This window comes from Pinus tabuliformis, chromosome X (assembly GCF_031772625.1).
Source record: "Pinus tabuliformis cultivar Carrire ecotype Pingquan chromosome X, CPIR1, whole genome shotgun sequence".
NCBI lineage: Eukaryota > Viridiplantae > Streptophyta > Pinopsida > Pinales > Pinaceae > Pinus > Pinus tabuliformis.
Genome location: NC_142308.1, coordinates 1,124,328,972 through 1,124,401,060, shown reverse-complemented (window position 1 = coordinate 1,124,401,060; position 72,089 = coordinate 1,124,328,972). Strand labels below are relative to the sequence as shown.

Below are 72,089 nucleotides of genomic sequence, written 5' to 3'. Positions count from 1 at the left end.
TTTTTTCCTCCTTTTCCTTGGGTGCATTTAAACTAGCAAACCCTTACTCTCTTCTTTTCTTTTAACTGCCATCCTATCTAAGTCTGCCCTTATCTCTTCCACGGGCTCAGATTTAACTGTTGAGCACCTTTGCTTCTCTACCTAACTACTTATCTGCCAAGCTTGAACTGTTTGGACAGATTTTGTTCTCTATTTCTAAAACAAGAAATTTAAACATGAATTGGCCAAGATTAAGCTGTTTGGCCATCCATCGACTGTGACAGGAGTCAACTAATTGCACACAACAAGATTCTTTGGAAAAATAGAATAGTAGTGGCATTTTGATCTAGCACATTTTCCTGGTCTTCTTCATTTGGGGTTCATTTCTTTTCTTTTGACCATTTCATTCTTTTTGCCCTTTGATCTTTCTTTTAGGGCATACCCTCTTTTCATTTTTTTATTTTTTTATTTTTTTCAAAATATGGAACCTTTGCAGCATGGAAAGGATGAACATATTTGGGACTTTACTAGTCAATCATGAAATATGACACCTATTGGTATAGGAGCATAATAGAATCAAGCTCTTTATTAAGCGATGACTTATCCTAGCTTGCTCTTTGGAATCCCTTTGTCACTCGATTTTGGAAAAGGAATAAATTTCATGGGGATAAAGAGTTGTGCCATTTGGGTCAAGGAAGGAGATAACAATAGGTTTTTTTTCACTAATACACTAACAATATGAAATATTTGAAAATTATATAGGAGCTTAAGACATTGAATGAATCAATGGCCCTCTTGTTCAAGGATATACCAGAAGAAGGAGTTTGTTGTATTCAATCTCTCTTCAAGGAATGGAATGGATGTCAGATTCAAGAAATTCTAAGTTATCTCCAAGTTATTGCTAGTTTTTTTATATGCTATGAACAAGGCTTTTAAGGAAGAAGTTTTGGAATTAGATGTATTGGGGGCCCTAGCCTCCTTACAAAAAAAGTAAGAGCTTGGGACTCGATGGACCCATAGTGGAATTCTTCTTAGGGTTCTATGATCTCTTAAAGGTAGATCTTTTAAAAGTGGTTTGTGAGTCACAACTCTCTAAAAAGGTCTTGATATATTTGAAATCTACCTTTTTAACACGTGTTCCAAAAAAATGAGATGGGGTGTATTTTAATGGCTACAAACCTATTTCATGTTGTAACATAAGATACAAATCGGTGGCTAAGATTATTACTCTAAGACTTAAACCCATTTTGTGTGACATAATATCAAAAGGACATATATGGTTTTTAAGGAGAAGAAAAAACCACGAAGCAATGCCATTATATTTGGAAGCCTTATGTTCATTCAAGATGCTCAATTAGTCAACAATAATTATCAATCTCAACCTCTCAAAATCCTTTGATCAATTTAATCGAGCATTTCTTCGACTATTTATAATTAATATGGGCCTACACCTTCCTACTATCAACTAGATAATGGATTATGCAGAATCATTGTCTTTTGTGGTGCTCATTAATGGATCACCCTCTAGATTCTTGACAAATTCTTAGGGGTTGTGACGAGGATCCCCTCTGGCCCCTTTTTAGTTCTTCATTATGGGGGAATCCCTTAGTGAGTTGGTGCATGAAGATAGGTCTCAAGGGAGCTTAATAAGTGTCAAGGTATCAGAACAAGAATCCATCTCTCATTTTCTCTTTGTGGATGACATGTTATGTATCATGCAAGGGACCTCTCAAGACTCCTATTTGTTAAAGGAAGGGTTGTAACTTTATTGTTTAGCAACATGCATGAAAATCAATTTTAAAAATTCATGTGTCATTCCCTATTAGCTATCATAAGTCTTTCTCATAGGGCTTAAGGAATCCCTTCCATTCCCTCATAAGGATCTGGATTCGAGATTTATTTATTTATGTATGATCCTTTCTTAAAATAAATGGGTATAAGTTCTTTTAGTAAACATGGTTGTATAAAAAAGTTAAAGCACATGTTTCTCTTTGGGTAAATCATATACTCTCAAGAGGGGAATGTTTGACTCTACTTAAATCAATCTTAGAGTGAAATATTGTGTATTGGACATCTAATGTGGCAGTTCCAATATAATTCTTTTAAAAATCAAAAATATTATTTTTTCAATTCATGTGGTCGAGCTCAAAACTCTCTGGAGGCATCCCCCTCATCAAATGGAGTCAGGTGGATTATCCAAAAAAAAAATTGGGGGATGGGGAGTAACAAACATCTAAATTTTCATGCTCTCCTTAGCAACCATAAGCCTTTGGAGTCCTACCCATAATTTGATCCTATGGAAAAAGTTTTGAAATTTAAGTACTTACAAAATATGTTTTTTGAAAACTAGTATAGACTTCCTAATAAATATACTAAAGGCTTTATTGTTTTCTAAAGTGTTGGTAGAAACTTCTCCTTAATGGGTCTATGGATTGTTTGGAAAATTGGAAATGGCCATAAGCTAAAAATTGATATGGATCCTTGAAGGGAAATTAGGGAGGAGTATGATATTTCTAAGTCCTCTTACATTCCCTTCATGAAGCTAACATTCTCATTTTGGAAAATACATAAAATTAGTGTCCACAGATAAGATGGAATTTGTGATAACCCCTGGTTGCTTCTCCATTATTGTAAACAATGTAAGTATTTGGGAAAAAATGGGTTTAGTTAACATATACTCCATAGTTGAGGGGGATTATTGCCTAGGATTTTTATTATTTTTCACAATATGGAGGCTGAGAGGTGTGCAAAAATGGTTGAATGGACACATCGCCATTCAAGGGGAAAGCCATTAGTGACTGGAAGCATGGGAGGGTGAGTTGACCACCCACTAAAATAAGAAATTAACAAACAAAAGAATCTAGGGGATAGGGAGCTATGCGGCATGACTTTGATTAGCCTAGAGGATTATGGCCAAATAGGAAATAAAAATCTAGAAGTCATGCATACTAGGCAGAGAAGAATTGGTATGCAAGGGAGAAATTTGATGTGTGAAATTTGGAAGAGAAGCGAGTTGTTTTCACCATGATGAGCGAAATGAAATACAAAGACCAGAAGGAATGAAATGGATCAATTCTATTTATTTGGCGAAGGAAGACATAAGCATCAACGCAGAAAGGAAAAAACGGGGTGAGTAGCTAAAGGGGGATGCATAGATAGAGAAGCGAAAGATAGGAGAGTATTTGTTAGTCCCCATCCCATCCATGGAGGATTTCCAGCCATTATTATGTCAATCACCACCCACAAGATGGCTAGAAAATGGATAATGGGGACAAGCTATTAGGATTGGACAAGTCAAGGTTGAAGGCCTACATTGAAGATGCTAAATCGATTAGGCCAGTCATTGGCAAAGTTTTTCCTCTCACTTAGAATTTTTGGGAGAATTTTGAACACAAGTGTTCTATAGTGTTGGGTTACAGTATACCAGTGGTGCAACAAGACCTTTCCAGAGCAACGAGCCTTCCTAATGAAGGTTGTACAGTTGGTTCCTAGTTTGAAAATAGAAACTCTATCGTCAAGAAAATTGGAAAGGAAGGTTGGATGACAAGGCATGAAAATAGATTGAAAGACTTGTGTGGAGCTAAGAAAAAGTACATGGAAATTCATATGGATATGATCAAAGATGACACTAAAATGTGTGTGGCCTCTCTGGTTATGGATCATCTTGTAGGATTGTTTACTTTCTCCCATTGCAACCATGGACTCCTTGATGCCATTCAAAAAGGCAGGAATGGAAATGTCACTAACTAGCCTATTCATATTACCAAAAGAATGAAAAATTTTAAGAGCAGTCCTTTCATTTCATGCATAGAAGGATTTAGACTCCCTTTCCCCTATGGTTGTCATTGCGTTGCTTGTTAGAGAACAGGCACATGAGCTGTGGCAGCAAGATGTAGAGCATGAGAGGTAGGACATTGAGTTGTTAAGAAGAGATGGTCTAATTAAATCAGTGGGTGGTAGGATATTGAGTTCAAGAAGAGAAGAATGAAAGAATATTTCGCAAGAGGCAGAATAAAATCCAAGGAGCCATTGCCCATTGTAAGTCATGCAATTACATTCATTGATTTTGATTGTGTACATCTAAGGTCTAGATCAATTTTGAAGAAGCAGAGGGAAAAATCAGCATTACAAAGCACTCAAGTAAAAATTTGGTTGAGCATGTGGAGGTTTGGAATATTTCTCTCAAGTGAGAAACAATGACCTTTGTATTTCCCATTGGGATGTAGGTTGGAGATGGTTTTCTCTAGATTTCCTTGATATTTTGGATGGAGGCTTGTTTCCTTGGACTCCTAGTAATAAGAATTCAAAATCTTTTTTTGCTTATTATCTTGGTTCTTGCAGTAGGCTCTGGATTCATAATCCTGGGTGGAACCACTATGTTTTTCTAACTTAAGGGTGGAGGTGGCCGACCTATATAATCCTTAATTGAAGATTAATGGTCATATAATCAAATGGTGGGTGGAGATGATTAGTTTTATGGAGTCCCTATTTCCACTGGCAGTGTCGGTTTCATCACTTGAGTGAACCTCCTCAACTTTGGAAATGGGTTCGAGGGTGATTAGGTTGCAAGAGAATTCATAGTGCATCATAAGCTTTGGTTGGGCAAAGAGTTTGTTGGAAATCAGATCATTGAGAGGGGAGTTAAATCAGTATTGTTATGGTTTATGCAATTAAAAAAATATATATCACCAAAATTCTAAACGATCAGTAACCTAACATAACATAAAAGATCTGAATATGTTGACTCAACAAAAATTATCACACAAACAACATAAAAAATTAAGAAGACAAACATGCACAAGGAGACACAATTGAACATCAAAATATTCCATTCAAAATTCCAATATTTGACCTCAATGATTGCCAAGTCAAAACTAGTCAAAAGAGAGAAAAATCCAACATGTTGCTCAAAGTCAAAATTTGAACAAGAGGGTTGAATTTCAGCCTAAGGCTACTGGGAAAAGGGGCGAAATTTGACCTGCAATTCCACAGTTAAAGTTTGTCAAACTTTAGTAGTTAACTTGTGGTCAACACACCAAAACAAAGACAAATCTTCTGTCAAATATTGTTGGATATGTGCTATATTATTTCCACGACTAGCCCCATGCATTGTTACGTTGCATTGGATGCAACGAGGGGGTGGTAGCCCCCCATCACAAAGTCAGGGGAAATGCCCCAGGAATTTTTTGTTTTATGCGGACCCAAGGATGGTGGGCGATTCTACCCATGGATTTACGCATGGTTTTAGGTTTTAGTCATGATGGTTTTGGCTATGGTATTTTGTAGATCTAGTCAAGGGAACTATGGTTATGTTATAATCCAGGGTTAATGGAATGGGGTTTTGGCATGTATATAATGTATTGTAACATTGAAAGGAATATAATGAAAAATCAATCTGGTTTTCCCAGTTTGGGTTCGAGGAGCAAATCTTTGTGTATATTTTATGTTCTCGCCATTGTATATTTTTATGTTTTAAGAATATGTTTGCAGGTAATTTCTATACAGGATTAAAACCAACAAAGACAAAACACGAACCATAGAGAATTCAGCCTTCAAAATTAAATCAATAACACAATCAAATGATAGAGAAACGAATCAAGTCAACGTTGGTTAACAAAATTCAAATGACTTGGTCAATGTAGAAGTCAATCCTCCATATTTCTCCTTGCATGTGTGAACATATATCCTTGATTGGTCAAATGAATGAGTGAGTTGATGATGCCAAATGAGGTCAATGAATTCCCAATATATATGTGAGTCAAGAGGAGGGTTTTTACCTTAAGGTCAAAAACTTTCAAGTGGTGGGGTTGACTTGTACAACTGAGGCTAACTTAGACAGCTGGAAAATAATTAATTTCTTCTTCAATTTTGATGATGAAAATACTAACCAAAGCTATCGATTTCCAACATATTGTATCTCACAAAGGTTTCAAAGTGAACCCTAACAAAATTAAAGCTATGAGGAAATGGAAAATTCCCAAAACCTTAAAGAAAATTAAAGGATTCTTATAATATACAAGTTATTACTGCAAGTTTGTCAATAATTATGTTCAACTAATAACACTTCTAATAGCATTATTAAAGAAGGGATAAATTCCTTGGACTCAACAAGCAACCAAGGACTTTGAAAAACTTAAGGATGTTTTGATGGCCAAAATTTCGCACATCAATATTTGGGGATACCATCTGGTAAAAGTCCCAAATCAGATATTTTTTTTATTGAAGTCAGGGGTTCCGACTAGTTATGACGGGTCCAGTTACTCAATGAATGATTTCTCCAACATATGGTGACTTTAAGAAAATAGATGGGTTGGATATGGAATGGGAGTTGGTTGATAACATGTGACAAGATAAAAAAACAAAGATATAAATCAACTAATAACTATAATAGTAACATGGGTGCTAATATAAGGATGTGAACTAAAATGATAACGAATAGTTTTTAATGAAGATCAACAACTGATAATGTTGATTAAATCAATTTAAGATGATGAATTTAATTAAATTAATATTAAATCATTCACATTTAATAAGAAGCCCTCGTTTTACCTATGATTAAAGTCAAAGAGAAAAACACATCAATAGTGACAATGTTCCATTCTAGAACCAGAAACATAAGCACAACATTCAAGAAACAAGATTCCACTTATAAATCAAAAGTCTAAAATTAATAATAGTACCAATTTCGATTTTCCTCTTTTTGACATGGAATCCAAAATGGTTCAAATCTTCAAATTAAGAAGTAGCAATGTACAATAGTGCAACAAGGATCTTTCTTCTATCGATTTTGAAACCCCTTGATTAGAACACAAGAGTCCCTTATATAGTCTTCTAAAACTTCGAGGGCATAATCACAATTCCTATTTTCTCTCAACAAAACTAAAACAAACTTTGAGTCAAATAGTAAATGGTTACAACAGAGTTCGAATTTAACAATTCAATTTGGAACTAGCAGATGTTGAACCAGTAGATGTTTGCCATCGTTGATGATTTTCTAGAAGTGATGTCAGCTCAGGTTGAGAATATGGTCGAATGTGCACTTGACAGTTAAGCACTTGGACTTGCAATGGAAGCAGCAAATGAGTAACTTGTTTAGTCAAAGACTTTGCAACTTGTAAATGACCATAAGGTTTTACCAAGAATTCCCAAGTAGATTCAAGGTCTACTTTTGGTAATTGAATAATTTTGTTACATCATTCTTTCATGTCTTCCAGCCAATTTACCAATAACTGTTTTCCTTCAATAATTTTTCTTCAGTTTCACTTGGCAGTAATTGGACCTCTTTCAATGATTGTATCAAAGAACAAATAACATAATTTGCATGAGCTTCAGCTTCTTTTGCTAACTTTTGTTACTAGGCGTATTTGATCTTTTCAAGCGTGTAGGACTATGATCTTCTGAAAATCAGGCACCTAGGGAAGATCAGGACGAAACCTCTTGGGATCATCCTACTGTTCTAGAAGCTAGGTGATTTTAGTGTTAGCATCATTGTATTCATGTTTGATCTCATATTCTTCAACTATGAAAGAAACAACCAATATTTCATGTTCTTTAAGCATATCTAACTTGCTACTAAACTCTTGTTGACAATATTGGAGTTGTTTATTCATATACAAAGCCTCATGTTTGAACTGATTTAGGTCTAAGGAATTAGAAGCAGATTTATTTACTTGTTGCTACAACTCTGCAATTTTGTTGTCCCTCTATTTAATCTTTGCTTGAAATTGAGCTAACAATTATTCCTTGGTCTGTGAAAATCTTATTATATTATTTTTAACTTCTCATTCTTTTCTCTAATCAACTCTTTGACCTCTATGGATTTATCTGTTCTTTTTGAAGCATAAGACCCTGCGTATTGAGTGAGTCTTCCCAACTCTTCAAGGCGAAATGTAGAAGTCCCTTTCCATACCAATTCTAAATGAGATGAGTGAGAAACATTGTCAAAGATTAATACTTGATGATCATTTGCTTCTCTCTCTTTTTTCCATTTTTAAAGATGGCTTTATACTGAGGGCTATAAAATACACCAATGGGAGGTATTTCTTCAATATTGAGAGAAATTAGAGAGGTCAAGCATGTAGGAATATTTTCCAAATTGAAACATGTAATGATAGGAGTTGAGGCTAGGACTACTTTATCTGACAGAGCAATTTGAGATAAGTTAGGAGATACGAGTGTGGACTGTTGTTTAAATGAAACTAAAGAATGTGTATCACGTATTATAATTTGATCATTTCCTTTGATTCCACCTTCAATCATCTCAACAAAATATTACCATGCCTTGTCCATGTTTGGTTTTCCTGTAACAATCTATACTTCAGTTTCTTTTGGAAAACTCTGTGGAGTAAATGTTATTCGAACATGTTCAAGATGAGAAGATGTTTCTCTACCTTTCGTTCAGATATCTTCTTCCGAAGTAAATTGCGATATATATTAAAAGGGAGGTTTTATATTTTGCAGTTCTTGTATTCCAGGAATTGCTTATATCGCTCCAATGTCAATTCTTCATCTCTTCTAGAAATTGTTGAATAAGATGAGGCTTCTAAAATAATTCATCAAACTAATTTGATTCATGATGATATCTTCTAATTCCAACACTAGTAATAATCTTTAATATTAAACCAAAGCAGTCATGAGTCTTTGTAGGAATTTTAGCTAGCTTCAAGGCTTCTAAAGGATGCAATTCCTTTTTGGCATGATTATAAATATGGAGGGTGTAAATGCCAATTGATAAGGGAAACTCGGGCCATATATTTTTATTTGACTCTTTAAGAGTCTTTGTGATCCTTGTAGACACTGTTTGATATGCCACTTCTCTGCATAATAATTTATTTGGGATATATAGAGCTAGGACATGAGGAGGGCCATAAATTCTCTAGACTCTAACATAGGTAAACAATTCCTCACCGAACCAACCTCCATTTCTATAAAGACATTCCATTGCATTGGGTGACATTATGGGAGATTGAGCGTTGAAAATAGATTTGTAGACAGGTATGGTAACTTGGTGACAAATCATGTAGAAAGTATTGAAATAATTATCTTCCTAAAGAATATTTGATATATGTGTATTGGAAGATAGTTTGTAGGTGTCCACTTACACCCATGGCTAGAAAATTCATAGTAAAACATATGGTATCCATGACAAATGTCGACATATAAAATGGGGTATTAATATTTTGGGAGAATATTTAGTGCACTAATGAAGTATATGCTTGGACAAGTTATCTGACAAGATTTGGGCCTCGATAAAAATAAAACCATTAGTTTCTCCAGCTATTATAGGGACCCATTTTTCAGGGAATTGTGTCACTTTTGGTAAAGTGAAGATCCTTCAAAGCATGGTTGCAATTTGACAAAAAGGAGTAGCCAAAGAATTGATAGTTTATTGATTGTATGATCCGGGTGGATATTGCTGACCACCCACCTAATCCACCTAGACCTCTAGTATGTTTCATCTATTTCCTTGATTATAACAACATTTACTATTTTTAGTAGTTTTTCAGGTCCTGGACTTCTGGAGCTGTTTTGACTCCCTAAACGGTGTTTTTTTAGGTCTGCAATAGGCTTGCAATCTAAGCATGGGAGTACGAAAAATACTATAGTAATAAGATATATATTTCCAGCAAGGTATCGTATGCAGCAAACAGAGATCATGTGACCAAGTTACAACCCCGAGAAGTTGGCTCCCCATCTAACCCCAACTGGGCCCACAAAATCGTGGTGTTTCATCTTATGGGGTTAGGGTTTTGGTTGTTTAGGTTTTTCCCTTATTTTTCAATAATAAAATTCCCTTGAGCCCCATTGTAACACAGTTTAGAGGCATGTAGCCGCCACCTCTTCTCAGATAAAAGCTACCATCGCCCAGGCTAGTTTATTTCCATTCTGTATGTAAGCATATTTCAGTCTTTGATACTAATGAAATGAAGTTTTATTTCTATTGCATCTTTGTATTTATGTTTATATATGTATTTTGATGTGTTCATTCATAATTATGGATCATCTTCAGCCTCCACTTTGAATTTATTGGGATCTCTCCTCCATTCTTTGATATGCTTGAGGATGTCCTGTTCTTTATTTTCACATTCCTTTTTTACGAATTCATTTACAAATTGTTTGTTATGTGTGAGTGTTATGTAACTATATAAAAAAATATAATAAATATATCAACGACTTCAAATAATCCTCTTCGACAGGGAAACCTCCTTTTACATCACATAAATGAGCAATTCTTAAATGATACATATGACAAGACCTCGTTGGTATATATAGGGGTCTAAGGGTTCACAATATAATTAGATCCTGCATAACAAAAATAATTTAAGGGCACAACAATAATAATAATGGGGTTACACTAGTATTATATGGATCTAACATTCCCCTCTCCTTCAAAAAAAAGTGGTGTTCTCAACGCTTGAGTATTTCTTGATGCTTTTGTATGAAATTATCATCCTCCCATGTGGAATCTTCAGCGGGTAAATTCTTCCACTTAATGAGATACTTTGAAATTGATTGATTTCGTAGTTGCCGGGTTCTTGTTTCTATGATAGCTTTTGGCTCCAATATGATGTTTCCTTCCTCATCAAGTTCTAATAATATTTTTCAAACTCGGTGCTTGTCATTGATAACCTTCTTTAAGCATGAAACATGGAAAACTGGGTGTACTAGGAAAGATTCAGAAAACTCCAATTTGTACGCCATAGTACTAATTTTTTTACAACACCTTGTAAGGACCATAGTACTTTGGTGCTAATTTAGTATCCTTCTTAGCTTGCTTGAGGGACATTTGTTTGTATGGTTGTAGCCATAAAAATACCCATTCACCTACATCAAAACCTCTTTCACTACGATGTTGATATACCTATTGTTTCATTCGATTTTGTGCCAGAATGAGGTTATACTTTAAGAGTTGGATAACTTGTTGTTGATGCTCAATGTGATCTTCCGCTACTTGAACCTTATAATTTCATCTTAAAGATAATGTGATGGATGGAGGATGATATCCATAAAGTTCCATAAATGGGGTCATTTTTGTAGTAGTATGGAAGGAAGTGTTATACCACCATCCAGCCATGGGTAACCACTTGACCCATTATGTTTGTTTATCAGATACAAAGCAATGAAGATATGCTTCGAAACATTTGTTCACTATCTCAGTGTTCCCGTCAAATTGAGGATGATAAGATGAGCTATGAGCTAATTGAGTACCAAGGCAAGAAAATAATTTCGTCCAAAATTTCTAGTGAAAATGGGATTTATGTCACTTACAATAATATTTGGGATTCCATGTAGCTTTTGAATTGTTTCCAAAAATACAGTAGCAACTATATTGGATTTAAAAGAACGAGAGTGTGCATACTTTGTAAGTCTATGAACTGTGTTGAAAAATGCAACAATAAATTCTCAATTTAATTTTTCCTTGATTAAATTGAGAAAAATTGAATTTCTACATCAGCAAACAACTTTGATGCAACTAACTTGTGTGACATGGCTTGTGTCCCCCAAATTACTCAGTAAATTTGAGTTAGAGGAGTTAGATTTCATTTAAGCATGTGTGATTTCAAATTTTTAGCAATCAAGGTCAGTTATTTCAAGTTATTTTCAGTTAAACTAGTTCCAACTGTTGGAGGAACTAGTGGAAAGTTAGTTGTGTAGTGAGACTTCATTCTAACTCAATGATCATCCATTTAATTGATCGATCATCCAAAAATAGCTAGTGCATACAGAGAATTCAAGTTCCCCAACTGTGGTGGAGATTCCAAGGCATTGTAACATCAATTATAGACTAGTCTTGAGTGTACAAGTGTTGCATGCAGTTAGATAGTCAACCTTGGGAATTGTGCAATCAATTTGAGGAATTTCCTTAATAATAGAGGCCTAATAATAGGGGCTCAAGCAGAGGCAGAAATCAACTAAGTTTGGGTCATAGCTTCTCAGTGAGCAAAGAGATAGGTTATTCACTTACATGTTCAATTGAGCAAATAAATTGCAATACATCTGTATTCATCGGATTAACGCAAGCAGGAATAGGAGATTTTAGCAAATTGCTTTCCCCTAAAAAAATATTGTGTGCATTTGTGTTATTTACCATTTCATGTTTGTGATTGATATTCTAAATTATGAATTGAATTCCACATAGCATTAGAGTAGGTTTGTGTCTTTTGATTTTGATTAAAACTTCATGAGAAGTTGTAAATCTACACCATAATTTCTACAAACTACCACCATGATGACACTCTTGCCTTTGGACTTGGGTAAACCTATAATAAAATCCATTGAGACCTCCTCCCAACACTAACTTGGAATCAGTAAAGGTTATAAAAAACTAGGTGTCTTAGTTGTCTCAACTTTATTTTGTTGGCAAACCAAACTTTTTTCCACAAACTTCTGAATATCAGACTTAAGGCCATCCCAAAAAACTCCTTCTTGACCGTATGGTATGTTTTTAAAAATCTTGAGCGCCATCCTACAGGAGAGGTTTGCAATTCCAAAATAATTTTTTGTTTGAGTTGGGAATTCTTACATAGATATAAGCAATCTTTGTACCATAATGAGTCATTTTTCCATACAAATGCATCAGATGTACTGGGATCTGGTTGCAACTTTTGAATGAGCGTCCACACCTATTTGTCAATATTCCATTCCTCCATTCCTTCAGTTATCCATTCAGGTTAGATAATAGAAATCACATAGAGCAATGCTAACACGTCCTCATCACTTCTTAAGGATGCATCTGCAACAACATTATGCTTCCCTTTTTTATAGATGATTTCAAAGTCATAATCCAACATCTTAGTGACCCATTTTTGTTTATCTTTTGAAGATAATATTTGTTCAAAAAAGTATTTAAGACTACCATGATCCATTTTTACCTTGAAGTGAATTCCCATTAGGTAAGGGTGTCATTGCTTCAGGCCATGTTGTCTTTCCAACATTTCCTTCTCATAATTAGGTTTGTGTAAATGATTTACCTTGAGTGGATGACTTTCAAAAGAAATGAGTCTTCCTTGTTGCATTAAAATAGCACCAATTCCATTTCCTAAGGCATCACATTCAGCCATAAATGTTTTTGTGAAGTCTGGAGTAGCTAAAACTGGGGCTTGGCACATTACCTCTTTAATATGCTCAAAGGACTTAGTTGCTTCTGGAGTCCAAAAAAATGCATCTTTCTTTAGTAATATTGTTATAGGTATTGTTGTTTTCCCATAATTCTTAACAAACTTGCAATAATACCCAGTCAACCTAAGAAATACTCGAAATTGCTTTAGGGTTATGGGGGTTTTCCATTCCTTTATGGCTTTAATTTTCTTAGGATCTACCTTAACACCCTCATCAGATACAATATGACCTAAATATTCCACTTCCTGTACCCCAAAGAAACATTTGAAGGTTTTTGCATACAAGTGTTTCTCCTCTAATATTTTGAGCACCCTATCATCATGTTGAACATGATCCTTCCAAGACTTGTTGTATATTAGTATATCATCAAAAAATACTAACACAACTTTTCTGAGGAAGGGGTTGAAAATGGAATTCATCAAACCTTGAAATGTGGAAGGTGCATTAGTAAGGCCAAAATGCATGGTCAAAAATTAATAATGACCTTCATGAGTTCTGAATGTTGTTTTTGAATATCTTTTGTCTTCATTCTAATTTTAAGATATCTTGAACGAAGATATAGCTTGGTGAATTAAATTTCTCCATGGAATTCATCCAACAATTCATCAATGACAGGAATGGGAAATTTATCTTTAATAGTGAGATTGTTTAGCTCCCTATAATTCGGACACATATGCCATGATCCATCCTTATTATGTACCAATATTGCTAGAGCAGAGAAAAAACTTTGACTAGGTTGAATTATACTTGCCTCTAACATTTCTGCAACCATACGTTTAATCTCACTCTTTTGGGCATAGGGTTATTTGTAAGGTCTGATGTTTGGAGGAACACTTCCTGGAATCAAGTTAATAGCATGATCATGGTCATAAATAGGTGGGAGGCCTTTGGGAGTCTCAAATACCTTGGATCGATTGTCCAATATTCTTTAGATATCTAGAGAAATAGACTATCTTTATGTTTGAACATTTAGTGAGCATTATTGTGCAATTATGCCTCATTGTTCATTATTCAAAAGATTTGTCGTGCCATTAGAGTTGATTATCTTCCTTGGTTTCCTTGCGATGCCCCTTAATTCATTTTCCTTTCCTTCCTAGGAAAGTTTCAAGAAAAAAATTTGAAAATTAAAAGATATCATCCCCAAAGATTGTAACCACTGGACTCTTAATACAAAATTAACACCGCCCATTGGAATGGAAAGCATTGGACTATTCAACACATATTCCCCTATGGTTAGATTGATGTTATGACACTTCCTTGAGCAATTTATTGTTCCTCCATTTTCAACCATCGCTTGACACCCTGGTTTTGGATATAGAAATCAATTCAATTCCTTGGCTACCTTACAGTGATTAAAAAAACAGGTACTACCAAAATCAATAAGAACTAGTACCTTTTTTTCTTGATATATCCTTCTATCTTAGGGGTTTGAGGAGTAGTAATTCCTTCCAATTCGTTACAAGATATTGTTGGACTCATTTCTTCTTTCTCTAGGGTTGGTTCCTCATGTATATCTTCTTCTTTTGATGTTTCTTTCCTTTTCTTTCTCCTCTTCAAAATCTATGTAAAACAAATTATTCTTAGCACACTTATGACCCTTAGAATATTTGTTATCACAATTGTACCAAATTCCTTTTGTTATTTTTTCCTCCAGTTGTTGTGGCGTCAATGTTGTAGGTGGTGGGAGGCTAAGAGCAGCAACACTTCCATCTTTATAGTTGTGAGTGATAGATTCCTTGTTTCCATAATTTTTCTTTCTTTTCTTGCCACCTTGAATGTCATCTCTAATGAATTAGGTTCCCAAGGGTGAACCTCATGTTGGACATTTTCCTTTAAATTCCCTATGAAGACATCAATCATATGTTCCTCTGGAGTATCACTTACCTTCATATTCAATCTTTGGAAGTCCTCAATGTGATCCACCATTGAACCCCTTTGTTTGAGATTTATCAGTTAACTAAAGAAGGTATTTCTCTTTGTATCCTCATAATTTGCTGCCAATTCTTCCACAAAAATTATCCAAGGGATAATTGATTTACGAGAACAAATCCATCAATACCACACAAACTCATTTTGTTTTAAATATAAACATGCAATGCATACCTTTTGTGTGTGTGGCACATCATGTAGATCAAAGAATTGATCCATCTATAGTACCCATATTACCAGAGTCTTAGCACCAAACATCCTAATATCTATCTCTAGAATGTGATGGGTCTTAAACCCAACATTAGAGTATCTAAAATCATAATTCATATTATTTTTGTCTTCATCGTGATTTTCATGGATTACCTTGTCACCACTAGGAAGCCTTTCTTCCGGCAACTTTGTCAACCCTTCCAACTTTACATTCATCGCATCCATGGCTACTTTAAAGACTCCCATTTATGATTTTAAACCATCAATATTAGCTTCCAGTTCATTTTTGGTTACTCTTTGCGAGAGAAAAAATTGTTGCACTTGGTGTCGTAATTTTGATATATCATGTTGTGTTTCTTCCTCTTCTGCATGCATCATAGTAGAGCTTTCTAGTTTCTTACTAGCTGTATCCATTTTTTTATTTTGTAGAATTTAGGAATCAAGCAAATATATTTATGCATCACTATTCCCTTTGAAACTCTTCAAACTAATTTTTCAAACAAAAGTTATGTAAAATTTAAAAAAATACACACATTTTTCTTACTTTTAGGAGCTCAATCTTGAAACGTTGTATCTCTATGATTTGGCCTACCAATGTCTAAAATTTTCTCTTATGGCAACTCTCTGATTCTTATTTCCAATGCCACAATTCATACCAAGATTGGATTCTTCAAGATAAAGTTATGTCAAATCTCCCACGATGTCCTAATTATGGACTAGTACAGTAGAGAAAACTTGTATGGGATGCCACGTGTCATTGTTTCAGCCTTCATCCCTGAAATTGATACATGAGAAACTAAATTACATGAAATTTTGGTCACTTATTACAAAATTTAAATCCAATGCTCGAAGAGGAACTTATTATGATTTTCCCTAGGTCACATGTTTGAGAATATTTTTGGAGCATGTAGAAACCCTAATTTCTTTGGACCATATCTCAAAATATATAGCGAACCAAGATCTGAAATTTTGACACGAAGTTCATCAATATTTTGGATCTACGTGGTCATAATTTCATCATTTGAAGCCTTGTATATCAAAATTTATAGTGAAAATTCCAAGATGACATGTTTGAAGTAGCGAAACCCTAAAATCGAAAGCTCTGATACAAAATTTTATGTAACCAAATCACAAAATATTAGAATAAATAGATCAACGACTTAAAAATAATCCCCTTCGAAGAGGAAAACTCATTTTACATCACATAAATGAATCATTCTTGGATGATACAAATAACAATACCTCCTTGGTATATATAGGAGTCTAAGGGTCACAATATAATCAGAACCTACATAACAAAAATAATGTAAGGACACAACAATAACAATAAGGAGGCTACACTAGTATTATAAGGACCTAACATGCCCCTCTCCTTCAAAAAACAAAATTGTTGCCCTCAATGCTTGAGTAGTTTTTTATGCTTCTATATAAAATTATCATCCTCTCATGTGGAATCTTCAGTGAGTAAGTTCTTCCACTAAATGAGATACTCTAAAATTGATCGATTTCGTAGTTGTAAAGTCCTTTATTCTATAATGGCTTTTGGATCCAATATGATTTTGATGTCCTCGTCAATTTCTGGCAATATTGTTTGAACTGGGAGCCTGTCATAGATAAACTTCTTTAAACATGAAACATGGAAAATTGGTTGTACTCAGAAAGATGCAAGCAGATCGAATTTGTATGCCATAGTACTAATCTTTTATAGCAACTTGTAAGTACCATATTACTTCGGTGGTAATTTATTATCCTTCTTAGCTTCCTTAAGGGACATTTGTTTGTATAGTTGTAGCCGTAAAAATGCCCAATCACCTACATCAAATATTATTTCACTGTGATGTTGATCTGCTAGTTGTTTCATTTGAGTCTGTAACATAATGAGGTTATCCTTTAAGAGTTGGAGAAGTTGTTGTTGATGCTCGATGTCGTCTTCCACTACTTGAACCTTAGACTTTTCTCTTAAATACGATGTGATATACAGTGGATGATATCCATGAAGTGCCATAAATGGGGTCATTTTTGCAGTAGTATGGAAGGAAGTGTTATACCACCATTCAGCTGGAGGTAACCATTTGACCCATTATGTTTGTTTATCATATACAAAGCAACAAATATATCCTTCCAAACATGTGTTCACTATCTCAGTTTGTCCATCAAATTGAGGATTATAAGATGAGTTATGAGCTAATTGAGTACCAAGACAAGAAAATAATTCCATCCAAAAATTTCTATTGGAAATGGGATCTTTGTCACTTATAATAATCTTTGGGATTCCATGTAGCTTGTGAATTGTTTCCATAAATGCAGTAGCAACTTTACTAGCTTTAAAAGGATGAGATAATGCACAAAAGTGGGCATACTTGGTAAGTCTATCAACTACCACCACGATGACACTCTTTCCTTCGGACTTGGATAAACCTGTGATAAAATACATTGAGACCTCCTCCCAATGTTGACTTGGAATGGATAAAGGTTGTAACATACAAGGGGTCTTAATTGTCTCGACTTTATTCTATTGGAAAACTAAACATGTTTCCACAAACTTCTGAATATCAAATTTAATCCCATCCCAAAAAAATCATGAGTGCCCTCCTAAAGGAGAGGTGTGTAATTCCAAAAGAATATTTTATTTGTTTTGGGAATTCTTACATAGATATAAGTGATCTTTGTACCATAATGAGTCAGTTTTCCATATAAATGTATTAGATGTACTAGGATCTTGTTGCAACTTTTGAATCAGTGTCCACACCTCTTCGTCATTCTTCCATTGCTCCCTTGCTTTAGTTATCCTGTTAGGTTGGATAATGGAAATGGCATAGAGCAATGCTTCCACATCCTCATCCCTTCTTGAGAGTTCATTTGCAACAACATTTTGCTACCTTTTTTGTAGATTATTTCAAAGTCATAACAAAATCTTAGTGACACATTTGTGTTGCTCTTCTGAAGATAATCTTTGTTCCAAAAAGTGTTTAAGACTATCATGATGTTTTTTTACCTTGAAATGTCTTCCCATTAGGTAAGGGCATCATTGCTTCAAGTCATGTAGTATTGCCAACATTTCCTTCTAATAAATAGGTTTATGTAAATACTTTCCCTTGATTGGATGAATTTCAAAAGAAATGGGTCTTCCTTCTTGCATTAAAACAACACCAATTCTATTTCCTGGGGCATCACATTCCACCGTAAATGTTTTTGTGAAGTTTGGAGTGGCTAAAACATGAGCTTGGAACATTGCATCTTTAAGATGTTTAAAGGACTTAGTTGCTTCTAAAGTCCAAAAAATGCATCTTTCTTCAGTAATGTTGTTAAAGGTGTTGTTATTTTCCCATAATTCTCAAAAAACTTGTAATAATACCTTGTCGACTCGATAAATCCACGAATATGCTTTAGGGTTATGGGTATTTTTCATTCTTTAATGACTTTAATTTTGTTAGGATCTACCTTAACACCTTCCTGAGATACAATATGACCCAAATATTCCCCCTCATGTACCATGTTAAAGTCCTATAGTGATAGGATTTATAATTTTTGAATTGGTTGAGGTTAATTCTTGTAATATTGTACATACCTTTGCTTTCTACAAATGTTTTCCATATTAAAATTAAAAATTGTAAAGAGGGTATGTCCTAAAAGAAATATCAAAGGACAAGAAAAATAAGAAAAGATCAAAAAATGAAAAAATATGAACTCCAAACAAACAAACAAAAACAGATCATGAAAGTGTGCAAGTCCAAGTGCCACTACTTTTTACTTTATTGTCTTAAATAATGGTTGTGTGCACCTTGTCATATGTGCCACAACCCATGATAGTCAAACTGTTTAATCTTGACTACTTCATGCTTTGAATTACAAGTTTATAGTTAGAGAATAAAAATCTGACCAAACAGTTTAATCTTGGCAGATTAGTAGATAGGTAGAGAAATAAAAGGAGCTCATCAGTTTAATATGAGCCCTTGGAAGATATAAGGTTAGAAGTAGATAGTTATTACATAAAAGAAAAAGAAAAGAAATGGGTTTGCTAGCTTAAGTGCACCCACCAAAGTGAAGAAAAAATGTTAGGGTAGGAAAAGGGGTAGGTAGAAGAAAGGTTGAAAAAATACAAGTCATTTGAAGCATAAGAACTACTATCATGCTTAACTATGTGTTTCAGTGTGCAGGAGCAGCTATCAAAGTGAAAAGCATATTCATAAGCTGATTTGCCTAAATTCCCCTTAATTTCATTTCACCCCCCACTATATACTTACTAATTTCCTTTTTACCCCTTCATTGCTTGTGAAGACACCATTTCCATTCATTTTGACTCCTACCCCTTGGTTTCACACATTCCCTAGCCATTACCTTCTACATTCATCCCCATTCCCAAAAATCCCTTTCCCCTAGTGTGAAACCCTTTTTCCCCTTGCAAAAATCACTTTCCCTTTGTTAAATTCCCTAAAAACCCACTAAACCTCTTATCCTAAATTTATTTTCCCCCCCGCATTACTTTATTAACCCTAAAAATTTGTTTTCACCCGTTATATTTTTTAAACCCACATTACTTCATAAACTTGCAGTTAATCATGGGTTAATTATGCTTAACCATAATTAATCCCATGGGTCCCGCTGACCTCCACCCCATTACCCAAATTGTGCAACTTTGCCACGTGATGGCCATTGGATCATCCACCCCCAGATCTAACGACCCTCACCCATATTGCGTCGGCTCAATGCCTGACCTTTACCGGCCCGAGAGCACGTGATATTCGTGGTTTTTCTCAAGCCCATTTTGCTACGTGTCAGCCTCTCACATACATCATGTTCCCTTGGCGAAATATTTCCCGACCCTCATAATCGGTGTAATTCCCTCCAATACCGCCTCCCCGCCATAAATCAAAACCGCCATTGTTCATTTAATTTCCCCACCAATTCTAACCACTCTTGGCTAAAAGCCCGCATACCCCATTTTTGGCCTTTTTCACCCATTTGCACTGCTGAAGCCTCTAAAGCACACCAGCACCCTCAGAGCTCTTGCGACCAGCTACCAACTACCAAAACCTTCCAAAACTCCATCACTGCACACCTCAAAGCCGCAGAAGCCTCTGCAGACCGCAACTCTAAACCAGTTTGCAACCCCGACTGTAGAATTCCAGGAATTTAAGCGCGTTACACAACCCGAATGGCATAACAAGGAACTCAAAGCTATCATACCTTGTTACTATCGTGGTCTTCTTCTCATCTCCTTTAGCTATTCGCACCTGATAATACCCGTGCCTCAAGTCCAGCATGGAAAACACTCAGGCTTTCGCAAGCTTGTCAAAGCAATCAGCAGCCAATGGCAAAGGATACTTGTTCCTTACCGTCTGCTTGTTCAATGCACGGTAATCACAGCACATCCGTAGCTCATTCGAATCCTTCTTCTGCTGGAAAAATACCGAAGAGATAAGGGGACCTTGAAGGTTTGATGAAACTTGCATCAGCAAACTCCTTTAGCTGTCGTTTCAATTCCTCCAACTCAGGTCCTGACAACCGATAAGGTGCTTTAGCCAGGGGTTGCTTTCTTGGCTCAAGCTCAATGTTATGGTCCACTGCACGCCTTGGTGGAAGCTTCTTTGGTAGCTCATCAGGCATCAAATCTGCATATTTGGTCAGCACCTCAGAAATCTCGGCTAGAACAGGCGTCCCCACTCCATCACCTTCCACATCCTTGAACATCACCGCATATGTCTCCATATTTGACTCCTTCATAGCCTTCTCCAAACTTAGTGCCGAAACATGTTGCACCTTGACTTCCCTCCTTTGCCTATGAGTGGACAAAGTCCAAGTTTGTGTTTATCCAACCATCACCACCTCATCACAGAAGGGGACAACAATAGCCCTGTTGCCCTTCAAGAAATCTTGTCCGAGTATCATATCAAAGTCGTTCATCTCCATCACTGTGAAGTCCAACTGGCCCTTCCAATCTTTTATCTGCACAGGCACTTCGTGTGCCAAACCCGCCACTTTAGCTCTAGAGTTCACTGCCTTGACTTCCACATTCGACGGGAAGATCATCAATCCAACCTCTTTTGCTAACCGTGTCATCATGAAGTTATGAGTGGCCCCCGTGTCCACCAAAGGTTGAATGATCTTGCCATGAACCATCAAGTCCATGAAACCCAGACTATTAATCCATGATTTCTCCATAACTTTTCCTTGCATACATGTCTGTTCTCTGCGTTCATCCAGCAATGGCTTCACCACCTGTGAACCTTCTCTGATACCACCTGTCACGCCCCCAATTATTTTTTCATTAAATTGGCCGGGTGCGACACCACCTAAGTAACCAACATCTTTCATTGTTAGCTTACTTTACGAACTACGCCTTAACATTCATTATAAAACATGAATAACATATTAATGTGCGGAAACCATTAATATTAAAACATCAGCAATGTAGAACAGCAAGAGAACAACAACACATGTAAAAGCAATCTTTTATTATATATGAAGAGTTTTTGTACAATGACCGGGAGCTTGGCTCTACCGGCGTTTCACCCGAGTTGGGCGCCCACCCGTGCAAGAGCGCACGGTGGTCTCACCTCAACCCCAACCAAAATATAATACACCATAGCACAATCGAGTTTCCTTTATCGAACGGGCAGGCACGCCCGTGCATGACCCACGCCCAACACAACCCAAACTCGTTTTACACCCTTCGGCGGGCAGGCACCTTTTCACACCCACCACCCACACCTCCAACCGTCGTGCCAAGTACCAAGACTCGTGCCCGACAACCGGACACATCTCTTGCGCCTTTGCTGCGGCTATCTCACACTCGCACCTTTCTTGTTGAAGACCGAAGAGTACCAGAGCGGGTGCAGTTGGTTTTTCATCTTTTTCAAAGAGCCCTTTGATTGCTATATATTGAAAAAAGAGGTGGGAACTGTACATTGAAGATGTTAGATGCTTTGATTTATACATGCAAGGCCGGCAATTTCATTCCGCATGAAAAAAAAAAAAAAAAAAAGTAAAAGTAAAAAAGTTGTATATTATATTCAAATATAGACATACATACTCGGTTAATAATTCCATGAGTTTATGCTGTCGTGTGGATCACGCCACATCTAGAGTGTTTGCAAAAAACATTTGAAAACTATCCTATATATACAACATAAAGTTTAGAGTAGATTTAGACATTATGATCTACAGATATAAGGAAGCAAAAGGTTTACCAGGCAGCTAAATTGTATATGCATACCTTTGCTTATGAGATAGCCATTGTATGAGCATGTGTAGGAAAACATACCAGAAATTTTTCCATAGTTTAAAGATTATATACCTAGGAGACAAAAGTCTTGTATTTAGAAGCAGTTTGTTGTCCATTCTGATCTGCAACTTCCAAATGCCTTGGGGAGAAGTAAGGCCCATTTTGGATAATGCATCTGCGTTTTTGTTTTTGTTCTTGTCAATGTGTGAAATATTATAGGCCTTCTTGTTATTCCATATAGATGCAATCTTGTCCTGCCATCCAGTGAGATGAATATTTTTAATGTTGTGTTTTGAAAAAACATGATCAGTTATTATCCTCGAGTCTCCATAGATTTGCAAAAACAGAATGTCAAGAAAGTTGCAGAAGGATAGGAGCCTCGCTAATGCCACCGCCTCAGCTCTGTTATTGGATCCCGATCCAGCATTCCAATAAATTTCAATGGCATGGTCCCCTGCTATTTTAATGTATACACCACATGCACATATCCCATGTTGGGCAGCTCCATCGAAGAATGCACATGGAGAAACTATGGTCATCGAAGCTGTGGATCTTCTTCCAATACATTCCCTATTCATTGTAGCCTTCTGTCTTCATTCTTTCATGTTCCTGTACAGTCCGAACAAGTCAAGGGCGTTGTATAGTGATATAATGGATGCATCTACAGAAATATTAGATTCCTTTTTTGCGTTGAAGATCCTACCATTTCTCCACTTCCAAATGGCCCAAATGGCCAATAATGGGATAACCCACCATTCCTTTTTCATGGAGAACCAGCTTTTGAATGCATCTGTTATGGATGGGAAGGAGCATAGCGTAAAACCATAGTGGCTAGCCAGATTCTGCTAGATAAGTTGTACCTATGAACAAGTGAAAAAAAGATGCATATTGTTTTCAGAGTCATTCCTACAGAGAGGGCATATGGCAGGCCCGTGCCAATTCCGTTTTTGTAAATTTTCCCAAGTGAGATCCCTATTACGATACACCAGCCATGCGAAAATAATGATCTTTGTAGGGCATCCCGATTTCCAGAAAGGATAGGGAAAAGGATCTTCAGCATTGCCGTCCGCAGAGATTAGAAGCTGCAAATATATATGTTTTACCAGTATTGTCGAGGAGCCCCCCAGACCCTTCCATATGAGATAATCTTTTTCCGCCGAGCAATATATTTCATGGTCGTTCCGCTGTGTCACAATGGAATTCCATTGAACCTCCATATCCTCTCTGAGCTACAGATCGTTTGTTGTTTTCCATATGGGGATGGCCCCTTCCCATTTTCAGATGGCGCTTGCCCAGAAAAAGATACCCTTGTTATGAAGCAATCTCAGTAAACGAGGAGATATAGTTATTTTTCCAGCCCCTCCAGCAAATTCGTCCCTTCCAATTATGATCTTAGCTCCAGTCTGAAATTTCCAAATTAAATTTTGCCTGAAAAATGGTTCCAATTTCCTGAAGCCCCTCCAGATAGCAGATCCAAGTGAGGACCCAATATGATTTTCCTTGATCCAATAGGACATGTCCTTGTTGTCCATGTATTTGGCGCGAATGGCCGAGCTCCACAGCGAGTCACCCATTAATGCTTTCCACATAGATTTGCAAAGCAGAGCCTTCCTGAAATGTGATAGATCTAATATACCCCATCCTCCCATATGTTTTGGGTGCACCAGCACAGAAAGTTTGGTTAAGTGGAACTTATACTGGTCTTTGTTGCATCCCCAAATAAAACTTGCAATCGTCCTATTCAAATTGTTAATGATAGCAGATGGGATATAATACAGGTGCGCCCAATAGACCATTGTTTGAGCCAAGACTGTTTGAGTCAGGATCATGCGCCCTCCCTTTGATAAAATGTATATTCCCATGATGCTATTTTCTTATAAAAATGGTCTAACATCCAAGACCAATCTGCCACTCTATATCCGACTGCCTTCATATTGAATCCCAAATATTTGAGCCCATTCTGAAGTGGAATAGCTCTGATGTTAAAAAACTGAGTAAGAAAAGGAATCAGAACCCCGTTTATGTCTTCAACATGAAATGAATATTTCCCTTCATTTATAAACATGTCTGTGGCGGATTGGAATCTGACCAAAATCTCATGTAAGCATGTCCAGGTTGCTCTGCACAATATTGCAGTTATGAGAATATCATCAACGAACAAATTATGGGATAAAAATATCCCTCTACAAATAGGAAGAGGCCGGCAGAGATTTTGCTGGATCGCCCTCTTGATATGGAGGCTGAGAGAATCCATTACTAGGATGAATAGAAGTGGGGACAAAGAACATCCTTGCCTAAGCCCCCCTAGCTGCTTTAAAAAAAGTAGAAGGTATTCCGTTGATCAAAACAGCATAATTTACATCCTCCACGCAAGCCATGATCCATCTGGAACACCTGTAATCAAGTCCAACCTTTGCTAGAAGACATCTGATAAAACCCCAGTCCACGCTGACATACGCCCTTTTTAGATCAATTTTTAATATAGCAGCATCCAATTTTCTGGTATGAATAGAGTGAAGTGATTCTTGAGTGAGGGCCACCACGTCCAAGATGTTTCTGTGATCCGGATCTTGGGGGGAGGCCCCCAAGATCTAAAAGATTGAAATGGATCTTGGAGTAGAGACCTCCAAGATCTAAAAGATTGAAATGGATCTTGGGGTAGAGACCCCCAAGATCTGAAAACTTGTATTGCCAAAAGAAAAATAAGAGAATGCCCAATAAACATAACCACAAAGAAACTTTTTATTAAAATCCACTGATCTGGATTTAAACATGAATGCAACAAAATAGAGAGGTAACCACAAAGATAGTTATGCATCGGAAATAATACTTCATTTCATTAATGGAAAATACTGAAATATGCTTACAACCAGAAATGGAAATAAACCAACTAGATGGTAGCTTATCTCTGAGAAGATATGTGTGGCTAAATGCCTCTGAACTGTAAAGGCTACATTGTGGCGGACAATCTTTTCTTTTTCAAAATGTGACTTGTTACTTATAGTATTTTCCAGTTACAATACCACGGGTCAATTCCATGGGTGAATGAATACCATGGGTGGATTTTACAATACCACGGGCGGATGCCATTTACAATACCATGGGTAAATTCCATGGGTAGATGAATAATATGGGTGGTTGAATACCATTTGTTGATGCCATTTTCCATTTGGATCATTCCTCCCTCCTCAAGAAGCAATGGTCCCCATTGCATAAAGTTCCCTCCTGCAAAGCCTTTATTGAATATGAAGAGCCACTGAAGATAAGGGTTTTATGTGGTTAACCCAAAACCCTGATAAACGAAGATCCGGGGATATAGATACCCTGTAATGCTTGTGACCAACTGTGATTCTGACAATGTGCGGCCTAGCAAATGGACTTCGATGACAAGTATTTTATGCGGTTGACCCATAACCATGATGTTGGTTATTTATGAAGTAGCAGGTGCCTACATACCCTGGGGTGGGAGGTCACGTCTCCAAATAACCTAAGTCGAATGCTGCTATGTTGAAACTGATGAATGTGAAGCAGGTGCCTACTAAAGTGGGGTGGGAGGGCACGTCTCCAATGAGAACCCACTCCGAATGCTGCTCCAAAATTAAAATGGGCATAACTCAATCAATATAACTCAAAATATTTATTATAACCTATTTTTGGAAGCTGAAGGACCATTTTGCATCTTCCCATGTAATGGAAATCTTTATCTGGACACTCTGAGATCTCAGATTCGCGCTCCAACAGTTCCGTCGTCACAAAAATTTTGATAAAATAGATGATTTTGAATTAGCGATATCTCCCACATCCGAACTCCGATTCGACCCTTTTTTTTTTGAAATTGGATGATTTTTCGAGAGGAATCCAGATCTGGTATTTGTTTTTGTAAATTTTGTACCAAATGTTTCAGATCTGATCTGCAAAGTCGCCGCCCAAAAAAAATTCCTGCAAAAAAATGAGAAAAAAAATTCTTCCTGCTTAACCCAAGAAAGTGCTCTGTGGAGGTTGTAGCACATGCCTTAAGTTTGTTGAATATTGCTGCAAAATTTGAAACTGAAATATACATCAAACCCTCATTCCCATGGAATCATAACCTGCTCTGATACCACTAATCTGGATCTTGGGGGAGGCCCCCAAGATCTAAAAGATTGAAATGGATCTTGGAGTAGAGACCTCCAAGATCTAAAAGATTGAAATGGATCTTGGGGTAGAAGCCCCCAAGATCTAAAAACTTGTATTGCCAGAAGAAAAAGAGGAGAATGCCCAATAAACATAACCACAAAGAAATTTTTTATTAAAACCCGCTGATCTGGATTTAAACATGAATGCAACAAAATACAGAGGTAACCATAAAGATAATTATGCAGCGGAAATAATACTTCATTTCATTAATGGAAAATACTGAAATATGCTTACAACCAGAAATGGAAATAAACCAGCTAGGGCGATGGTAGCTTATCTCTGAGAAGAGATGTGTGGTTACATGCCTTTGAACTGTAAAGGCTACATTGTGGCGGACAGTCTTTTCTTTTACAAAATGTGACTTGTTACTTCTAGTATTTTCCAACTACAATACCACGGGTCAATTCCATGGGTGAATGAATACCATGGGTGGATTTTACAATACCACGGACGGACGCCATTTACAATACCATGGGTAAATTCCATGGGTCGATGAATAATATGGGTGGTTTAGTACCATGGGTTGATGCCATTTTCCATTCGGATCATTCTGTCCTTGAGAAATTCGTGTTGTTCGGGGGACAAATGCATAGATAATACATTCCTTATTCTGATTGCAATGATTTTTGAGATTGTTTTGTACAGAACATTACACAACGAAATTGGTCGATAATCAGAAAAAGATGTGGAATGTATCTTCTTAGGAATCAGAGCAATGTATGTGGATGTGATTTGATGACAAATATTACCATTTAATCTTGAATTCTCAACCATTTTTAAAATGTCATCCTTAAACAGGTCATAAAAATGGATAAAGAAGTCAATAGACCAGTCGTCTGGCCCCGGACATTTGTCTTTCTAGAAGGATTTCATCGTCTCCAGTAATTCGTCCTCAGTGACTTCAGAGAAAAGGGCAGTGTTTTGATTTTCATCAAACATAGAAGGGTACAGATCAATGCCCCATAGAATATCTTCAATGTGGCTGCTGATATCTCTGTTGTAGGCCTTTTTGAAGAATTTTACAGCTTCATTAAATATATCCTCCTGGGTGAAAAAAAATTTGCCAGCGTCATCCTTTATTTCCCAAATCGAGTTTACTTGCCTCCGCCTTTTATAGCATATCTGTGAAAAAACTTGGTATTCTTATCTCCTTCCCGGAGCCATGTGGCACGACTCTTGAGTCTCCAAGTGGGTTCTTCTTCTACTAGAATCTTTTTCTTCTTTTTTTCAAGGTCCCATATATGTTTCCAGATATGAGAAGATATGGAAACATTTTTAAATTGTATAGATAAGGATTGCAGTTCTTTTTCTATGTCTTTCAACAATCTTCTATTGAGTATTGTTTTCTCTCTTTGCCACTTTTTGACTTTGCCGCGAAGATTTTCCAAACGATGAATAAAATCCAGCAGCTGATACTGATCCAGACCTATGTGTTGTTGCCACGTTTCTTTTATAAACTGGTTGAATTGTGATGCGGGAGAATCCAGCACAAAGGGAAATTATTGTAAATAATAGACATAGGGTCATGCATTAGTTTCCTAAATTCCAAAAGTAATTAGATATTCTCAAAATAAATAAAACTAGGAGAGCTTTTAGGCATAAAGGAGTGGATGTGAATCTTTAAGGGATAAGGATAGTTTTTCTATTTTAGAATAGGAAAAAGACAGAATAAAGCTAAAAAGATGTTTTTGCCATATGTATGCATTGCATGAGCTTTAGTTAGGATTTTTAGAGCATGCTAAGTTTAATAAATTAAGAAGCCTCAAAGGCATTGTGCAAGAAGGAGGAAGTGTGGAGGAGTTAGAGTGAGAAGTAAGGAAGGTTTCTCCTTGGAAGCCTTCGGGCAGTTTGTAAGAGGGCCATAGATTTGCATATCTGACCATATATGTGTATACTTGTTTATGTAATTATGAATATGTTGAACTCAGTCATGAAGGAACTTGTTGCCTTAATGAATTCTGAGATGAGTGTGCTTGATGGCAGAAATTGATGTCATATAATGTTAAGATTGCGTGGGCGCAATTGGTTCTTATTTGTTTACTCCTGCGCAGATCCTGTATATTGATCATTGAGGCATTGTTCCTTTCGTTCACGTTTGTAATGCCTGGACTCTTATTTTATTGTTGTGCATATTCTGATTATGGCGAGAACTATTGTAAATTTTAAGTGGCTGTTGCATCGTTGATAATTCATAACTGAAGCGCTGAACAGAGATATGGAGTGTCGCTTTACAAACGTGCTGGTCTGCACGAATATATAGTGGCAAAAGGGTGAGCTCTGTAGTTGAAAGTGAACTATTATAAACCGTGATATATATTACCGAGCCGTCGTTGTGGAGATTAAACAGTGCATATAAGAGCATCGTTTCTGGAGGAACGCAGTCATTATTGAGCTATCGCCGAACAGAGGATTTTGCATATGAAAACATCGTTTCTGGAGGATCGTCGGATTATATAAACGACCAATGATAAAGAGCGGAGGCAGAGTTGCGATCAGTAGATGTATCGACTTTAATTTACAGCCAGCGGAAGTATATATGTAAGTGGGGTTCAGTCTTCATATGCCTTTATATATTAGTGTAACCGTCGAGGTCTTCATATGCCTGTTATAACTACCGAGGAAGCTATATTCGGTTGAGTGCATTCTCCATCCATAAACCATAAGTGTTATATTTATGTATAGCTCTGTTGCAGTGTGATATGAATTGGATATAATTCATCCGAATTGGATTTAATATGCCCATATGTGCATGCCTGCGGTCAGGGTAAGACTCCATTTATAATATTGTGTTAACTAAACTCTGAGGTAAAGCGCACCCTTTTAAATTGTGCTCAGCCAATATATTTTGAGATTGATTATGGAATATATGTTGTTGTGGATGTGGAAGTTGTTCGTGGAAATTGAGTGCGTGAATTGGATTTGATTCTGGAAGGTTGGTTTTGTAATTCATGAAGATTACCATATTATGAATTAAGCTTCCAGAATTTAAGTATATACTCTGGCGTGTATTGAAGCGAGTGTTTTATATGCATGGGTGGAGAAAGATCCTGGTAGAAGTGGCCTGGGAGTGGCCTGGGCTGCATCAGGTGGTATCAGAGCAGGTTGCTCAACTGAAGATGTTTGTTTTTTTTGAGAACTGAAGTTTGATGAACGATTTTTGTTTGATATGCAAACTACACGAGTGAACAGGATTGCAGGAACAAAGGGAGGACGAGATCATGCAAGGTCTTAAGAGGTGAGATTATTTTCCGGTTTGAAAGAAGTGGTAGTGAACCTGAAGAATCCAATAAGGAATTGGATAGAGAAGACGACTGAAGTGTTTTCGGGAGAAGATTGCAAAAGCCTAGAGGGAGCAAAGGTGTTGCTCAGGAGAAGGTTCCAGACAAAGGACCGTGCTTACCAAAAGACTAAGTAAGGAGAGCTTAGTGAGGTAAGATTGCAGCCAGGAGGACTAGCTGTTGCAGAGGCTTGTTGCAAAAGAAGAATCAACAGAGGTTGAAGAAAGTTGCAGATAAGAGAAGCCTGAAAGAGCAGTGGAGAATGCTCGAAAGGTTCCAGCAGAGGACCAATGATTACCAAAAGACCAGATCCGGAGGGAAGGATTGGTGAGGTAAGTGGCAGCAAGAGAGGTTGTTGTGGTAGAGGCTTCATGCAACTCATAGGTGAGGAACTCATGGCGAAGGAGAAGATGACTACTGATAGTCATAGCAGAGGTTCAGGAAAAAGCCACGGTAGAGGACATAAGAAAGAGGATGCCAAGGTAAATGGCAAGAAGATGAGTCCAGAGGAAGTTGAAGAATACATTTGTGAACCAGAACAAGGAGAATTTCTGGGAGATAGTGATGATGAAGGCTTGAAGACTGAAACTTCAAGTAAGACCAAAGGGTCACATATTTTTAAATCTGACAATTTGTGGATGTTTGCAGGTGAAAGACAAAGAAATGAGATGACTGCAGGAATTCGAGAAAGAGAGATTGCAGTAATGAAGGTACAATTGCAGGTATTGGAAGAATGGCTACAAGAGCAGAAAGATCAAAATAGAAAATGGATCTTTCCACTAAAGGGAAAGAGAGTGATTTGGCGACAGTTGCAGAGAAGGTTGAAGCAAATTATGATTGCCTTGTTGAAAAAGGGACTTAGAGTTCTTGCGCCAGAGTTGGAGTTTGAAATTCCCGCATGCAGATATATTAAGAGAAAAATGTTGAAGGAAGCAGTCAAGACTGAAAAGTCTTGTGGTTTTAAAACTAATGAGTTGCGCATGTTTGCAGGTACAGAACAGGAAGATAAACAAACTTTAGAGTTTGTGCAAGAAGAGTTGAACCTGAAAGCTATTCAGATCGATAATGAGTTAGCAAGATCTCAGAAGCAGATGGAGAAGAAGGAGTCTAATCAGGATGTTGATGCAGAAAGAGAAGGACCAGCTAATGATTGGTCAAAAACTAGTGGAGGTATAGAAAATCCTGTGAAATTTCCAAGGTCTACTCCTAATGAAGTTGTTGAATTGTATAGGAAACTAGATCTCCAAAGAAGAGAGTTGGAGAGACAGAGGACTTATTGGATGGAGAAACAAGGGAAGAGACTCTTTATGAATGACAATCATAAAGCTGAAGATGGTAAGAAGGAAGGACTAGCTAACAGTATCATGATGAAGGCAAATCAGCATATTGATGTGTTGATTGGGATGAAACAGCATACTGAGATACTGGCAGAGGGAAGTAAGGCACTGATGCCTTGTGATTTTAATTTTAACATGTGTTTTGTGAATGCAGGAATTATCGCCAGTGCTGAGAAACATTTGACTCAGCTGAACAGTCAATTAAAGGGGAAAGAAGTTCTCTATTCTAGAAGACAAGAGAGGGTGGATGATCGGGTGGCAGTCAGAACAGAGACGAGCATAGAAGCAAGAAATCAGCAGCTTGAAAATTTATTGGACAAGGAAATTAAATTAATCAGAAGAATCATGTTGAAAGTGTCTCAGAAAAAGACATCAGCAAAGAAGAGAAGTAGCAGAAGCAGCAAGAGGAAGACAGCAGAAGATTGCAAGAGTGCGGCTAGTGCAGCAAAGCAGCATAAAGTGTGGAGACCTGGAGAAGAACAGACAGAAGCAGCGGCAAGTGCAAAGTTACAGTACAAGATATGGGATCCAGGCAAACATGGAGCTGAACACATGATCAGGAGATCATGAAATTTTTCTACCTTGGGAGTATGATGCGGGAGCATCCAGCACAAAGGGAAATTATTGTAAATAATAGACATAGGGTCATGCATTAGTTTCCTAAATTCCAAAAGTAATTAGATATTCTCAAAATAAATAAAACTAGGAGAGCTTTTAGGCATAAAGGAGTGGATGTGAATCTTTAAGGGATAAGGATAGCTTTTCTATTTTAGAATAGGAAAAAGACAGAATAAAGCTAAAAAGATGCTTTTGCCATATGTATGCATTGCATGAGCTTTAGTTAGGATTTTTAGAGCATGCTAAGTTTAATAAATTAAGAAGCCTCAAAGGCATTGTACAAGAAGGAGGAAGTGTGGAGGAGTGAGAGTGAGAAGTAAGGAAGATTTCTCCTTGGAAGCCTTCGGGCAGTTTGTAAGAGGGCCATAGATTTGCATATCTGGCCATATATGTGTATACTTGTTTATGTAATTATGAATATGTTGAACTCAGTCATGAATGAACTTGTTGCCTTAATGAATTCTGAGATGAGTGTGCTTGATGGCAGAAATTGATGTCATATAATGTTAAGATTGCGTGGGCACAATTGGTTCTTATTTGTTTACTCCTGCGCAGATCCTGTATATTGATCATTGAGGCACTGTTCCTTTTGTTCACGTTTGTAATGCCTGGACTCTTATTTTATTGTTGTGCATATTCTGATTATGGCGAGAACTATTGTAAATTTTAAGTGGTTGTTGCATCGTTGATAATTCATAACTGAAGCGCTGAACAGAGATATGGAGTGCCGCTTTACAAACGTTCTGGTCTGCACGAATATATAGTGGCAAAAGGGTGAGCTCTGTAGTTGAAAGCGAACTATTATAAACCGTGATATATATTACTGAGCCGTTGTTGTGGAGATTAACAGTGCATATAAGAGCATCGTTTCTGGAGGAACGCAGTCATTATTGAGCTATCGCCGAACAGAGGATTTTGCATATGAGAACATCGTTTCTGGAGGATCGCCGGATTATATAAATGACCAATGATAAAGAGCGGAGGCAGAGTTGCGATCAGCAGATGTGTATCGACTTTAATTTACAGCCTTGGAAGTATATATGTAAGGGGGGTTCAGTCTTCATATGCCTTTATATATTAGTGTAACCGCCGAGGTCTTCATATGCCTGTTATAACTGCCGAGGAAGCTATATTCGGTTGAGTGCATTCTCCATCCATAAACCATAAGTGTTATATTTATGTATATCCTCCGTTGCAGTGCGATATGAATTGGATATAATTCATCCGAATTGGATTTAATATGCCCATATGTGCATGCCTGCGGTCAGGGTAAGACTCCATTTATAATATTGTGTTAACTAAACTCTGAGGTAAAGCGCACCCTTTTAAATTGTGCTCAGCCAATATATTTTGAGATTGATTATGGAATATATGCTGCTGTGGGTGTGGAAGTTGTTCGTGGAAATTGAGTGCGTGAATTGGATTTGATTCTGGAAGGTTGGTTTTGTAATTCATGAAGATTACCATATTATGAATTAAGCTTCCAGAATTTAAGTATATACTCTGGCGTGTATTGAAGCGAGTGTTTTATATGCATGGGTGGAGAAAGATCCTGGTAGAAGTGGCCTAGGAGTGGCCTGGGCTGCATCAAATTGATCATCAGAGAGCCACGTTTGGTTGAATTTGAATGGATAACCGAATTTGCGCCCGAAATTATTCCATTGAATAAAAATGGGGGGGTGATTTGATATATACGAAGGAAATATTTTCATCACCAGGGGACCATATTTCTCTATCAGCGTTCCATGAAATATAAATCTGTCAAGCCTTTTGGCTAAGGAGTTGTTATGAAACCAGCTCACAAAAAGATAGAAAAGAGAGATCCACGCCTTAGAATTCAGCCTCTTCGAGGGGGCAACCTCCTTTACATTACATAAATGAACAATTCTTGGATGATACAAATGAAAATACCTCCTTTCTATATATAGGAGTCTAAGTGGTCCCAATACAATCAAAGCCTACATAACAACAATATTGTAGGGCACAACAATAACAATAGTGGGCTTCTATGTGGCACAATAGTAACTATATGGGTACTACATGGGTACATCAATATAATAAGTGGGTTTTACTAATAACAATAAGGGGTCACACTAGTAGTATAGGGGCCTAACATGCCCCTCTCCTTCAAAAAGCGTTGTCCTCAACGCTTGAGTAGTTCTTGATGCTTCTGTATAAAATTCTTGTCCTCCCATGTGGAAGCTTCAGTGGGTAAGTTCTTCCACTTGATGAGATACTCTGAAATTGATCGATTTCGTAGCTGTTGGGTTCTTGTTTCTATGACTGCTCCAAGTTCCAATATGATTTTTCCTTCTTCTTCAATTTCTGGAAATATTGTTTGAATTGGGATCTTTTGCAACTTTTGAATAAATGGCCATACTTCTTCGTCCTTCTTCCATTCATCCCTTGCTTTGTTTATCCAATCTGGTTGGATAATATAAATAGCACAAAACAATGCTTCCACATCCTCATCCTTGAAGCGTCTTCCCATTCGGTAAGGTCGCCATTTTTTAAGTGCATGTAGTATTGCCAACATTTCCTTCTCATAAATAGCTTGCTTGAAATGTAGCAGTAAAAATACCCAATCACATACATCAAAACATTTTTCACTACGATGTTGATCTACCTGTTGTTTCATTTGATTTTTCACCGAAGTGGCGTTATCCTTTAAAAGTTGGAGAACTTGCTGTTGATGCTCAATATGATCTTTCTCTGCTTGAACCTTTTTCTTCTTGATATGTCCTTCTATCTTTTGAGGAGTGGTAATTTCTTCCAATCCTTTACAAGATATGGTTGGATTCATTTCTTGATGCTCGATGTGATCTTTCACTTCTTGAACATTTTTCTTCTTGATGTGTCCTTCTATCTTGATAGTTTGAGGAGTGGTAATTTCATCCATTGAATTACAAGATATGGTTGGATTCATTTCTTCTTTCTCGATGTGATCTTTCACTTCTTGCACCTTTTTCTTCTTGATATGTCCTTCTATCTTGAGAGTTTGAGGAGTGGTAATTCTTGTCAATGCTTTACAAGATATGGTCTGATTCATTTCTTCTTTCTCTAGGGTGGTGTCCTGACATATATCCTCTTCTTTTGATGTTTCTTGATCCTTTTCTTCCTCCTTTTCTTATTCTATGTAAAATAATTTCTTCTCAGCACACTTATGACCTTTAATGCATTTTCTATCACAATTGTAACAAAGCCCTTTTTCTCTTTTTTCTTCCAATTGTTGTGGTGTAACCCTTGTAGGTTGTGGAAGGCTAGGAGAAACAATACTTCCATCTTTATAGTTGTGAGGGGTATGCTTCCTGGTTTCCATAATTTTGCTTTCCACTATGTCACAAAGCCCTTTTACACTTTCCAATTGTTGTGGTGTTGCTCTAAAGAAGGTGTTGCTCTTTGTATCCTCATAATGTGCTATCATTTCCTCCGTGAAAATTGACCACGTAACAAGTTTTTTACGAGAACAAAGCCCTTTGTACCATAAAAATTGATCTGGTTCTAAATATGAAGATGCAATACATACCTTTTGTAACAGTTGTACACCATGTATATCAAAATATTGTTCCATCTGAAGTATCCAATTTATCGGATCCTTGCCATCAAACTTCCTCATCTTGTTTTTTTTTTATTTTAGGGGCTCTACCTTGAAATCACTGTAACTCTGTTCTTGCATATCTTTAAATTCTGAAATTCTGGCCTGTCGTAGCCCTCTGTGTCCTCTTTCCAATGCCACAAGTCTGATCCAAATTGGATTCTCCAAGAAAGAGTTATGCACAATCTCCCGCAGTGACCTGATTATAGACTAGTTCAGTAGAGCGAACTTGTATGAAGTTCCACGTGTCACTGTTTCAACCTTTGACTCTGAAAAATATATAAACAGAAACTACAGTCTGTCCTCTTTCTGTAAATTCTTACGAAATTTCAATCCGATGCTCAGAAAGAAAGTTATGACGATTTTCCCCAGATCACCTATTTTGAGTGTAATTCAGGAGTCTGCAAAAAGACCAACTTCCTCAGATCATATCTCCGACAATATCGCGCGAAAAACTCTGAAATTCGGAGCCAAGGTTCAGCGCCAATTCTTCTCAAATGGGTTTTTTTTGCAACTTCTGAAACATCACAGAAAAAAAAAGTTATAGCGAAAGTGCCACGATGACCTGTTTGGAGCAGCGAAACCCTAGAATCCAAAGCTCTGATACCAAATGTTATGAAACCAGCTCACAAAAAGATAGAAAAAGAGATCCACGCCTTAGAATTCAGCCTCTTCGAGGGGGCAACCTCCTTTACATTACATAAATGAACAATTCTTGGATGATACAAATGAAAATACCTCCTTTCTATATATAGGAGTCTAAGTGGTCCCAATACAATCAAAGCCTACATAACAACAATATTGTAGGGCACAACAATAACAATAGTGGGCTTTTATGTGACACAATAGTAACAATATGGGTACTACATGGGTACATCAATATAATAAGTGGGTTTTACTAATAACAATAAGGGGTTACACTAGTAGTATAGGGGCCTAACAGGAGTCGTCGTTTGATCGACCATTGTCCCATGTGGGTCCTTGGCAATTTGGTTGTATGTCAATGAAATTATTTTGGATGATAGCATTGCGGATCATGCGCCCAATTGGGTCGGATTTCCTGCCATTGCCCCAAATCTCATCGTTACACAATGTGCAATTAAAATCACCCCCTATAATTAAGGAGTCAATGTCAAGGAGTTCAGATGACATAAAATTCTCCCAAAAAGGAAAACGATATCTATAAGGGGCGTATAAGTTTAATATATGAACCGGATCAGGACAGCCACGAAAGTGGGCCAAAATGAGGATGCCGGCAAAACATTGAAAGGCAACCGCCTTGATCCATTTAGGGTCCCATAAAACTGCTAAACCGCCAGACAGTCCAACAGCGCTAGTAGCCACCATGTGCCAAGAAGGGTACATCCTTCTGAAATAAGAAATGGTTTGAGAAACATCATGCATTGTTTCCTGAATCAGGAGCAACCTGGACTTTGTGGACCGAAAAAGGTTCTTGAGTGTCGTAAACTTAGGGTCTGCACCAAGACCCCGAATGTTCATAGACAGGATGTTATTCATTGCGGGCATTCAGATGGTCGGCTTGCTCTAAGAGGCCTTTAGCAGAGAAATCATCAGAAGCGATTTCAGAAATAGGAATATCAACCAAATTTAGTTCCTGGACGGCATATCTTTTCTACTCATCCTCCCGCGGAAGTGTCTACTTCCCCTCTTCTCCTTGCGACGAACCGTAATGTTTCCAGCCGATTTTGGGCTAATGACAGGGGAAGGGGAGCGGTCAGGTTTATGGATTGTGAGAGGTTTCAAATTTAAGGATGCCCGATTAAGCAGCGGTTCTATATCACAGTCAAAAGTATTAATGTTAGAGGACCTCGGAGAGTTGTAAGGGGTGAATGATTCACATACAGCTTTCCCTTTTGATGCATCATATTGGTCCCGGACAGGGGGAGAAGGAAGGCTAATGGAATGGGATGGGTTATCGACAGGGGATAGAGGAGAGGAAGAAATATATTGAATGGAAGAGGATGGGCCAGCCATGGCCAATTTGTCCATTGGCTGGGGGGGGGGAATAGCAGCATCAAGGTTTGGTTCAGGCGGAGGGGGGTAAAGTGAATCCAGATAGAGGGGAGGACGGTTCAATGAAAGGTTTAATAGGATGTTTGGGCGAAGAAGAAGACCTGCGACAGACATCATCTGGCCCAATGTTCCGCCCAATGGGACTTGCAGATAACGATCGTGAACGCAATTGGCCAGAAGGTCTTTCCATGGACGAACATTTAAGCGGGTATAGCCAGGATTTAGGAATATGAGAACCCTGAAAAGGGTCAGCGCTGAGAGGCAGCTCCATATTATCACATTCGATTGAAGTACCAGCTTTATTCTCCGGAAAGTGCTTATACTTATGTCTAACAACCTGCCTGCGAGGACATTGAGGGAGGAGATGGCCAGTCCTATGACACGCCGAGCACCTAAAAGGCACTCCCCAAAAGTCTAAGTGCTATTGGATGAATGACATGTTCCAATTTAAATCTATAAATTCAGGAAAACCACCCCTATATTCCTTCTCTATAAGGACCCATGCTACGCGCTTGTCTTTAGCCCCAATGCCTCTGAGATCAACATAAATGAATCTTCCGACAACATTACCTATTTTCTCCATGGACTCTTTGTTCCACAGCTTGAGGGGCAGACCAAGGAGTTTTAACCAAATGTAATTGCTCTGTGGAGTACTCCTGAAAGGATTAAATCCAATATACCACCTGTACAGAGCCAGAAAACTGTGATCCCGAACCCAGGGTTTGGAAAAGATGATCTCTAAGTCACGGTCTCTTAGAAAGTGGAAACAATACCAATTATTCATAAGTCTACCGATGGTAGGGGAGTAACCAAGCAGAGGAGCCCATTTAGCAGCGATCCATGTTCTAAACTAGGAATCCTCCATAGACGGAAAGTGCCAGCGACCCACTAAGGCTCTCTTTTGCAAACTCGAAATTCTATCGAAAAGGAGAGGGCCATCCAAGTTGATGGCATCAGGTGGAGGAGATGTTTTAACCGGTTGGTGTTTACGTTTCGAAGGTGCACAACGACCGTCACCCCTAGTAGACTGCTCCTTCTGAGAAGAAGGGATGATATCAGTGGACAGCGTGGTGGTCCATTTAGATTTCGCAGACTGGCTAAAATGGACTTTCTCTGCTTCTAAAGTGGCCCATACCAAGGCCGATGCCGCGGAATTGTCAGATGGAAAGTCCATACCGAAGGACATAATTAGATAACGCGAGGACCGAAAGTAGATCCCCATAGATAGACTGACCGACGAAGTACCACAGGCTTAATTGAAAAGTGGAAAAAGGGCCAGATATAGTCAATGGAGGCAGTACAATAACGTCCAGAAAAAGATGAGACCAGGAGGATGAAATAGGAGATGACGATCAGTGATATAATTTACACGACATCATATGCTACCTTCTAACAGATAGATAATAGAGAGCCTTCATGCCTCTATAGGTAAAAGGGAAATGGCTGCGAGCTTTATCCTAAAAAAAGAGGAAGGACTGTCCATCATTTATGACAGCCATCCGATCATCGGCAGAAGAAAATTCAAATTTTCCGGCGCCTGAAAAACTGAACAAGCAGAGATTGCCCCTGTGCTGAATTATGCCTCAGGAAGACACTTCTTGGCAGACGATACAGCAACAGTGAAACTTATACACACACAACCACGGACCTATCCTGATTCGAAAGTCAGAGCATGGTTTGGAAATGATAATGAATTTCTTGAGGAAATTTGTAGTATATCCCAACCAGTCTAAAAAAGCATGCCCCGGCATAGATTTGTGAAACCAAAGTTGCAGAATTTTATGAATAGATCTTTTTATGAAAACCAGTAAATGAGCTCAAAAAGCAGATAAGTCAGAATCCTATTCTATACCATAATAGCTAGCATATAGAAAAGATTTTAACTGAAAACAAACTTGGAGCATAGACACCTGACCCGTACCTGGAGCGAAACCGAGTGGAGAGCACCGCGAATCACAAGTCAAAGTGATTAATGATATTGATTAAGCTCGCCCTATATGATGGGATGAGAATAAATCTTTGCATGCTCGGTTAAGTCCAATGCGTTTTATTAAAATTAACGAAAACTGACAAAATTTCCAAAGCTTATAGCTCAGTATAATTTAGACACGGGCAGTGTATGTTCCGGTCAAAAATATCGAATGCTATTTTAAATGAAGCAAGAATTTGAATATAACACACTACCTTTTAGAAGATGATGTGTTAGAAGAAATTGTGGGCTAGACAATACTTATAATTCTTCTCTTACAAACGTATTTGGCGAATGCTATTTTAAATAAAGCAAGATTTTGAATATAACATACTACCTTTTAGAAGATGGTGTTAGAAGAATTTGTGGGCTAGACACTACTTGTAATTCTCTTACAAACGTATTTGGCGACGATTGAAATTCAGAGGAAAATTTTCAAATTAAATGGGTCAAAACCCATAAGAATTTTATTCCCAAATTAGTCGCTCAAACTACAAACTTTCTTGGAGCAAACCCACATATGGAGGTTTTGGCCCTCGATCGTTCCGTTTGTAAAGCCTGTTAAAATCGGCGTCATAATTGGGGATTTCCTTCCACCATATTATGACTAATAGTGGAATAATGGAATCAAGAATTAAAAACAGGGTCATTAAATTTCCAAAACCGAGAAACCTATTAAATCAGTGGAATCAAGAATTAAACACAGGGTCATCAAAACCAGAGAGGGACAAGATTAAAGTCTTACTATCCCATCGAACAAATTCAGCTGGCTTAAGATTTCAGGTCAGCGTTAGAACAACTTACAAAAAAAAAAGAGATTAGCAAGCCCTTGTCAAGTGCACAAAAAACATGTTAGCAAGTATCACTGGGACATGTCTTACCAACAATAACTTCATAAAAAAAGAAAATATTGGCATATAGCCTAATAAATGTTTAAATATTTGCATCTAAGTTCTGATCTCATATATTAACATTGCTACTGTGGAATAACATTGCTACTGTGGAATAAATATTAACATCTACCTGAATAAATATTACATATATAAATATTGGCATCTACCTGAATAAATATTACCATCTCAATGTTCTGATCTACATTGCTACCTGTAGAATAAATATTACCATCTTCCCTAAAGTTCTGATCCCATAGATTAACATTGCATTGGCATCTAACTAGAGTAAACATTGCTACTGTAGAATAAATATTGGCATCCGCCCTAAGTTCTGATCCCATAACCTAACATTCTAACTAGCGCAAACATTGATACTGTAGAATAAATATTGCCATAACCTAACATTCTAACTAGCGCAAACATTGATACTGTAGAATAAATATTGCCATCTGCCCCATGTTCTAATCCCATAACCTAACATTGCAACGTTGCCATCTGCCCCAAGTTCTAATCCCATAACCTAACATTGCAACGGCATCTAACTAAGAGTAAACATTGCAACTGCAGAAGTTCTAATCCCATAACCTAACATTGCAACGGCATCTAACTAAGAGTAAACATTGCAACTGCAGAATAAATATTGACATTGCTCCTCACATAATTGAGGTATACGGCGTGACTAAAAATAGTGGAAAAGAGGAATAAAATTTAAAAAATTACCATTAGTCCTGCCTCTCTAGAATTACCCTTCTGAGACCAAACAGCTAGAAACAACAACAATAGCCCACTGCCATGAAGACTCCTGCCACAATAAATCCATATACAAGGGCAAAACACAAGCACACCATTAAATTCAACCCTCAAATAACCACTTCACAAGCGTCAAACTACCACTCCAGACCAAGAACAAAACTCGACCTACTTAAAACAAATAAATTCTAATTAGCCTACTCAAAACAGATAAAGGCTAATCTGCCCTCACAGAAATTAGCCTACTCAAAACAGATAAATGCTAATCTGCCTTCTGGCTCCAGATTCAATTTGGTTTTGTATCGGTGGGGTGCGCCTGGCTTGCGCTGTAGTGCAACGCACAAGCGACGCTCGAGAGCCCCAGTAGCAAGCTACTGTGTGCGAGCTCTCCCCCTAGAAAAATTCATTTAATATCATGTGGTTCTATGAACCACGTATCAGATATTAAACTGATAAGAACAGATACTACACTTGATCTTAGCCAAAAGGCCGAGAAAGGTATGAATTGTTACGTCCATCTCTTTCCCTTTTATAGCATTCCTCTCCTCGGGTGCATTTTCCACCCACGCGTGTGGTATAATACAATACAACGCACTACATCACATAAATCAATTTTAACAAAACAATTGACGATGTACTTCAAATAACTAGGAATAACATCTCCAATTAGAATCAGTAGCATACTTCAAAGTGGGGACAGGAACTGCGGAATTGAAATTGGATGTTGTTCACTCGCATATGTCAAAGTGGAGAAAGGAAATGCATAGGCGAATTTGGATGTTCTTCAAAGAAAAGAGTAGATTCATTCAATAAGCTTCTATACTAGCATTTGCACTAGATGTTGCAAAGAAAACGTCGTAAGGCATAAAGTGCGGAAATCCATTCTGTATAGTCTCTAGAGAAATCACAACGTTTCCATGAAGAGTTTCAATGATTGGTAGAAAAGATAAACATCAAACCACACAAAAAGAGTCATAGTCCAGGAACGATGTGGATACACTATTTCAGAATTTATGTGTTAGATGCGACACTAAAAGAGAGTCATAGGCGAGGAAAGATGCAGATATATTCCCAATAAACATTATTTCAGAATGATATACTCCCAATAAACACTATTTCAGAATTTCTTGCGTTTGATGCGACAGTACATTCGATTTCTTTGAAGGTTTTCTATGTTATGTGACCTACTGAACATAACAATTGAAAGGAATGGTCAGTAGGAGCTTTCTTTCCACCCTCCGACCTCCTCCGTTGCTGCTTCCTCACAGCAATCTTCTTCTTCCTGCAATTTCCAATCACCATAATATGAAAAAACATATTTAAGTTCATAGGATTGAAGTAATTTGATGGGAATTTATATGAAAAAACACAATTACATGTTAGGGTTATGGAATCGAAATTAATTTGATAATAAATTCTGGGAATATTTTAGAATTTGAGAATATGATAGAATCTGCCTGGTCAATTTGTTTGACCTGTTTCACCTTAATCTTATTTGTAATCTCTCTAAGATTCTCATATTCTACAATATTCATGGATCTTGAATATACTCAAAACCTACCATATTCATGGATCCATGAAATTCTAGAAAAGTATTTAACTTTAAAGTTTAAACTTTGTATTGCTCCCTAAGATTTTCAAATTCTATTATTCATATATCTTGAATATTCTCAAAATCTACAATACATCCTTTATATCCATAGATCCTTTATATCCTTAAATCCATTAAATTCTAAAAAGATATTTAACTTTAAAAGATCTAGAAGGAATAAGTTTAAACTTTTTATTGAGATTATCTTCTTACATCTGTAAAACAAAATTTGAAAATGAAATTTATAGTGATTGGTCAATATCCAGAGCTAATATGAATCCATCCTATTACCATGCAAAAAAATGTTTCTGATATAAAGAGCCTCTGCATATATAGAATCTACCTTAATAGTGAATGTGAGGCCAACTTTTATCTCCCCACAGTAGTTCTGGTCTGGAAGGACAACATTGTAGGAAGTCGGGGGTAGGCTTCCTTCCATGAATACTCCCTCCAGGGGAATGTTGTGCACCACAATCAGAAATATAAAGATATATGATCAGAAAACAGAAATATTGAAAAACGATGAAAGACTGTAGGATCTGAAAAAATGACTGAGATCATAATGCTGGAGACTCATCTGCACCTTGCTTCCCCAACGAAGTCATCCGCGTTTCCACTATCGTTGTCCATTATTTTTAAGGTGAGTTCAGCAACCCCGTCGGCTACAATGAAAACAAATTGCTCATTCCACTCGGGATTGCTACCTTTACCTGCAATTTCAGAGATCCGATCTATTAATTTTTAACTCTATATATTTTTGGGGGGGAATTTGTGAAATCTCCCTACTTCCCCTGCATATAGAAAAGATTTGTGTAATTTCTTCTTCCCACAGATAATCCAGGGGCACTCAGTCATAACTAAGACCTCACCATGAACTCTTTCTTAAAACGATGTAACCATTTTCTCCATTGTTTGAAAAGCATTTGAACCCTGGATACCTATAAACAAACTTAAAAATTATGCGAACGGAAGAATTTTATCAGAGATTGGGGATCTATTTATCAGGGACTAGTCAGCGATGCTCTCAATAATATATGTTCTCAATACACGGCTAAAACCATAGGAATATGCATACTCAAGATAAAAACATTTATATTTTAAAGAAAGGCAAGACAAAATTTCTAGCTATCTCCCCTGACTTGTTCAGATGGGGGAGCAGAGTTATTGGTTACCTTCTACAAGAGTAAGGGCACAGGGCTTCAAGGTTGCAACATCTGATGAATCCCTCAACCTGTTGCCACGAACCTGGTATAATTCAAGTTTTTACCAAGTCATGGATACTTCAAGAAAACTAAGATGGCCAATGTTGCCATGGTCACACTTAAGCTTTACAAACTAATAATAGAACCAGTTTCACTGTACATAGCTATTTCTATCTTGACACGAACACCTGTGTTGTTAATGCAAGTAGGGTCATACCACATGATATCTTGAACAGAACCAGTCAATTGCAATCCACCAGCGTGTCAAACAACCCCATTATTTAATGAGCTTCTGAACTACTGATTTTCTTACCTCATGGGATAAAGAATAGTTGGTCAGATGGCATGTCCCCACATTCACAGCTAATAATCGACATAAATTAAGAATACGGTCTGTGGAAATTCCCTGTTTCCATAAAAAAAACATATATTAAAATCTACTGTCGAACCAAACATAACTATCCATAGGTCTGGATGCTGCAAGATTGGATTATATTCATCATAATTCTTAAAGCTGGATCGAACATCTATGACAAGACTTATGTTACCACCTACCGTCATAAGCACTGGATAATATTTTTTATGAGATAGCGTACCTTTAAAATAACTTGAGAATCATCTGGAGTGTTCGTGATGTCTAGCACAGTAGGCAGGACTGCAAGCAACAAACGATACCATATAGTCATTGGTTGCACCATAACAATTTCTTATTTTTAAAAGCAAACGGAGACCTCATATTTGTATTGATATAAAAGTACTAAGATCAGATGAACTTGTGAATAGCCAAGAAGCTGCCCACAGCTGGTCTTTGCCTTTTCAACCAATTAATGACATCGAGATTAGAGAGAACAACCACTAAAACGCAATGACAGGGCATCGGAGAGTAACCACAACACGGCCCATGCGATGCCACAGCCAAAATAATTGGAAAAAGGATACAGAGTATTTCTTGAAAAAGGATACGAAGTATTTCTTGAAGATGTAAATCATAATATGACTCATCACAAATAATTTTTCTGAGATTCAGAGGAGGAGGCAGAGAAATAAAATGTTACAGATGCAATAAGCTGGGACATAGAGCTTTTGAGTGCCCAGAGAATGCAGAAACAAAGCAGAGGAATGCAATTGTTGCTCCAGCTGAGGGAGAGGCACCAGTGGCAGCAGTAACAGAAGAAGTAAATACACCAGAAAGTTGAAGAATCTCCGCAGCTCCTAACAGAGGCACCAGTGGCAGCAGTAACAGAAGAAGTAAATACACCAGAAAGTTGAAGAATCTCCGCAGCTCCTAACATGCGTGATTGATTGCATGTGATATATAATTACCTGTGTATTAAGGCAGCTTGGCGATGGTAAAACCTTATATGCTGTATATACGTGACTGTTTCATTATTCTGTTTGGTCGAATACGGAGTTAGTTTCATTATTCTGCGTGGTTTTCATTAGTGGTTCCTAGCTGTTTGCGCAGAGAGGGCTCTCAACTACGTGTGGTGGCCGGTTGAACTTACAAGTGCGGGCTCAAAAGAGCGTTGCTGCGGTAGATTAATGTGTGCCTAGTCTGTCTGCGGCAGACAGTTCTATTATTTAATTATGATGGCCGGGTGTGAACTCTAAACGCTGATCCGCTATTGCATACATTCATAGGGGGTTGTCCGTTGGTATTAAGGCACGATTGTATTAGAATGAAAGTGTATTAAACTGCTGTTGAATCATTTGTAGCGTAAATCCTTTAAAAAGGTTGTCACTAATAATAGATGTATAGTCCCCTTGTAAAGCCTGCGTGAAATTTTTAAATTTGCTGCCTTTGATTATAAATCAGAAAAGTTGTGGCTCGTTGGAAAAGGAATGAAGCTATCAGTTTAATGACTGATACGCCTGAAGACAATACAAGGGAAATAGAGGCGGATATTGAGGAGATTGCAGTCAAATTGGAGAGACTATCCCTAACGTCTGCACCCCCGGAGAATTGTCAAGAAAGTTCAGGAAAAGTGATGGATTTTCTTTGATGGTTTTTTTTGTTTCTGGAGTTCAATGCGTTATGAATTTCTGAATACAAAACATCAAAATTATCATCTCCAAAATGATCATTCATAGACGAACATGACTGCAACGATTTTACACCCTAAATAAAATTTGTCAATGGTATCAATCACTGTTTCTCAATCTCAATAAATCATTTATGCTTTCTTTTCATCCCTGATGAGGGATGATGATGAGTGAAGTGCCAGAAAAGTTGTTTACTGTTTCAGTGATTTTTCCATTCTTTTTGTTTACTAATTGAGCAATGTTTGATATTGTGGGAGCCTTTATCACTGTTGAGGGCAATACCACATTCACTAGGCATTAAAACAACCTCTCTGCTGTCTTTCTGAGGCTGTGAAAATGGAAGCTATTGTTATTAGTTTGGGTATGGAAGTCTTTCATTAAATATTTGGATAGATTTCATTGTCAAAGAGAACCAAGACTCTTATGCTTTGGAGACAGTGTGCATTCTATGAGGCAGCGCAGTAGCAGGAACTTTGGGTATAAAATCTTTTGGGAGATGGTAATATGGTATTCTTCAGGACCTGGTTTGGGTAAACTAAGAAATTGGTGCATATCTTCTCTGTAAAAATTGTAAAACAGATTTGAGATTTTAAGAATGCATATGGATGAATATCTTTTCCAATGTGTGTAAAATGTGCTGAAATTCATTCAAATCTAAAAGATTAGGTTTAGAAGTTTTGTGTAAGGAAGTCACTTTCTGGAATTCAGTAAATGGTTACTGGGCAAAGTTGTTGATTAAATCTTCCATGTCCGAAAATAATGAAAGCAGAGGCATTAGATTCATGACTTCAGATGCCTTGGATAATCACATGGCTCAAAGAAGGGACTACGGATCAGATACGTTTTTGAATACAACATTGCCACCTCAATAGTACCAAGGTTCACAGAAGTATTAGTCAACCTTATACTACCCGGCTGGTTCGTGGATGGTCCTCTGGCTTTCTCGTACAAAGAAGGGCAATCAGAGAATATGTTGTGGAGAGTTAAGGAAGTGGGTTCTGTTTGATATTGTGGGAGCCTTTATCACTGTTGAGGGCAATACCACATTCACTAGGCATTAAAACAACCTCTCTGCTGTCTTTCTGAGGCTGTGAAAATGGAAGCTATTGCTATTAGTTTGGGTATGGAAGTCTTTCATTAAATATTTGGATAGATTTCATTGTCAAAGAGAACCAAGACTCTTATGCTTTGGAGACAGTGTGCATTCTATGAGGCAGCGCAGTAGCGGGAACTTTGGGTATAAAATCTTTTGGGATATGGTAATATGGTATTCTTCAGGACCTGGTTTGGGTAAACTAAGAAATTGGTGCATATCTTCTCTGTAAAAATTGTAAAACAGATTTGAGATTTTAAGAATGCATATGGATGAATATCTTTTCCAATGTGTGTAAAATGTGCTGAAATTCATTCAAATCTAAAAGATTAGGTTTAGAAGTTTTGTGTAAGGAAGTCACTTTCTGGAATTCAGTAAATGGTTACTGGGCAAAGTTGTTGATTAAATCTTCCATGTCCGAAAATAATGAAAGCAGAGGCATTAGATTCATGACTTCAGATGCCTTGGATAATCACATGGCTCAAAGAAGGGACTACGGATCAGATACGTTTTTGAATACAGCATTGCCACCTCAATAGTACCAAGGTTCACAGAAGTATTAGTCAACCTTATACTACCCGGCTGGTTCGTGGATGGTCCTCTGGCTTTCTGGTACAAAGAAGGGCAATCAGAGAATATGTTGTGGAGAGTTAAGGAAGTGGGTTCTACTGCCAATGAGTTTCTAACCAGAGCTTTGGTCAATTCTGATACCGGTAAAAGCCATGTTTGCCAAGTACTAATCTTACGAGGTGTGGTTCAACACCTTAAAAAACTTTTCCTCTATAGTCAGTTGTGTCAATTGATTTGCTCTATTATTTGAGCTGTGATTGATTCTTCTGAAGGAGGCGCTGGCAAATGGGTTTTATGCTATACACTCCAAGGCAACCTCTAAACCAGTGTTGTTGTGATAATTGACAGTCATTAGTATTGGTTTGGGCATGCACTGTTTACAGTTGTATGTGGGGAGATTTCGTTGTCTAATTACTTTATGCTTGTTCCTCAGAGTAGTTTCTCTTAAGACTAAGAGGAAGAGAATGAGTTTCAGCATGCAATATAAGATTGTAGTTTGAATGCGACATACAGTTTATTTATATAATTTCTATTCATTCTCACTTGATTGATATAATTTATCTTATGAGTGGTTTACCTTTTCCATTTGAATCTGAGATCAGATGAATCAAATGCATTAAGAAATCGTGATTTAGGTAGTTCCACGTGTCAAAAATAGCGCAAAAAGGTTCTGCCTGAAGCTGTAATAGATATAATCTGATTTTATTTTGCAGAATATTTTGAGCCTAATACCTGTTATGGAGGATAAGTCAAATTTGATATATCGCCCTGGGATGCCTCTGTTGAACATATCTAGCTGCAGTGACTGAGCATAGGAGTCAAACAGCGAAAAGTGAAAACAAGAAGAAGAAAAAGACTATTAAGGAGGGAGACATTCAGATGCCTTGGGGATGATCTCACAGTAATCTAACCGTAACCTACTGCTATATGCTTATGAAAATCTGGACTTTTCTAATGCTGTTTTCTTTTAATCAAATCATTGTTATTTCTTCATTGTAAAGGAGTTGTGTATCATGTCTTTATGATCAGTATGAATGTTATTTACTCTGGATGCTATGTTATCCACAGATGTTAATAGTTAGTAGCAAGATATTGTATTCAGTCTTTATTTTTTTCTGTTTTTTATGATCGAACTGCTTCCTCACATCTTCCATATATTGGAGTTATGATACGATTTTCAATTCTTCATTTTACACAATTAATTGGGTTACAGAGATTTTTAATTGGCCTCCTTTGTTACTGATTTATATCTTTTGTGTCTTCTGGGTGATATAAAAATGGAGCCTTGTTGTCTATATAATAAATCCGTATCAGAAAGCTCAACTACAAGCTGCTAATGCATACACACCAATGATTATACACATGAACTTTTAACCCAAGAAAATCATAAGTTTGCAACTTTGTCTTTGGTTTCTTGTTCTTACATAATATAAATCTGTGAACTTCCTAGGACAGAAGTATCTTACTTATTTTTCTGGAAGATGCCCGATGTTTATAAAACTGATCCATGTGTCCCTTCTTTTTTCCTCCATCCTGTTTGCCTTTGCAAACTCTCATGTTCCTTTTCAACAGCTCTCTCTGGTTTTCCCTGCTGTAGGGTGACAATGTGAACATGGAAGAACTTCTACAAGCTGGTGTTGAGACAACGCCCAGTCAACCCAATGGCAAACTGATTAGGTTCTGATGGATGTGCAGCAATCACAAGCGGATAGACATTGCCACTGCACATATAAATCAACACAAATCCAGAATCTTGCTTAGAATTAAAGACATTGACAGACATTTCAAATCTTGAACATCTAAAATATCTCAACATAAATGGGTGCATCAAGCAGGAAACCGTGAATCCTGAAGGCCTGAGATCACTGGAAAAACTATGCATGGAATTTTGCTTAGAATTAAACACATTGACAGATCTTTCATATCTTGAACATCTTAATTTTCTCAACAAAAATGCGCGTGTCAAACTGGAAACCCTGAATCTTGAAGGTCTGAGATCACTGGAATACCTGATATAGTATCTGATATGAAAAACCAAAGCCAAAGTCAAAACCGTCAATAGCCACTGCATTGAAAAAGGAATCAGATCATTAAAAGATAAGTGAAGATCATTAAAATATATTTACAAACCATTCAAAAGAGGTTAAAAAACAGAAAGTCTAAATCAAGTGTTTGAACGCTGCAAACAAACCATTAAAAGAAAGGAAATTACGGAGCATAAAATCACAGGATGTGATGTAGCCTCTTACCTGAACAGAGGAAGCTGAGAAAAGATACTCGGATAAAACTTGGCCTGAAAAACATAAATGAAAAACTAAATCCTGTTTGGATTTTGGTATTGGCAGGGTGGGGTATGCGAGCAGGCTAATGCTTCCGGGAATGCAAAAACAAAATTCAGGTTCGCAGAGGGAACTCAGTTCTACTGGTGACCATTAGATTCCAGCCATTCTCGTATGCCCAAAGCATTCTCAACACACCCAAGAAAGTTTGGATTCAGCAAAGGGCATTGAAGACTCCTGCAGAGGCATTAACCACAAAAAAATTAAGCTTGAAAACTATCTAGTGGGCTGGAGAAATTCATCAAGAAGATCTGCTCCTCAAGATTGATTTTGATAAAGTCCTACACAGATTAGAATGGTATATTACTTCAGATATGATGAGATCACTGGAATACCTGATATAGTATCTGATATGAAAAACCAAAGCCAAAGTCAAAACCGTCAATAGCCACTGCATTGAAAAAGGAATCAGATCACTAAAATATAAGTGAAGATCATTAAAAGATATTTACAAACCATTCAAAAGAGGTTAAAAAATAGAAAGTCTAAATCAAGTGTTTGAACGCTGCAAACAAACCATTAAAAGAAAGGAAATTACGGAGCATAAAATCACAGGATGTGATGTAACCTCTTACCTGAACAGAGGAAGTTGAGAAAAGATACTCGGATAAAACTTGGCCTGAAAAACATAAATGAAAAACTAAATCCTGTTTGGATTTTGGTATTGGCAGGGTGGGGTATGCGAGCAGGCTAATGCTTCCGGGAATGCAAAAACAAAATTCAGGTTCGCAGAGGGAACTCAGTTCTACTGGTGACCATTAGATTCCAGCCATTCTCGTATGCCCAAAGCATTCTCAACACACCCAAGAAAGTTTGGATTCAACAAAGGGCATTGAAGACTTCTGCAGAGGCATTAACCACAAAAAAATTAAGCTTGAAAACTATCTAGTGGGCTGGAGAAATTCATCAAGAAGATCTGCTCCTCAAGATTGATTTTGATAAAGTCCTACACAGATTAGAATGGTATATTACTTCAGATATGATGACATGGATTGGTATCCTAAGGTCAAAAAAGCAATGAGGTATAACGTTGAGAACCTAACCAATCAAGTTATTCTGCAATGGTCCATCAGAAAGGGTTTTCTTTGTCCAATAAAACATTTCATCGCAGCTAATGCTCTAGGTTAGCTAGAGTCAAGTGCAAATCGAAGGAATGATCATTATCAGGTGCCTACAAGATGTTTTAAAATCTTGAACATCTTAATTTTCTCAACAAAAATGCGCGTGTCAAACTGGAAACCCTGAATCTTGAAGGTCTGAGATCACTGAGATCACTGGAATACCTGATATAGTATCTGATATGAAAAACCAAAGCCAAAGTCAAAACCCGTCAATAGCCACTGCATTGAAAAAGGAATCAGATCATTAAAATATAAGTGAAGATCATAAAAGATATTTACAAACCATTCAAAAGAGGTTAAAAAACAGAAAGTCTAAATCAAGTGTTTGAACGCTGCAAACAAACCATTAAAAGAAAGGAAATTACGGAGCATAAAATCACAGGATGTGATGTAGCCTCTTACCTGAACAGAGGAAGTTGAGAAAAGATACTCGGATAAAACTTGGCCTGAAAAACATAAATGAAAAACTAAATCCACATTGAGAATTGCAGACTCCCCAAGTTCTATGTAAAAATGTTGGTTTATGGCTTACTATGTAGGATTCCCTAAGGCTCTCCTTCGTGGAAGGTGATTGATAATCAAAATGAGTACTAAAGGTTTTCCAGGCGGGATTTGACACGGAAAAATTCGATTTACCTTCTGCCCAGCCGACCCCAAAATTGGCTCCCCTGAAATAGAGATTTCCACTAAAGATCATTATGAAGGGTTGCAGGCGGAGTATAGTCAGCCATGTTCTCAATAATATCTGTTCTCAATACACGGCTAAAACCATACGAATATGCATACTCACCGGACGCAACGCTGCTCTTCTGTTGCTGAGTTCGGCACTGGATAATGACATAGGGATCCATGTTACCTGCAACCACAGCCACATTAGAGAAAAATTAAATCAAAGATCCAACTGAACATACACCAGAACACATAATTCAGCTGTCTCATTAGCAATATTCGAATCCAAAGATTTATCAGATCGCCTAAAACGCAAGAGATCGGCTCGGATGATAATATATTACAGAGGAAATCAGTGTTTTGCAGCCCCTCGGCAGTGTTTTGCAGCCCCTCGGCGTTGACGAGCAGCACCTCCAGAGTTCCCCTCGGCATCTTGATTCTTTTCCTTCTACCTCCTGAAGCCGATTTCCACAGATCCAGGGTCCTGGAATATAGTATCGCCGAGCGAGGGCAAGTGCACCTGGAAGTAGCATAGCGTCGAGCGAGGGCAACCGTCTATCTGCGGGGTCTCATCGTATACCCGTCTAATCAATTGGATGGATGAGATTATTTTCATCGTCTAACACTTAAATCAAAGGCTCAGAAATGTACACGTAACCCAAGAGGAAAGTTGATTTCAAAGGGAAACGCCTTACGGCGTAATGATTTTTATTTTTTTGTATTATGATGATATTTAATTGTGTAATGTGAAATAAAAAAAGGTTTGCTCGTAAATGAGCAGCACGATGTGATGGAGAGGTGGTGATATGTATGCCATCCATCGTTTGTTAATAAAGATGATATATTCATGTACTACGAAGTGCATAGGTGAATTCTACATCATGTTTTTGTCAAAACTATATATGAGAGATGTGAATCAGAAAGAAATGTGTCTCTTCAAGATATAACTCTCATTGAAATTCATGAATCATTTCACTTAGTGTAACTTGAATTTAATAATGGTTACATTAAAATAGGATTGATATTGAAGTATTATCTCTTTAATTTGAAATCCTCATGTGATGGAAGGCATGTTACGCAGCATTTTTATATATTTTAGTTTTATGGATGGAGATACAATATTATGGGTTTGTATGTTAAGAAGAGATGAAACAAGGATAGAGTCCACAATTAATTGGGTTTATTTTGGGTGGTTAGGCAAAATAATTGTTATCTTCCCTATCAAGGTTAAATTATTGCAAGTGACATGGTGAGCTTTGTTTTAATGGCTTCAAATCTTATTATTGAATCTTAGTCATCCCTCTTGGACCGAAACATGTATATTCCTCATATAAAATATATAGATATTTCTCGTGGAAAAAAATGATAGAGTCCACAAAAAATTGAGATTAAGGGTGATAGAGGCGTTGTTAATTTTAGGTAGCAGTGGTATGTTCTATGTTTATCACAATTTACTTCAATGTTTCTTATCATCCTAATGACAATTTCCAATTATCTTCAGTAGCAATCACATTAAGTTATACACATTGACAGTAAATGCAGATAAAACATAAAAACATATGCAGAAGACAAGTCAAGACATGAGGACCCAAGATGTGGTGGATGCCATGGACAAACCCCACTGTGGGGAAACCCTTTGATCAAATCTTCTTATTATTCTTCAATAGTTTAGCAAAGAGAGAGAGACAGGACAAATATCATAAATATGTGCCCAAAACAAATCTGCCAAATCAGCAATCAATGTAGCCCTAACCAAAAATTCAATGTGGTCAAAGCTACCCCAAAACGTCCTCCAATTAGCTCGGTCAACAACAGAAGAATGTGGCTTGCTAAGGGATTCAAAATCAACCGAAAACCAACTCGGTCAACCCAGTCAAAGTTTGTTGTAATTTTGCGGTCAAACCAAAAAGTCAACGCAACAGTCAACTCGGTCAAACAGTCCCCAATCATCTCGAAATTTGTGCCAAAGAATGCGGCTTGCAGAAATCGAAATTATGCCCCCAAAACAGAAGTCAACGTTGGTCAAATACTCCAAGCCATCGCTAGTCAACGCATGCCCTAATCCTGACATTTTCGGCCTCCAAACCAGTCCAAAAATCTGCCTTTCTTCAATACGTCCGAAGAAGAGAGCCTCCAAGTTGTACTGACCACTCAAGAGAGGAGAGAGAAGATGATGTGATGAGATGAGTGATGTCCAAATGAGAGAAGGATCACTCCTATTTGTTGGAAAATATAACTATGTTCAGTCTTCAATAATGTACTTGAGTCATCATGTAATGTACTTGTCAAAAGAATAAAGAAAATATTTTTTAATATTAGTGTTGTGACTTATTAAATCATGGGTTTCATGCTTGGGTCACCATGTTTTAGGTCAAAGTCCCCATTGAGGAATTCTAGGAATTATTCTAAGTCTATAGAGTTATTGCACATTTAAAGAGACCCTTCTTGGGCTTTTGAATCATGTAAAAATTTTAAGTATTGAGTCAAATATGAATTATGTAACCTCCACACCATGGCGACCTAAGGGAATATCAAGTCGGCCTAAGGACCCTATTCGACTCCACAAGAAGCCTATAAAAGGAAGAACATTGAATTCATTTGGAGCATCACTCTCTCATAAAGTTTGAATTCACTTGTAGCTGGGAAGAAGTGTGAAAATCTCTTATTGCTGGGCAGAAGTGTGAAGTTCTCTTGTAGCTGGGAAAGTCTGTTGTCGGGAAGCCGAAGTGAGTGTGAGTTTGGGGAAGTCTAAGGAGACAAAGAAAATTGAAGTTTCATGCCCTAGACTGGGAGATCGAAGTCTTCCAAGTCTCACTGTTGCTAGAAGCTATCAGTTGTCGTAAGTTGTTGCATAGTCAAAGTTGTTGGGAAGAGGTCAAAATTCTAGGAGGTTGACTTGGTGTGGAGGGAAGGTTTGGTCTTGGTCTAGGGTGAAGAGTCTCAAAGAATATTATTGAAAGGAAGAATTATCTTGACTGTGTTTTCCCCTCGAGGGGGATTTTTCCCTTGCATGTGCCTAAATTTGGTGTTTATTGTTCTATGTATTGTTGCTTTTGGTAATTGCTTGATGAACTAAAGAAAGAAGATATAAAGAATAGTAATAATAAGAAACATCACAAGTAATTATAAAGATCAAGAAAATCTTTACTACCTTTCTGATTTTCCAACATGGAATCAGAGCTTTGGTGAAAAAGGAAGAAAAAGGTAGTCTCAACCACTTGATCCATTCATAGGTAATATCTCATGGAAGGATTCTATTATATTCAAGGAGGATGACTAACTCAATCAAGGGTGAGAACAAACTTGAAGAAGCATCTAACTTCATATCCTAGAAGAAGAGGATTTACCTAATCCTCGAGAAGAACAAGGTGTTGGATTTGGTAAAAGGAAATGTAAAGAATCCTACAAAAGAAGCAAGTGATGCCTTCAAAGCGAAATTTAGGGATTTAGAGTTGGTGGCTATGACTCTGATGGTAGAAGGGATAAAAGACAATCTTGTCCCATTCATAGCTAACATCGATCGTTCTCAATAGATGCATGAATCCTTGTCGAAGTTGTTCACTATTAAGAACATTGGTCAAGTAGCAAGTTTGAAGAATGAGCTGAGGACTACGAAGATGACTAAAGAGGATATTGTGGTAACCTTATTTGTGAAGATAGCTAGACTAAGGGATGATCTCTTTGCCATCAACGAGATTGTTTCGAACAAATAACTTGTGATCATTGCTCTATTAGTATTGCCACCCTCTTGGGGTGCATTTGCTGTAGGTCTCAACAGTTGGAAGGTAGCTCCTACCTTTGAAGAATTATGGACTGCCTGCAGTTAAGAGGAATTAAGGATCTCAATGGTTGCAAATCCTGAAGGAGTATCAAATGCTTATGTTTCCCATCATAAAGGAAAGAGATCGAAGGGACCGAGGAAGAAAGTTGACATGTCAAAGATAGAGTGATATCAATGTCATAAGAAAGGTCATTACAAAAGTGAATGTCCCGAGAATCTGTTGTAGTGGCTACAACCACCCTCCAAAATTTTGCCTTCGCTTCATTTTGGAACCTCCCTCCTCGAAATCATAAGAGTTATCATGCACTGACCGGGTACTTGTGTTTATTTAATTTTATTTGTTGCTTAACAACTTGTGTTCACTCACTTGTTTCGTCGACTAACCACAAGCTGACCCAACACTTGGTTCACATCCGGTCTTAATGTTGTCAGGCAAAGTTGCGTAATCCTGGAGGGCAGTCTGACTTCCCCTTGGGAATTACACAGAGCAGCTCGACAGTTGCCCTACACTCAAAAATTGCGTAGAGCAGGCCAGCCAACCTTGCTCTAGAAAATTGCGAAGAACAAGCCAACCAACACTACTCTCTAGAAATGCGAGGAACAGGCCAACAACATTGCTCTAGAAAATTCCGCAAATCTGGCCAGCGAGCCAAGGCCACTTAGCCTAAAACATTGCATAATATTTTCCCTTAGTGATTGTTAGTTGCACGTGACGGTAGGTTGCCTAGTTCTCTCCAGAACTGCACAACCTTTCCTTGCATGCCGAGAAGCTTTCCTAAAAAAAAAACCAAAAAAAACAAACAAACAAATAAACAAAGCAAAACAAAACAAAACAAAAACACAAAAACAAAAACAAAAAACAAAAACAAAAACAAAAATTCTACATGCAAAGTTGATTTTAAAAACTTCTCGCCAAGTGTTGATTTTCCCTAGATTTGTGGCATGCATGTCATAAACCCCAAGTTCACCAAATCCATTTAAATGACGCCTCAGAGCTCATTCTTCACATTCGATCTTGGACCACTAGCATTCCCAAGGCATCTAGGAACCTTCGGCACAGTCGACACAACTTTTATGGGTAAGTTTTTATTTTCATGTCTTTTGCCACTTTTTCTGTCGCTTTTTATTTCTCGACTTGTATGAGTATTGTTTTGCTTGTTTTATTGAACGACAACTAGAATTTCAATGTGTTTTAACTTGTAGAAGTGTTGTTTCAAGTTTTGCATTACATTTCCTTGGTGTCACATGCATAACATTGTTTTTGCACTGGCACCTGTCGTTGCGAAAACTCTCTTCATGAGCTTCATGGTTTTGTCGTTAGACTGATTTCTACACTTAATTGAATTGTATGCATGTCTATTCACTCAGATCTGCACTAGCTTTGCACACACATTTAGTCCTTCCCATTTTCGAGTTTCCTTTAGGTAGATTTAGGTTTCCTTGGCCCAGATCTTGTTTCTCCCAGCATGCACTACGCATTCCTGGCAGTCAAGGCTCTGCCTTACCTCCAAGAATTGCGCAGAAGCTACCCACACTAACTCCTAGTTATGCTCTGCGCAATCTTGGGAGGCAGTGCCCCAGTCCTACCCACTGGAACTACACATTTGGCAGTTCTAGTTAGTAGTGAGCCTCACTGGTAGCTGAGACTGTGCAATGCGTAGTTCCAGTTGATAGTCTCCCAGCCTCCCAGAGTCAATGCTATGCAATATTTCCCAGCAGTCACCAGTTTGTTGCCCGATTTATTCTCGAGTTGCTTTATGTTTTTTAGTTGACATTGTCTTGCCATGAGTGTCTTCTCTGTCTCCAGGTACCACAGGTTTTTGAGCAACTTCTCAGCAGTGTAGGTATCATGGCCTCCAAGAGAGCTAGATCAAAAGACACAGTTGAAAGAAGTATCGGGGATGTGGTTGAGCAGGTATCTATAAGCTTTCCCGTATACACAGACACACACATGTTCATTGAGAAAGACATCAAGATCACATGGCAAGACATCAACAATATTTTTGCAGGCAGCTTTGAGGAGAATCTGGAGGACCAACAAGTCTATGTAAATATTCATAAGTCGGGATTATACAAGGTTGTATGCATGTATCCCACCTTCCCGTGTATAGACGTGATCCACTGGATTGTCTCACACATTGACCCTGAGATGATGATATTGAGTAGTGTTAGTGGAATAGAGCTTGTTGCCTTACGGATGGAAGATTATCAGCAGATGTATCATTTTCCGCAACCGGTGAACACAATGGATGCACCATTCTACACTCCCAACAACAGCGCGGACACAAGAGACATCTTGAAGTGTTGGGTAAGGGAGCCATCAAAGTTTAGGATGGCACCCAACCAGATATACAAGATGAAGACACTTAGGAAGGCTTACCAATTCTTGGTCATCTTTGCATGTCGGTTGTATGGCCAAGGGAGTACAGAGACCTTCCCGTAGAGTTGGGTTATTATGTTGGATCAGTTGGCAACTGAAGGAAAACCTTTCAACTGGTCCGACATGTTGGCTCTGCAGCTAAAAGTGTATGTTTCCAATGGTCAGGGTCCGCCCAAGGATCAACAAGCAAGATTCTTTATGTCTGCCTACTTGCTCGATGCAATTTGTGCCCGTAAAAAGTTCCCGAGCATGGATTGGGCATGGACACCTTCAAAGAATGTTGTGAACATATATTGCAAGTTTCTCTCAGAATGCATCTACCAAGGAGTCATGGCTTGAACAATGATCTTTGAACAATATCTGCCTTGCGTGTCTCAGGCGACAATGGAGGCGTTGCTGAACATTGCAAAATGGTATGCATCACCCGATGGCACCTTCATCATGAAGTACAATGTGGAGAAGGCTCTGCATTAGTTGCCGAGGTTTTCCACGGACAAGTTGGTCATGCAGGAGATTGCATACCACATCTCGACAGGGTTATCAGCTGGATTGCACAAGAAGAGGAAGGCACCATGGCCCATGGTTCCTTTGCAAATTGGGTTGTACGAGATCTGAAGTTTGAAAGAAGCGGATGCCGAGGTCGAGGACTTCAAGAAGTTTAAGTTTGGCACCAGGAGTTTCAATCCATACTATCCACATGGCTTATGGAGGTACCGCTGTGCAAGAGTGTACTATTCTTGGATCCACGGGGCGTGTCATTGGCCATAGGAAGACCCATGGAGATATTGCTATATCTCCTCCAGGCTCAATGAATCAGTCAGCATGGCAGTAGAGTGGCTAGCAACACTCAAGGCAACAACACCACAGGGAACAACAACAATAATAGGAGCAAGCATCAAACTAGTGCAAGACAAAGGCAAGAGGAAGATTGTCGAAACCGCAAAGGCGGAGCAAAGTTATGAGTCTAAGGAATACCCACTTGTGGAAAGAGTAGCTTTGGAGATAGAAACAAAGATGTGACATGAGAGGATATTAGAAAATAAGAGATAAGAAAAGACTGGAAGAGATAGAGAGGAAGTTGCAGGAAATAGAGTAGAAGCTCAAAGAAGAACAAGAGATGTGCAGAAGAGAGAAGGAAGCACAACAGGAACAGGAACAGGAGGAAGTGAAAGGCTCACAGACAGTGCAAACTGTGCTGATACAGGTTGAAGTCTCAGATCCACTGGCAGTAGATGAGGAACAGGATGAGCATCCTCAGGAACAGAAACTTGCTCAGCAGGATGAACCAATAGTAGAACATATGGACACAAAGATGGAGCAGTTGGAACAGGATCAAGACACCGACCTCATGCCAAAAGCAACCGAGGTCACCCCAAAAAATTCACTAGCTCCATTAGTAGAGCAAGTCCCAAGTGAGAAAGGGGATATTTTTCTCCTTGAGGATAATCAGGGAACAGATGTGTACAACATTCCCTTTGATGAGTCACAACACAGAGTTGTACAAGCATGTAGAGCGCACACCTCATATGAGCATGCATCACCTGCATACTTCAAAGAATGGGTGATTGTATCTGATGTACAAAGACATCCAATTGCCTTAATAGATGCCACAAAGGCTCATGCCAAAGCCACGAGCTTGAGTGTGAAGTTATTAATAGCAGAAAATGAGCGCATGACTAAGGAATCGCAAACAATCAGGCAGAGAGAGGAACAATCAACAGGATCCACCAAAGCAGAGATGAAGAAAGTGATACTGGCTAAAGTATCATGTCTTGAGACAGTCATGCAGAGACTATATGACAGGTTATCCACCGTGCATAAGGCAGTTTTCCATCTACATGGTCATCAACAATGCTGCACCAAGATATCGCTAACACTCATAAATATACATGTCGTTGTTGATGATGTATAGACATCGATAATGAGGTACAAGGGAGCCCCACTTCACTTGCATAAGATGATGAAGTCGCAGGTAGAGTTGGACAAAGCACGTATCCGGAGCCTGATCCAGAACTATGTGGAACTCCTACCACTCATCACCAATATCGAGGCTCCTTATGCATAGTTGTATAAGAGTTTGGATGTCATGGTGAGAAAGTATGCCACCCCGTCAATTGAAATGCTCACCAAGGCCAAAGAGAAGAACGAAGTTCGATTGGAGCTCAACGCGTACTTTGATCTGTTGATGTTCATGGCCACTAGAAAATATTTGCAAGTCAGCACAAATAACATGTGGATGTATATCGTTGGCCTGACCTTGCTCAAGACTAAGCTGTGCATGTTACAGGACGAGTTGGATAGAGGCTCCAAATTAGTATACCATGAAGTAATGGAGGCAAGAGCTCGTTTCCAAGAAGAAATCATCAAAGAGTATGCAGACACCATTGCGCACTACCAAGCATGGCATCAATTCATCACCGAGGATCACGGAGAGGATGCTGATGAGCTAGTCTTTCCACAGCCGTCCAAGTCTTAGTATTGTCTTGTCTGGCTGTCTCAAGCCTATTTTTGTCCCACATGGTTATATGCGGAAAATGTATTTTGTAAACATGATGTAAAGTGAAATTCCAAGTGTCATTAGTGGAATGAAAACAGTCATATGTAATGTAACGAGTTATGTAATGAAGTTGAAGAGTCATGAGGGTAGTCCAAGAGTCACAAAGAGGAATGTCAAGGGTCACCCCACCCTTTGTTATAAATAGAACCCCATGACTCATAAAATATTCTTTTGGGAGCCAAGCTTTTTCTAAGCATTGCTTAGAGAGGTCTTGGAGAGTATTGTGACAAGCCTTGGCTTCTCCACAGTGCAGAGCGAGTACATCTATTTGGAGGAGCGGGCGGTGTTCACTGTAACGTTCCACTATTGGGGCTAGTGGTTTCCATGGTTATGTGTATGGATGGAACTTTCACATTATATAATATAGTAGAGCCAACACGTCTTCATGCATATGTTGTTATTATAGTTCGACTATTATGGTTACTTTAACAATGTATGTTGTTTAACTTATGCATTTGTGTATGAACTATTTCATATACGATTGTATGAATCTTGTTGAAGTCGTGTTGTTGGTTTAACCCATCATTTTATATTGTCAGCTATTCTTCTTTCCCACCTCCCTCCATCTATATTTTTATCTCCCTTAGTCTCTCTATCTCACCCCCCAAACATACACCCTCTCTCTCCATATCTATTTGTCTTTCTCTCTCTACCCTCCCACTCTCCTCTCCTTCGTGCTCTCTCCATTTCTACCTTGTCACTCCCCCTCTCCACCTCTCTCTCCCTCCCTCTCTCCTCTCTCTCCCACCTCCCTCTATCTCTCCCCCTCCATCTTTGTGTCTCCCCCTCTGTCAGGGCCTCAAGTTGGTCGAGAACCCATGACAACCACTAGCAGGAGAGTGAGTCAAAAAACCGATGATGTGAGTATGAGCGCGCTCGAGTTGTGTGATGGGTGTGCGAATGTAGTGGCGGGAACATTATAGCGATGGGCCCCGTGTTCGGTTAAAGGCATTTGTTAAGTGTGACTTGGTGGAAGTGTGTGACAGGCGTGGGCGATCGGGCAGTGCAACGGGCCTTGGGTGACCGGGTGGTGCGACGGGCGAGTATGCAGATGAGCGATGGCGCCCACCCGACTAAACATATGTCGGCCCATGACTTAGTGAATTATGAAGGGTTGTGTCATGAGTTGCAGACAGGTCAGCCAGGTGGACACATGGGCAGACTGGCCCATGAAGCAACTGAATGGATGCGACCTTTGGGAAAATGAACGAGCAACAAAGTGTATAAATAAATGGAGGCTGCCACTCGTTTAGCATCATCCATTCAGTGAACAACTTCAAAGAAAACGAAGAAGGGAACTGAAGGGCATGAGCCCATAAGTCAGACGAAGTAAAGGAACTCGGGTGAGTCAGGTAGAAAAAACGTTCAGGTGAGACGTGTAGAAAACGCATTCAAGGTGAGTGGTGCAGAAAATTCGTTCGGGTGGGTTGTGCAGAAAACTAATTCAAGGTGAGTCGTGTAGAAAACTTATTTGGGTTGTTTGGGTCAGGTCATGCAAACAGACAGTGTGAAGGCGTTCAGTTCGGGTCAGGCCGTGCAAATAGGTCGTGCGAAGGTGTTCGAGTCGGGTCATGTAGACAAGTCGTGCGAATGTGTTCGGGTCAAGTCAAGTCATGTAGATAGGTCGTGTGAAGGTGTTCGGGTCGGGTCGTGCAAACAGGTCGTGCAAAGGCATTCAGGTCGAGTCATGCGAAGGCGTTCAGGTCGGGTCATGTGAAGGTGTTCAGGTCGGCTCGTGCGAAGGTGTTCAGGTCGGGTCGTGTGAACAGACCCGTGTGAAGTCATTCGGGTTGTGTCGTGCAAGTAGAACTCGAGTCATGTAGGCAAGGTCGTGCAAAGTTGGGCAGGGCACGGTAGGGCGTTTGGGCAAGGCAAGTTGAACGAACTCTTGGGCGAAGTGTTTGTAGGACAAAAATTTGGGGTTACAGCAGAATGGTGCGGACGGGCACATGCTGCACAAATTCGGCAAGGTTTGACAGGGCGCTTAAGAAGGTTGCCCAAGTTGTAAATTATTTGTACTTGTAATATGAATATTTTATGAGTATTTGGACAAACTATTCGGGAGTTGCTCCTCCCTTCGTAAATGTGTGTTTATGTTTATTTTGGATCGCACATGTTATGAAGTGAATGTTGATGAATGTATTTCCGTTGCATTTATATGAAGCGTAGTCCGTGAACCAGTAGTAGTAAGAAAATGAAAAGATTGGCTGGTGCCACACACCACCCACAAGTGGAAATTGAGTCACCTGACACTCCCTCCCTCTCTCTCTTCCCTCCTCTCCTCTCCTCTCCCCCTATCTCTCTCTTTTTCCATCTCCTCCCTCTATCCATATGACTAGTCACCAGCTTGACACTCTCCCTCCCTCTCTCTCTTCCCTCCTCTCCTCTCCCTCTCTCCCCCCCTCTCTATCTCTCATTTTCCCTCTCCTCCCTCTATCCATATGACGGAGAATTGTCACTCTTATAATCAATAATATATGTAAAGTCCAATATAATAGAATTATTATTATTATTATTATTATTATATATTGAAATAATAACTATCAATATTATTAATTATTATACCAATAATAATATATAAAGAAATAATCTATTAAAATAATAATAATATGTTAACAATTTCTTAATAGTTGAGTTACATTTTACATTTTGCATTCTACATTTTTACACTTTACATTTCATATTTATATATATTTTAATTTGAATATTAATCAAAACATGTAAAAATCAACATTTAACATAACATTATAGGTACACATTTTTTTTAACATGTTGTCATAAAATTGTCTTTCAAACACAACAAAAATAATTAAATAAAATGTAATATAAAAACTAAGAAAAAATAAATATGGAAATCAATAAAATAGTTGCTGAAAGTCATGATACATATACGAAACATAAGATTCAAGTCCCTTCCTAGATTCACCACAATGGGTTATATATGATAAGGTACATAATGCAATTTAATTGCATTATATAATTCTGTCTCATGAATTGGACCTGCAACTTGGAAATATTGACATTGCAAAGCTTTTTTTTCAGTGTTATAATAAAATGAAAATAGATTAGGGTTGTATAAATATACACATACAACAAAAATCAATAAGATAGTTACTAAAGGTCATGATACCTATATGAAACGTAAGATGCAAGTCCCTTTCATAGGATTCACCACATTGGGTAATATATGATAAGGTACATTGCATTATGTAATCCTCTCGTGATTTGGACTTGCAACTTGGAAATATTGACATTGCAAATTTATTTTCTAAGTGTGTTATAATAAGATAAAAAAATTGAAAATACAACAAAAATCAATAAGATAGTTACTAAAGGTCATAGATTCAAGTCCCTTTTATAGGATTCACTACCTTGGGTTATATTTAATTAAAAGGGAGGGGCTAGTTCCCAAGCAGAAGCATTATAGGGCCCTTTTTTTTAATTACAATATATGCATATCAGCACGCTGATATCTGTCACATCAAAGCCATCATATAACCAAGCTATCACATCCGGAATACATTTGCAGTAAGGGCTGCTGCGCAGCTACACCATGGGGGTCGAACGCGGGTGGGGTGCGAAGTAACCGACTTCCCTGACCGTTGTATCATGCACTTGCGTGCACCACATTGAGTTATATATGATAAGGTAAATTGCATTATGTAATGCTCTCTCATGATTTGGACCTTGGACCTGCAACTTGGAAATTTTGACATTGCAAATTTATTTTTCTAAGTGTGTAATAATAAGATAAAAAAAAAATATACACCCACAACAAATCTTTGGCCCAAGTCTCTAGAACAATTATACAAAGCCACTTATTGGTGATTCGAATGGATTAAAAAGGGAAAATTAGACACCATATAACCGTCGCTGAATGAATGAGCATATCTTCAAGGAACAAAAAAACCATTAAATTGTTCAATAATTTAACCACCACTGCCGGCACATTAAAAAACCGAAATTACAGTCAAAACTTTATTCAGTGTAATGTTATTTTGTAAAATTAATACAAAATAACAGTTTTTTCCGTCGACTCAAATGGATCATTGACAGCATCCACAGTGTAACTATTTCCAAATAATCGAGTGTTGAAGAAATACTTTGTCTTAGTAGATTTTCAAATGGCCAAAGCAACGAAATGCAGAGCACCAGAGGGAGTGCAGTTGGTTTTTCATCTTTTTCAAAGAGCATTCCCTTTGATTGCTATATTGCAAAAAGAGGTGGGAACTGTACATTGAAGATGTTAGATGCTTTGATTTATACATGCAAGGCCTGCAATTTCATTCCGCATTTCACAAGTCAAAATGATTAATGATATTGATTAGCTCGCCCTATGATGGGATGAGAATAAATCTTTGCTTGCTCGGTTAAGTCCAAAGTGTTTTATTAAAATTAACGAAAACTGACGAAATTTCCAAAGCTTATGCTCGAGTATAATTTAGACACGGGGCAGTGTGTAGTAAAGGTCAAAAAAAACTAATCTTATTTTAAATGGGGCAAGATTTTGAAATGGCTGGTCTTCCATAACAAAAACTTGTTATGGGATAATTTGCACAAGAGGAATTGGTCTGGGCCTGGTATTGTTTAAGGTGTAAATCAGCAGAGGAAAGCAACTATCACATGTTCTTTCAATGTCATAAATCTCAGCGCTTTTGGCGAGGCTGATTATTTTGGTTTCTCTCATGTTGCTCATGTTTCTTTGGTGGAGCTGTCAGAAAGAATCATGGCAGCCTTTCGTTATTCTTGTCCTCTGGCTAATATGGAGATGGAAAAATCATATTATTTTCAAGAACAGAGAGGAGCCTTTCATGGTTGTTTTTGATAGTATTGTATCTCTCTATAACTCTTTACCTGCAAAATCTTCCTAAGTGTAAAGTGTCCAATCAATCAAAACATACACAAGATCAGAGGTTGCTTCCGAGAGCGTATTTTGACAGAGCAGCTCAAAATGGTTCTTGCAGTTGTGGGGTTCATATCATTATGGAATAAAATCTACAATATCTTATTTCCTGGAATGGAGGAAGGGATACCAATTGCAAAGCTGAGGCGATGGCTCTGGCAGGGCTTCTTTCCATCTGTCATTTCCTAAACATTCATTCCCTTCTGATTTGCGGAGGCTCCAAAATCATTGTTGATCATGTATAGGGAAGAACCATATCAACAAACCACATCTTATCCGCTGGATGAACAGAATCATGTATCTTTGGAGGAGGATGGAGGGATACTCCATTCAGCATATCTACAGATCTCAGAACCAGCACGCTGACATTTTATCCAGGAAAGGTCTTCTAAATTTTCCCTCCCTGGTACTTAACTCCAAATTTTCATTGCTGAATCCCAGGTATGTCCTTTCTGTTTTTAATTTTTATCTTTCCAGCGTTTTCAAATTTTCATTGCTGAATCCCAGGTATGTCCTTTCTGTTTTTATCTTTCGAGCGTTCTGAATTTTGTGTTTATGTATTTCACCACTGATACCTTCTGGTGGTTAAAATGACACATCTGGTTATAGCTGTTTGACATAGGATACAATATACCTTTTTGAAGCTGTTGGTATCTTCTTTCTGCAAGCTAACTGGTTGACTACTCTGATGGGCTAAGTGCCCATTTGTGGAATACTCTATTTTTCCATCTTATTTTGAAACTTTTGTACAGAATGGTCCAGCTTTCTCTAGCACTAATGATGTACTTTTTATCCATTATATATCTTATATAATATAATTAAGCTTTTTTGCTCTTAACACTTTTAGAAGACCTTTTAGAGGATGATGTGTTAGAAGAATTTGTGGGCTAGACACTACTTATAATTCTCTTACAAACGTATTTGGCGACGATTGAAATTCAGAGGAAAATTTTCAAAATAAATGTGTCAAAACCCATAAGAATTTTATTCCCAAATTAGTCGCTCAAACTTCAAACTTTCTTGGAGCAAACCCACATCTGGAGATTTTGGCCCTCAATCGTTACGCTTGTAAAGCCTGTTAAAATCAGCGTCATAATTGGGGATTTCCTTCCACCTTATTATGACTAATAGTGGAATAATGGAATCAAGAATTCAAAACAAGATCATTAAATTTCCAAAACCACAGAGAAACCTATTAAATCAGTGGAATCAAGAATTAAAAACAAGGTCATCAAAACCAGAGGGACAAGATTAAATTATTACTATCCCATCCTAGTAGAGTAAGCGAACAAATTGCACTGGCTTAAGATTTCAAGTCAGTGTTAGCACAATTGAGCACAAAAATAAAATAAAAAAACATGTTCGCATGCCTTTGTGAAGTGCACAATTGACTTACACAAAAACCAACAGAAAAAAAGGCGAAGAAGAGGGCAAAGGCATGTTGACAAGCCTTGTGGAGTTCAATCTGACCAGCCGAACTTAAAAAAGGGGAAATATTGACATATAGCATAATAAATATTCGTCTAAGTTCTGACCTCATATTAGTCTGATCTCATATATTAACATTGCTACTGTAGAATAAATATTGACATCTACCTAAATAAATATTACATTTATAAATATTGGCATCTACCTGAATAAATATTACCATCTAAATGTACTGCCCTGAGTTCCATTCTACAGTCCATCTAAATGTACTGCCCTGAGTTCCATTCTACATTGCAACTGTAGAATAAATATTGGCATCTGCCCCAAGAAGTTCTGATCCCACGAATTAACATTGCTACTGTAAAATAAATATTGACATCTAACTCGAAGAAATATTACATTTATAAATATTGGCATCTACCTGCATAAATATTACCATCTAAATCTAAATAAATATTACCATCTAAATGTTCTGCTCTAAGTTCCATTCTACATTGCAACTGTAGAAAAAATATTGGCATTTGCCCTAGAAGTTCTGATCCCATGAATTAACATTGCTACTGTAAAATAAAAAATTGGCATCTAACTCGAATAAACATTGTCATTATAGAATAAATATTGGCATCTACCCTTACAGAATTGAGATATGAGATATGAGGCGCGTCTAAAAACGTGTCAAACAAAGTAATAAATGTTCTGCCCTGAGTTCCATTCTATATTGCCACTGTAGAATAAATATTGGCATCTGCCCTAGAAGTTCTGATCCCATAACTTAACATTGCCACTATAAAATAAAAAATTGGCATCCGCTGGAATAAACATTGCCATTATAGAATAAATATTGGCATCTAAAACAGTAAAAACCAAAGGAATAAAAGAAATCAACATTAGTCCTACCTTTCAGCAATTACCTTTTGTTTCTCAGAGTGACCAAACCGCGAGAAACAGCAAATGCCATCAAGATTCCTGCCTTAACAAATCTATATAGATGGGGTCAATTACAGGCACACTACACAGTTTAATCATCGAATATTCACTCCAGGAACGGAGTTAAATAGAGACACAGAATTCAGCCCATAAAAAACGAATAAATGCTGATCGCCACTCTGCTTAAAGATTTAAAGAAACAGAACTCGAAACAATTCAATTTGGTTTTGTATTAGTGGGGTGCGCCTGGCTCGCGCTGTAGTGCAACGCACAGGCGACGCTTGAGAGCCCCAGCAGCAAGCTACTGTATGTGAGCTCTCCCCCTAGAAAAATTCATTTAATATCATGTGGTTCTATGAACCACGTATCAGATATTAAACTGAAAAGAACAGATACTACACTTGATCTTAGCCAAAAGGCCGAGAAACGTATGAATTGTCATTTCCATCTCTTTCCATTTTATAGCATTCCTCTCCTCCGGTGCATTTTCCACCACGCGTGTGGTATAATACAATACAACGTACTAATACAATACAATACAACCATGGATAGAGATGTCGAATTCCTATCTAATCCTATCTTGGAGATCTTATCTCTTATCCCTTGAGCTTATCCTCCCTCATAACTGGATCTCAAGCCTAGATTGGTAAATCCTAAACTACCATGTTTACCCTATAAATTCACTGCCTCCCATGGAGTCTAGATTGGCTTTTAGAGATTGCTAGTGCCCTCATGCTGCTACTTTGAGCTTAAGTAATCATCATCCATTTGTATTAGGGTTGAATGTGAAGGTTTGCTTTGTGGCGAGGAAGGACAAGTCAATTGAGGATACATCTACAAAGTAAACTTATATATATGGTTGTAACTCTCTCCTTTATTTATTAATTAAAAAAGCATCTTGTTTTCCTATACTTGTGTTATGTCATGTTGACTCATTGAATAGAGATATTGAATTATGTTATGTGGATATTGTAGTTTCTTCGCTTGTTTTAATCATTGTTACAGGTTCCATTTATAGCGCGTGGAACTAGGATTGGAGCTTACAGGAAAAGAGAAGAGGAGGACTTACTACAGATTCCAGGTAGGTCTATTTTCCATAGTCTAATCTCTTTAAGGAAAACATTGATATTTTTTCCCTATGTTGTTCTAGATCAAACCACTAGATCTAGGGACTTCATTTTTGTCTGCGTAAGTGAATTTTCCATATAACAAATTGGTGACTCCATTGGGGATCGAGATTTCCCTTAGTGGTTTCCTTGGCCTTAGCATTTTTTCACCTTTCAAAGTGACCTTAATTGACTTATTCAAACATTAATTGACCTCAGGAAAACACACTTTTGAGCTTGGTAGGGTTCTTTGTGTCATCTTTTGGCCAAATTAGCCCCAGCGCACTCTCTGTTCAGTGATGGAGCACTGCAGCGCAGTCCCTCCTCTCTGGAAGTGCGTTGATGCACATTGGTGTCCCTTCTCATACTAGTTGCATCATAGGGAATTCGGGTGAACTCGTACCATGAGCCTTGAAACTGAAACATAATTAAAGTTCAACTTCTAAAATTTATTCAATCAATCTAAGGAGCATTTGGAACATTAACGACACACATAGAGGTCTAGTCTAGAGATGTGTTCTGATGTCTTTAAACGTAGGAGTTGTTGTTACTTGTTCGCGTTACATTCTAGGGGTACTCGGTATTCCACGTACCTTCAGGTATATCAGATGGCATTCCACGTATGAAAAGCATATTGAAATACTTCCTATTGTATAGGACGCATTAGACAACACTACTACATACTGCACTTCCACGTACCTTCGGGTGTATTTTGGAAGTCCCCTATAGGTTGTTATCCTGCCATAGGTAACCGAGTTGGTCACCTTGTCTACTGTGATACACCAAACACAACATTCTGGTAGATTGCACACACATACTAGAAATGGTGTTCTATAGTTCAAAAGTGACTTGGTAATCCGTTATCTACCTAGTTACCCCTGTTTTGTTTTATTTGTGTCTTTAATTTCTAAAATCAATTAATTGACCGTGGAACAACACGCTCACCGTGGAACAACTTCTTAGTAGATCTTAGGTTGAGATTAATGGCAACATTTCTTGAGTCCACTAGTTAAGGAAACCCTTTTGATGAGAATCCTAATTTTTTTCCTTCTTTTGGAAATATTGGTGCTCCTTATATGACAACATTGTCCCTTCCTGGATTTACCATTGGTTTACCAGTTTTATTGTTTTCAACCTCCTTATTTATGAATGTTCAGACTGCTTCTCAACCAGGTAGTCCTCTTGAACAACACCAACCTCAAGTTGATCCTAACGTTGACCCTTTGCCTTCTTCGTTTGTTGTTTCTTCATCCTTTTCTTCTTCCTCACCTGGTGAAAGTCTTGATTCAAGTAATCGGGAATCTATGAAGAAGAAGAAAAGGACGAAGAAGAAGAAGCCAAATAAGCAGGGGGAAACCAAGAAAAGATTGTTATGAATGTAACTAATGTCGAGAAACTTTCCATCAAGCCCCGTAAAGTGAAATTCCCTTGCAAGATTTGTAAGGGTAACCACCTTCTTAAATATTTCTCTGATATTCCATAGGTTAGAAGTGTGGTCCTCAAGCCCTTGTCATCACCCCTTGTCATCAACCTCTAGAGATCATGCTCGTGATAAACTGTCAACTAGTGATAGTAAGGTCAATGGGAAAGAGGGTAAAGTTTAGTTTCCTTGTAGGTTATTTGAAAGGTATCATCTTATTCACCTTTGTCCTTATATGGATGAAGCCTCAAAAGTGTTGGAAAACCTTATAGTTTCTCAGCCACGACATCCAGCTGGTTACCAAAAGCTTTATCCCAGTCCTCCACTATTTGATGAAGTGATTGATCAAAATCCAGTAAATCCCACTCTCTTTGGACGTGAATCCCACGAATTTGTTCCCAACCAACCATTGGTTGTGAAAATGGTTGACTTGATTCCACCTCTAGTTTATCATACTTTTGTCGTAGAGAGTGAGGTTCATACCGCTTCGGTTCTTCTTGTTTCTTCAGATCTTGTCGAACAAGGGGACATTTCTCCTGTTGTCACGAAACCCGCTCTTAGTAATGACTCACTTGTTCAGACTATTCAACAGGTACAAGTAAGTCAACCCATTCATAGCATGCCACAGGTTCCAATTAGTCAACATGTTCCAAGAATGATGCAAATTCTGTTAGGCCAATCGTTACAAGGAATACCCCAAGCTCATGTTGGTCAGAAAACAATGCAACAACCGTATTTAGGCCAATGTTTCCAAGGTCTAAACACCCAACAATATCAAGGCTACCCAAACTATCAGAGCTTTCCTAGGACTAGACAACCTGGTATGGGTTATCCTACTTATCAAAACAATATGTATCAAGGTGGGATGCAAATGTCAGTAGCCCAATCCATCCCATCCTATTTTGGATATCCCTCACCGGCAGTTAACCTTCACCCACAAGGTTACTAAGCTACCAAGGTGTCAGAGCATAATTCCTTTTATTGTGTCAAGCTCGCTAATAAATGAAACAAGTGTAAGAGCAAAGTTCCTTTTCTTGTGTCAAGCTCCTTAAAAAATGAAACAAGGTCCTGAAGCATAGTTCCTTTTCTTGTGTCAAGCTCGTTAAAAAATGAAACAAGGTATCAGAGAAAATTTCCTTTTCTTGTGTCAAGATCGTTAAAAAATAATAAGGTCTTTGAGCAGAATTTATTTTCCTATGTCAAGCTCGTTAAAAAATGAAACAAATGTCCCTCCAAGTCGAGTCTTTCACTTGGTCTCATAAATGAACCTTCATTCCATCCACCTATTAATAACCAGTAGTCTACTTAGGTGAATGAAATGAAGCTTGGGGGGCATGTTCCTAGAATTAAGTCATTATGCTAGGGGCATGAATACCATTCTCAAGCATATTTTTTCTCCGTTTCAAGATTGACTGAAAATGAAACCAATTCTAAGCATAGTTTCCACATGTTTCAAGCTTGTGTAAAAATGAAAGCAACCTAAAGCATAGTTTTTCTTTGTTTCAAGCTTGTGTAAAAATGAAACCACTCACAATTTACTTCTCGTGATTGCCATTTTGTCAGCTTGTTTCTGCTAAATGAGCTTTGGTTTTCTCATCTCATCGTCACCATCTGATTGGTGGATCATACCCTTTCATGAATACCTTGCATGACTGACTACCTGCGTTGGGTGCAAGTGCATACCTAAGCATTGGCATTGATCAACGCGTGTTGCTCCCTTTTGCAGGTGCGTTGATTCTAGAAATTTAGGAAAATTAAAAAATATTTTTGAAGCCTCTTCTTCCAGAAGCTTCTAAGCTGGTTTTAACCATTTAACATGGATAGAGATCTAGAATTCCTATCTGATC

The 72,089-nt window shown here is 37.9% G+C and overlaps 2 protein-coding genes and 2 non-coding genes across 8 annotated transcripts; all 4 read right to left on the bottom strand.

Moving 5' to 3' along the window:
• Positions 1-41,417: 41,417 nt before the first annotated feature.
• LOC149143787 (U2 spliceosomal RNA) lies at positions 41,418-41,614 on the bottom strand. The gene has a single exon (XR_016265345.1). It is a non-coding gene; the product is annotated as a U2 spliceosomal RNA (small nuclear RNA).
• A 474-nt stretch (positions 41,615-42,088) lies between these two features.
• On the bottom strand, positions 42,089-50,089 carry LOC149143786 (protein REDUCED CHLOROPLAST COVERAGE 2-like). 2 transcript variants are annotated; one of them, XM_089446652.1, is made up of 8 exons: positions 49,861-50,089; positions 49,621-49,676; positions 49,078-49,332; positions 44,502-44,560; positions 44,219-44,311; positions 43,876-43,948; positions 43,047-43,413; positions 42,089-42,394 (listed from the first exon to the last, which is right to left on the bottom strand). In XM_089446652.1, exons 3-7 carry the CDS (start codon positions 49,223-49,225, stop codon positions 43,277-43,279), a joined length of 510 nt encoding a protein of 169 aa, XP_089302778.1. In that variant the 5' UTR covers positions 49,226-49,332; positions 49,621-49,676; positions 49,861-50,089; the 3' UTR covers positions 42,089-42,394; positions 43,047-43,276. The 2 variants fall into 2 exon arrangements, with proteins under 2 accessions (XP_089302778.1, XP_089302779.1); XM_089446653.1 differs by having other exon boundaries at positions 49,078-49,242.
• LOC149143785 (elicitor-responsive protein 3-like) lies at positions 49,980-52,403 on the bottom strand. 4 transcript variants are annotated; one of them, XR_016264078.1, is made up of 7 exons: positions 52,085-52,403; positions 51,862-51,927; positions 51,708-51,739; positions 51,474-51,517; positions 50,526-51,290; positions 50,286-50,341; positions 49,980-50,127 (listed from the first exon to the last, which is right to left on the bottom strand). XR_016264078.1 is itself a non-coding variant. In XM_089446655.1 (5 exons), coding segments are annotated over exons 1-4 (291 nt in total). In that variant the 5' UTR covers positions 52,173-52,306; the 3' UTR covers positions 50,348-51,290; positions 51,474-51,516. The 4 variants fall into 4 exon arrangements, 3 of the variants coding, with proteins under 3 accessions (XP_089302781.1, XP_089302782.1, XP_089302780.1); XM_089446655.1 differs by lacking the exons at positions 49,980-50,127; positions 50,286-50,341 and having other exon boundaries at positions 50,348-51,290; positions 51,604-51,739; positions 52,085-52,306; XM_089446656.1 differs by lacking the exons at positions 49,980-50,127; positions 50,286-50,341 and having other exon boundaries at positions 50,348-51,290; positions 52,085-52,306.
• Positions 52,404-67,951: 15,548 nt separating this feature from the next.
• Positions 67,952-68,148, bottom strand: LOC149143784 (U2 spliceosomal RNA). The gene has a single exon (XR_016265351.1). It is a non-coding gene; the product is annotated as a U2 spliceosomal RNA (small nuclear RNA).
• Between the last annotated feature and the right edge of the window lie 3,941 nt (positions 68,149-72,089).

What these genes read in the sequence shown, in the direction of transcription:
- LOC149143786 (XM_089446652.1), bottom strand. Translation starts at nt 49,225, where the DNA reads ATGTTCACATTGTCACCCTACAGCAGGGAAAACCAGAGAGAGCTGTTG. An exon ending in ACTATTCTTTATCCCATGAG is followed by an intron (nt 43,949 to 44,218) that starts GTAAGAAAATCA and finishes GAATTATACCAG; the next exon opens with GTTCGTGGCAACAGGTTGAG. An exon ending in TGCCCTTACTCTTGTAGAAG is followed by an intron (nt 43,414 to 43,875) that starts GTAACCAATAAC and finishes CTGAAATTGCAG; the next exon opens with GTAAAGGTAGCAATCCCGAG.
- LOC149143785 (XM_089446654.1), bottom strand. Translation starts at nt 52,172, where the DNA reads ATGCCGAGGGGAACTCTGGAGGTGCTGCTCGTCAACGCCGAGGGGCTG. An exon ending in GCAAAACACTGATTTCCTCT is followed by an intron (nt 51,928 to 52,084) that starts GTAATATATTAT and finishes CTGTGGTTGCAG; the next exon opens with GTAACATGGATCCCTATGTC. An exon ending in GAAGAGCAGCGTTGCGTCCG is followed by an intron (nt 51,740 to 51,861) that starts GTGAGTATGCAT and finishes TCTCTATTTCAG; the next exon opens with GGGAGCCAATTTTGGGGTCG.